Genomic DNA, 72,089 nt, shown 5'->3' on the forward strand with positions numbered 1-72,089 from the left:
GAAAGGGAGAGGGAGCCCGCGCACGCAAACAAAACAAAAAGAGAAAAACCCGGCGCACGCGAGGGTGATAAGAGAGGAGGCGCGGCTGGTGTTAGTGTTGCCATGACGACGCATACCGTGTGCGCCGCCATTCTGCCGTTGGAGTCTCTGAATCCCAGCCGCCAGGATATTAACTGAAGGGACGTTTGGCGCTGCCAGCGCTGACGTCATGAATTAAGGCATCCTATGGGAGGTATCATGGAGGAAGGAAAAACTAAGGTAGAGTGACCTAGAATAGGGGGAGTGTCCAAAGCGCCGCGCGAATACATGGGAGGAGCGACGGCCTTTTGCGGTGAACTTCCGCGGCGCTGCGGTGCCGGACCCGTGGGCTTTCTCCGCGGCGGAAGCCGTGTCAAAGCGGCGAGCGTCTGCTACGCGCGTGATATTTTGGCCGCTATTAGCTAAAATTGCGGAAATTTGGGCAATATTTAATACTGCGTCACTGCAACATAATACTGCAGCGACTCATCCCACAGAGAACGCGTTTGTTAGTTGGTGTGTTGTGAAACGGGAATTTTGTATATATCCTTTTAGCTGGTTTTTCACCGCATTGGTCCACACTTCCGCGGCTGTTTGAGGAAGGCATCCTGCGCGAAACTCATCGTGAGAGAAGGCGCTTAACTTACTTTCGTGTGGTATGACGAACGTAAACTTGCTGCAGGAGAGAATAAACTGGAGATAACCAGGAGAACGGTTGCAGATATGCTCGTGCTAACGCGTTTGCACCCTTCATATCCTGTCTTTTATTTCGTGCATTTGATTTGCTTTACAAGGCTGCCTCCGGCGCTCTGCTGTTTGAAAGCATTTCATGCGAAGTCGAATGTGTCAATCGGCGTGGCCGCGGTACCAAAAGTAAAAAAATTACTCGTGTCTCGTTCACGTGGTATGCACAAAAATTGGCACGGAGGGGCACGAATGTACGTATGCCCAACATGACCGATAGGCCATGGCATCACTAACTTGACATGCTTGCCATTTGCGTAACGACTAACAATAATAATATGGCGTCTGGTGCGCAAGCTCGCTTTCTGTAGCCAGAAATAGTTGTGACGATGTGTGGTCTGACGATTTGTTTCCGTCAGGTGATGAAAAACGTGGTGGTCACCAATATCGATGCCAACATGTAAGACTTACCTATACATGTTGAAGAACTGACCGCATAGGTAAAATGTATGCGAAAAATTTACATGAAAAAAAAAAAAAAACATGGTCTCTTATGCATTCGCCTGAGATGACTCGAAAACGAAAGCCATCTTTTTCGTCAGTCGATGCAATGATCCTCCCTCGCCCCTCTCCGAAAGCTTTCTGCACATAACGTGGTTTTGGACTGCCCACAAGATCGAAGGCATTGCAAGCTTTCTGCACCTCGCCTGCTTTTACATTGCCTCCGTGATCGGCCCCGATCACGGAGGCAATGCAAAGCGACCATGTCATGTGATGGCGTCATCATATGACGTCACGTTGAATTACGTCATTGTGGCGTCACAAGTTCTGTCGACCTCATCGCTTGATGATTTTGTGGCTCACTCGTGTTGGCTACGCGGGACGCCGGCCGTCAATTTTCGTGTTTGATAAGGCATCTAAGGCTCTACCTTAAAAAAAAAACAAGACAAATCAAAGTAAATGAAACGATAACAGTGCAACATCGTGTATGCCTCACTTCATGTTACGAGCGATCGCCCGAAAACAAACGTGATTCTCAGTTCAGAGCAGCTGGTCGCACGCGTCTGCGGGACAAAAGAGGCTTGCTTTACCGTCTGGTCATCTCTTTATATTTATTCAAGAGATGACCAGACCTCGCTATTTAGTACTCCGGAGCTTCAGCACGAAATGTGGTGGACGCTATATGAGGTCATCAGGAAAAAGCGGGGAAATTGCGGTCGGGTGCCCTGTTGGCGCGCACTCAACTGCCGCGGAAACAATTGTATTTTATGTAACTACTCGTCCACATCTTTTCATAAAGTCTCTGAACCGGGCGAACGCTAAACTCCGAGAACCGTGAAAACATCTGAAGTTGAGAATGAGTTGTTGTGAAACTGTTTTCATTTCGTATGGTGAAGGCTTGAAGCAATGCACGCATCTGCGCGAACGTTTCATACTGACGTTCAGCGATGCAGGTGCAACATGCGATATCTACACATATCTGTAGTAGATATATATATAGCTATATATATATATATATATATATATATATATATATATATATATATATATAATTCGCATGTTGCATTTTTTCAGGCTAGGTACATAAGGGATCTCTGCATTTGAACAATTTTCTGAAGTGATTGAGATATTACACTTCCATTTGTTAATTTCTTACCGTATTTTTCTTCAGGCAGCTTGTACAGCAAGAATGGGGGCGTTCGTAACTTTGTTTCATGATATCTGGGTATTTGTAAAGCATTTTCTATATTACGCCTTTTATGCAAAAACTTGTGGAATAAGGTTAGTTTACCTTGCATTGTTTTTCTTTCAAATGTTTGCGCACGGTGAGCCTTGTTGTGCGCTACCTCAGAAGCAAAAATACGCCAACAGCATTGCGGTCGTATGGCCGTCTCTACTTTTTTCTCTCTTTTTTTTGTTTCCCTTGCGTCTTCCCGGTGTGCTCCGTCCATAATAAAGAGCTAGTGCAGGCTAATGAATTGTCGAATAAAACGGTGCGCATATGGCTAGCAAACCAGTGGCGACCATGAGTAAAAGGGTCGTAGTGTGAAGCGGTCACTGCGCGCAAGTATTCCAGCTGACTGCGCGTGCAATTTACTTTTTTTATTACTCTTAATTCGTGCATGCGTGATGCTATTGCCCGATTGCTCGTGCGAATAGGGTTTTTTTTTTCGTTCTTTGCTTGTGCGTGTCCGTTTTGCGCGTTTTTACACACGCACCAACGTTCTCGAACTCTGTGACCGGAACTAGGCCACGCTGGTGCCGCTTGACACATGATTTTTTGCATTCTGTTGTTGCCCCAGCACTAACACAACGCTTAAAGCTGGATAAGCTTCATTCCGCACCGCATTACTAAAGATAAGTAGACTTAAAGTGCCCTGTATGGAAACGCGGCGCAAAAAAATACAGCGCGTAGCAGACGCCTCTCGCTTTCCGCGCGCTTCCCGAGCGCGGAAAGCCCACGGGTCCGGCGCGGCGCGGGAGTTCACGGCAAAAGGCCCACGCGGGAGCCGGCGCTTTGGACACTCCCCCTATTCTAGGTCACTCTAACTAAGGAGAGGCCCTATCGTATCCCAATGCATTGCGAAAAGTGTGGCGGAAGTGACGTCAGATTTATGGGGCAAACAAGCCGATATAGGGCAAACAAAACAGCAGACGCCCCGCGGCGTGCTCTCTCCGGTGGTTCACTTCTCTTCGGATTTGTAGTCCCGGCGTAAACTTAGCGCGTATTGTGCGGTTCGCACGCAGTAAAATGTTGCAAGCAGATGTTTACCAGGCTGTTCGTGCGCGGCAGGCCCGAGCGTTGCGTGATGAAGTTCTTCGAGGAGCGTTTTTGTGCAACAGTACAGAAAGTACCGGTACGTGCCGTAATCATAAACATTAAGCCCCTGCCTCATCTTATTCGAACTCACCTAGCAGTGACTTACGCGTTCTGCTGGGCGTTAGGCCTTTTTTTTTCCTTTCTTGTAGCCCGATTTCCAGATCTACTGCCCGATAGCGGTTCTTTGCTCGTGTATATGGAGTGAGCGCAGTAGCTATTCGGCGCAACGCCAACCTATTGTTCACGTAACTTCACGTCGAAAAGAAGACACCGCTGTATTGTATACGCGATCGTGCACGTAAAGTTTGTAATTCCAGTGCGCACACAACACAAGCACGCAGCGAGCGCACACCGCACGATACATACATCACGTAGTCTGATAATAACAACAAAAGTTTATTGCCCTTTCATTGAACGACACAGCCTCTAAAACGTACGCTGCCTTCAGCGCATGGTATGTACGGCGCGTCAGACGCCAAAAACAAAAGTTCACGTGAGTTCTGAGTTGATAGAATGAGTAACAAGCAACAGAGCGCACATCCGAGAGCTTCGCACGCATATACCGTGCCTTAGTGATCAGCAATGAAGCGAACGTATACGTACACATGAAAAGTGACACCCGGTACTGTCCGCAGTGCACGCGATTTGCACCGGGTATACGCAACAGCTGGGCATTGCGTAGCTTTCCTAAAGAACACACACAAAGAGCAGCATGCGTGAATCGACTACGCCGCTTGCACGGCGAAAAACAAACAAACAAAAAAAAGGCTGCAAAGTTTCGCGATGCGCGCATGCGCTTGCAAACGTCGCAACGGAAATCGCGAAATGTTTCGCTGCGCCTTCGCTAGGAGGCGATGCGGGTGTTTGCGATGTGGCGGCTTCACGAGTGTGACGTCAGGGCCTCTCCTTAGTATTCCTTCCTCCATGCGTGAAGCTCCCACATCGCAAACACCCGCATCGCCTCCTAGCGAAGGCGCAGCGAAACTTTTCGCGACTTCCGTTGCGACGTTCGCAAGCGCATGCGCGCATCGCGAAACTTTGCAGCTTTTTTTTGTTTGTTTTTCGCCGTGCTAGCGGTGTAGTCGATTCACGCATGCTGCTCTTTGTGTGTTCTTTAGGAAAGCTACGCAATGCCCAGCTGGTGCGTATACCCTGTGCAAATCGCGTGTATACTGCGAGCAGTACCGGGTGTCACTTTTCATGTTTCATTACTGATCACTAAGGCATGGTATTTGCATGCGGAGCACTCGGATGTGCGCTCTGTTGCTTCTTACTCGTTGTGTCAACTCGGAACACACGTGAAATTTTGTTTTTGGCGTCTGACGCGCCGTACATACCATGCGCTGAAGACATCGTACGTTTTAGAGGCTGTGTCGTTCAAACGAAAGCGCAATAAACTTTTGTTATCGGACTACGTGATGTATGTATCGTGCGGTGTGCGCTCGCTGCATGCTTGTGTTGTGTGCACACTGGAATTACAAACTTTATGTGCACGATCGCGTATACAATACGGCGGTGTCTTCTTTTCGACGTGAAGTTACGTCAACTATAGGTTGACGTTGCGCCGAATAGCTACTGCGCTCACTCCATATACACGAACAAAGAACCGCTAATCGGGCAATAGATCTGGAAATCGGGCTACAAGAAAGGAAAAGAAAGGCCTAACGCTCAGCAGACGCGTAAGTCACTGCTAGGTGAGTTCGAATACGATGAGGCAGGGGCAGAATGTTTTTGATTACGGCACGTACCGGTAATTTCTGTACTGTTGCACAAAAACGCTCCTCGAAGAACTTCAGCACGCAACGCTCGGGCCTGCCGCGCACGAACAGCCTGGTAAACATCTGCTTGCAACATTTTACTGCGTGCGAACCGCACAATACGCGCTAAATTTACGCCGGGACTACAAATCCGAACAGAAGCGAACCACCGCGGAGAGCACGCCGCGGGGCGTCTGCTGTTTTGTTTGCCCCATATCGGCTTGTTTGCCCCATAAATCTGACGTCACTTCCGCCACACTTTTCGCAATGCATTGGGATACGATAGGGCCTCTCCTTAGTTTTTCCTTCCTCCATGGCTTCACGAATGTGACGTCAGGGCCTCTCCTTAGTTTTCCTTCCTCCATGGGAGGTATACGGAGTAACCTCCCCCTGCTTGCCGAGTCAGATGCTCGCAGGCTAGCACGAGAGGTTGACGCGCTGCTCTGCAAGCGGCTTCTCGTTCGTGTGCTCGTCTGCTGCCCATTGTGATAGTCGTAGCGCCGCTGGCAAGCGTACTCGATCGGTCTTGCGGAATTCCCTTTACGCCCTGCAAGCTCGTGACTGTCGTGCTGTGCCGCATCTTGGGTTAATAAACGCGTGTTTGTTGACATCCTGCGTCGAGTGCCTTTTCTGCGCCGTGCCGGAGTCGACGAACCCGGCCGTAGCGTCTTTGTTCACTGCGGCAGTGGAGAACGTCGCGTCCCTCCACGGTCGCCTCGTAGGGTAGCTTTGTGCTAAACGTATCTCCACAGGCTCAGAGGTTGAATGCAGAGCTCCCACGCAGAGGATCCTGGTTCGACCCTCGTTGCATACTGGAATTTTTTTTTTTCATTTCGAGCGATAGTGGTTACGGACACCGGCGGCGGCGGACAACTACGGCGCCAAAAACGGCCGCTGAAATGATCTCATAACAGCTTTCTTTGTAAAAGGACAGCAAGATCGCCGCCGTTCTTACTATTTGTTTTTTCTTTCCCTGTCTACACGATGTTTTCCTAATTCGCTTAAGCGCTGGAAATGCATTAAAGTTGAGTATTCCAATTATCCCAGCAAACTGCTTGAACTGCTACGCTATCACAGTCACCTAGCGGTTTGTGTGAAGTGCGCAGTGGAAGAATAGTCGTCCAATTCTAAAAGCATCCAACGGAGCTTTTTTATTGTCTGTGTCAACTGATACACACTTGTTAGTTTTACAAGCTTCAAATGCTCACTGAACGACATTATTGTCGAGGATGTCGGATACACTGGTGAAAAGGTCTTTTGAATGTGTGTCATTTCCGCATTGCCTTGCAAGCCTGTTCACAAATACAGCAAAATAACATTTGAACGAACGCTAAGTAAAAGAGCTATCGAGCTGTACGAACTTTTCTTAACTCCCCCTCCGAAGCGCCATTCGACCCAATGTTGACACATTTCAGAGTAACGAAATTAGTGCAGAGCGTACTTCAGTTCTACGAACATATTTTGTGGCATCATTGAATGCCTCTCACGCCGTATGGATCAGAAATTGTCTGGAAGACTGGGTACAGACAGCACTTTGCGGTTTCAGAACAATGTCACCTGTGACTCTCGCATTGAGACATGCGCCACTCTGCCTATGTTCTTATTCATGGGCTGACGCAAGTAGTAAAACCGGCGAGTCGCGCACTTAGCACATTAGATCTTTTCCTGGTTGACGACCACGTCCTGAAGCGCAATCCTAGAGTCGACATATTTGAGGGAATGTCAGATCACAGAATGGCATCTCTTACGTTAGAGTTAAACTTCCAATTAAAACCCTCTAAAAGCCAACACTTAATTCCTGTGTTCTCACATGCTAGCGACGTCGACATACTTGATGCTTTAGATAATGACTTTTCCAAATTTGTATATCTTTCGGAATCATATGACGGCTCTGTTGATAGCTTATGGTGCTTCTTTAAAAAAACTTGTTCACAACTGTATGGACAATTTCGTGCCCAAAAAGTGAAAAGTTATGTGTGAAACGAATCCGTGGATGGAAGAAACCTTCTGTGTCTTGGGCGAAACTTAAAAAAAAACGCCAGGCCTGCGCGGAAAGCGCAGCACAGTCACAGCGAAAGCTGGAAGAGCGGCATTTCTAGAGCCCGTTATAAACTCTCCTGTGGCTACTAATACAGGTACATTAGCAACGTACCCACTACGCCACAAAGCGTAATTTTTGGGAAGTTGGGAAGCACCCAGCACGACATTATTCGATGTTCTGCGGAGAAGCGAGGTACCATATGCAAGCGATTATGTGCAGTTTGTTGATGCGGCGGTTGATGACGATGAAGAATTATGGTTGCTCCCTTTGTAATGGGTTGGAAGCTTTAAACGTCCCACTAGTTACGTAATGCATATTGTGTGACGCCCGGTCGTTATTTAACTGTCCCACCACGCTTTATAACACACTTTAACCGGAGAAACGTAGAGCGAGAGAGAGAGAGAATTGACTTTATTGAGACCCTGAGGAAATGGATCATGGGAGCCTTATGGGCTTCCTTGGCAACCAACAGAAGTGCACTTGCGAGGAACGCACTACGCTATAAATCATTGTAATTTTTTAGAAGTAGGGCAGTAGGCAGTGTGCCATTTTTCGTCATTCTACAGACAGCCGTGGTACCTGCTAAACGCATGTAAGGCATTATGCGCACTTTGTTGATGCTGTGCGTGATGACGATGAAGAATTATAGCAGAGCTCTTTGTAATGGGTTGGAAGCATTCAACAACCTACTCGTTGCGCAATTCGCATTGTGTGACGCCTGGTTACAGAATTCGCGTTGTGCGACGCTTGGTGCTTATTCTACTCTTTTACCACGCTATATTGCATTTGCTAATGTGGTTCCTTCCCGACATGAAGCCTGTATAGGACCTTTTTGCAAAGCAGCTTCAAGCACCGGCATGGCTCAGAGGTTGAATACTGGGCTCCCACGCAGAGGGCCCAGGTTCGAACCTCGTTCTATCCTGGAATTTTTTTCTTTAGCTTTTTTTCTTATTTGGAGCGATACTGGTTCCGGACACCGGCGGCGGCGGCAGCGGCGGCGGCGGCGGACACCTACGGCACCAAAAACGGCCGGTGAAATGAAACAGCTTTCGCTGTAAAAAAGTAAGAAAGCAACGTATAGCACGACCATCAAAGGCAAACTATGATAAGATAACCAACCTGCGCCGACAGCTTAAAAACGGCATATTGAAAGCTTAAGATTTCTATCAAAATGTTTCACTGAAAAACTTTCTTGAGACATCCCCGGATAAGTTCTGGCAATATCTATCGCCAAAGACCCCCGTGTCTGATATTTGCGTTGATGGTACCATGTTGACTGACAAACTCAGAATTGCAAATGCACTAAACGAGTATTTCTGCTCAGTGTTCAGGAGTGATGATGGCAAGATACCACGCATAGCTACTCTAGACGTTACTCCGCCCATAAGCTCCCCCGACATAAACGAAGCGGGAGTACTGTCCTTGCTTCTTGCCATTGACGTGAAAAAATCGCCAGGCGTCGAGGAAATACCTAATACCTTCCTCCGGAGATACGCTGAATGGTGCGCCGAATATCTTTGCATTATTCTCGACAAATCGCTTTCACGTGCAGAAATACCACACGACTGGAAGCATGCAAAGATTATTCCTATCCCTAAATCAGAAGATCGCTCACTGCTGTCCTCTTACCGCCCTATTTCTCTTCTTTGTGCCTCATCAAAACTGATTGAGCAGATTATATTTAAGGACATTTCAGTATTTATTGAAAATAATGGCCTCTGCGACACTCGACAACACGGCTTCCGTCGCGGAATGTCGACCGTAACGCAACTACTGGAAACCGTACATGAAATTGCGGCAGCAAGTGGACAGCCAAGGCCAAATTGACATAATATTTTTGGATTTTGAAAAGGCCTTCGGCCGTGTATCCCACCAAAAGTTGCTATTAAAACTATGACCCATTCTCAAAAACGACCAGCTACTTCAATGGATGGAGGCGTATCTGAAAGACAGGCGACAAGCAGTCGTTGTCGACGATGCAAGGTCGGACTCATCCGATGTGCGGTCTGGAATACCACAAGGATCAGTCTTGGGTCCTCTGTTTTTTCAACTGTTCATCAACGACATAGTGCAACACATACCAGTTAAAATTCGGTTGTTTGCAGACAACTGCATACTTTACAATGAAATCCGCAGCGAGGCAGATCAGGCTATCCTAAATTCATCTTTTTCTGTTATAGCTACTTGGTGCTTAGAATGGCAAATGAGCATTAACCCCAGAAAAACAGTATCGATGACCATAACACGCAAAAAGAAGCCGTTACCTTTTCTGTACATCATTAATGGTCATAATGTATCCTCTGTTACGCAATATAAATACTTCGGTTTAGTGATCACGTCGGACCTTAGGTGGAATCACCATGTAGCTCACATTAAAAAAAGGCCATGAAGAAACTTGGATACCTGAGAAGAACCTTGGCTAAATCTACGAGCAATATAAAATTGTTGGCTTACATGACATTCATAAGACCATTACTAGAATACGCTACTCCTGTCTGGAGCCCTTACACCCAATAAAACGTAAGCGAAATCGAAAACATACAGCGGAAAGCAGTCAGATTTATCTTTAATTCGTACCGTCGTCACACATCGGTACGTGCTCTTTTACAGGACGCGAACCTCGAAACTCTAGAGATACGACGCTATCGAGAGAGGCTCAAGATGCTATACCTAATAAGGCACTGCACGGGCGCGGGCCGGCCCGAAAGCCCGGGCCGTCCGAAGCGTTTTTCGGCGGGCCCGGGCTGGGCTCGGGCGTGAAAGTGCAGGCCCGGCCCGGGCCCGGGCTTGAAGCCGCGGGCCTGAGCCGGGTCCGGGCTTGAGGCTGCGGGCCTGGCCGGACACGGTAAGTCGGGCCTTCGAGCACACGCGAACGTTATGCATTGCATGGTGGTGTAAGGTATACTGTGCCAAGCTGAAGTGACACGTGCAAAGAGCTGGCTCTTAGTAAAGCTTAGCAATAAAAATAGAAAAACAGTTGAACTGCTATTTTATTTCCACCAGTATAGATATAGATTGGCACTGTATATTTCCACTAACGTTTCGTCTGCTGGACCACACTTTGTCAAAGTAACAAGTACATCGTGGAGGGTTTCCTTATAAACACGCCTTATAAACTCGTTCTGCTCGTTTATTTCTGTTGCCAAAAATTTTCCCGCCTGTTTGTGAGAGTCTGTAGTTTTGCGCCGACTGAGCTAAAGGGCATCAAACAACAATTTTTTTTCAAAGGATGTTTATAGGATGCACTCAATAAAATGGTATTTCCGGCAAACTAATGAAGTGATGTAACTGTAAAAATTAATGACTTGTTTATGTATATCGTTTCTTCGAGGGCTTTTCGCACGAGCACAATTGAATAAAGTTGCAAAGTTTGATATTTTTTTCCAGGAACAACGCAAACTTAAAGGTTTGAAATTATTTATATACTGGAAGCCTAATCGACATACTACAAAAGAAAAATAATTTAGTCGCTGAAGGTGTAGCAAATCGTCTGAAAAAAAATTGCGAATTTCACTTTTTTTTAGAAAAGCTCTGTATTCATCGTCAAAAAACTTGCCTTGGTGGTCGGACTAAAAATATGCACGATACTTCATTTGAAAGCTCTACGTATTAGGTAAACATAGACAAAGTTACAAAAGGGTATTATTTTTAGGGGCGAAGCTCCTTAAGGCGGCACCCGTTCGTCCCTCGTAGTCGTAGTAGTCGTAGTGCGTAACCAGTCTTACGCTTTGACCTCCAAGGTGGTGCCAGTGGGAGATTTTTCCTGTGCGTTGTTGAACAATAAAAAATTCGCAGCGTGCGCGTTAACTAAAAGCCGAATTCTTGTGTCTCTCATTCCCCATTAGCAGCCATTGGCATGTTCCAGTAGGAAACGTTAGTAGAAGTAGAAGTGTAAGTGTTAGCTAAAAGGCGACTTCTTCTGTCTCTCATTCCCATTAGCAGCCATTGTTTACCCCCAAGGTAGTGCCTGGTGAGATTTCTCCTGTGCGTGATTAAACAATAAAAATTTTGATCAAAACGCCGTTGATTGATGAAATAAACCAACGAAAGACGCCAGATGTTTTGTAAAAGCAAAACGAAAGAACGCCAGATGTTTCTAAAGCAAAACGAAAAGACGCCAGCTGCTTAACGAAAGACGCCAGATGTTTTCTAAAGCAATGGTTTTCTAAACAATAAAAATTCACAGCTTACATGTAAAATTGAAGTGAGCTGCAAGTCGTCATAACTCATCGAACCTTTAGTATAAACGCGCCCGATCTCACGTCGGTGATGATGTACTGGGCAGAATTCACGGAAGATACACGGTTTACCGATGAACCTCCGCAGCTTCGCCTACTCATCATCATTCACTCCGTGGATATGCTGTGATTTTTTTTAATTTGAGAAATATTTTTTGAAATTTTGTATCTCCACCAGCTTTTCGCTGACGTAACTCAAGCGGCATGAAGCACTCGCAAAGGCAATCTTCAGCCCATGCCCACTGAACTGGGATGCAGACGTCAAACATAGTGCTGTCTATAAAGCAACCCCATTTCCTTTTCCATTACTTTATAGACAGCACCATGTGTGACGTCTGCATCCCAGGTCAGTGGGCATGGGCTGAAAATTGCCTTTGCGAGTGCTTCATGCCGCTTGAGTTAGGTCGGCGAAAAGCTGGTGGAGATACAAAATTTCAAAAACATATTTCTCAAGTTAAAAAAATAATACCCTTGTGTAACTTTGTCTATGTTTTGCTAATACATAGAGCTTTCAAATGAAGTATCGCGCATATTCTTAGTCCGACCACCAAGGCAAGTTTTTTGACGATGAATACAGAGCTTTTCTAAAAAAAGTGAAATTCGCATTTTTTCAGACGATTTGCTACACCTTCAGCGACTAAATTACTTTTCTTTTGTAGTATGTCGATTGGGCTTCCAGTATATAATTAATTTCTACCCTTTGAGTTTGCCTTGTTCCTGGAAAAAAATATCAAACTTCGCAATTTTATTCAATTTTGCCTGTGCGAAAAGCCCTCGAAGAATCGATATACATAAACAAGTCATTATTTTTACAGTTACATCACTTCATTAGCTTGCCGGAAATACCATTTTATTGAGTGCATCCTATAAACACCCTTTGAAAAAAATTGTTGTTTGATGCCCTTTAGCTCAGTCGGCGCAAAACTATAGACTCTCACAAACAGGCGGGAAAATTTTTGGCAACAGAAATAAACGAGCAGAACGAGTTTTGAACTTCAAGAAAAACGTGGAAATTTTTTCATCCATATTTGTGATGGTCGGAAAAACGCTGGGTGATTTGGCATGGAATGACCCATATATTAACAGCACTAATAATGGGCCAGATCACGGTTGTCCCCATGGGAGGAATAAAGATTTCGGTCTTTTATTCTAGGTTGACACATACGGTACATTTCATTTATATTCCTTGGTATTACGTGCCAAAACCACGATATGATTACGAGGCACGCCGTAGTAGCACCGGATTAATTTCGACCACCTTGAGTTCTCTAACGTGCACCTAAAGATAAGTATATAGACGGGTGTTCTTGCATTTCGCCCCCATCAAATTGGGGCCGCCGTGGCCGCGGGAATCGCACCCGCGTCCTAGGACTTAAGAGCGAAAGAGATTAACCGCTGAGCTACCACCGCAGGCAAAGCAACATTTCGATGCATGTACACACCGGATTTTCCATCCGATCGCCCGCTCAAAACGCACGGCGTCATTAATCATCATCATCAACAACTAATATCCTCTAGCAGGCACGGGTTAGGTCTGGTCATGAACAAGCGCGCCCTGGATTAGTTTAGTAATGAACGCCCGGGCCCGGGCCGGGCCCGGGCTTGGAACGACGGGCCCGGGCCAAGCTCGGGCTGGGTACGGTCAAGTACGCCCGGGCCGGGCCCGGGCTTGGAACCACGGGCCGGGGCCGGGCTCGGGCTGGGTTCGGTCGGGTACGCCCGGGCCCGGGCCGGGCCCGCGCTTGGAACCACGGGTCCGGGCTGGGCTCGGGCTTCATAAAGCGGGCCCGGGCCAGGCCCAGGCCGCAAAATCCGGCCCGTGTAGTGTTCTAATACCTAATATATCGTGAACATGTCAAAATAGATAGGAAATTGTATATTGAACCATGTAGTCGGCGCCCTACCCATTCATCTCATTCGTTAAAGTTAGCCGAATACTCGTGCCGAACCAACATATTCAAACAATCGTTCTTCCGCCGTACAATCCATGAATGGAACGCATTGCCCGAAAATGTACTGCAGAGCCCAACTATGTCGTCGTTCATGCACGCTCTCACTCATCTATGACCGGAGGTGTTTCCCATGGCGTCTGTTGCTTTCCAGATGGCGTACGATACTGAAAGAAAAGTCATTACACTCCTCTTTTCGTTGTCGAGCAGACAACTGTGTGAACATGCGCTCTTTTGCACATTCTTGTTATCTTTTTCTGTTGTAGTTATTTTTAGTTGTCCTAAACTGTCAAAATTTCACTCTGTGATCCCTGTATTTTCTTAAGAGAATTTTCACCTGTATTACCTTATGTGTTTTACTGTATTCTATTGTTTCCTATGTTTCACATACTGTAAAGATTGTTCAACACTGTTTCACTCTTATTTCACAGATTTGTTTCGTATTGTTTTCACAGATTGCTCAATACTTTCTTTTGTGCAATCCACTCCTGTCTATGGCTTGTAAAATAAGTTGGCAGTAATAAATAAATAAATAAATAAATAAATAAATAAATAAAAAAATAAGCATCTTATGCAGCTCTTCGCGCAGGAGCGCTGGGATGGTCTCGCGCAGGTCGTCGGTGCTGAGGGCTTGAACGTCGGCGCAGTCAGTTGTTGGTGAGCGGTGATTGTAGTGCCTTGCCCGCATCTCAAGCGCCTTTTTACAGCGAAAGCTGTTATGAGATCATTTCACCGGCCGTTTTTAGTGCCGTAGTTGTCCGCCGCCGCCGCCGGTGTCCGTAACCAGTATCGCTCGAAATAAGAAAAAAAAAACTAAATAAGAAAAAAATTCCAGGATGGAACGAGGTTCGAACCTGGGCCCTCTGCGTGGGAGCCCAGTATTCAACCTCTGAGCCATGCCGGTGCTTAAAACTGCTTTGCAAAAAGGTCCTATACAGGCTTCATGTCGGGAAGGAACCACATTAGCAAATGCAATATAGCGTGGTAAAAGAGTAGAATTAGCACCAAGCGTCGCACAACGCGAATTCTGTAACCAGGCGTCACACAATGCGAATTGCGCAACGAGTAGGTTGTTGAATGCTTCCAACCCATTACAAAGAGCTCTGCTATAATTCTTCATCGTCATCACGCACAGCATCAACAAAGTGCGCATAATGCCTTACATGCGTTTAGCAGGTACCACGGCTGTCTGTAGAATGACGAAAAATGGCACACTAGCTACTGCCCTACTTCTAAAAAATTACAATGATTTATAGCGTAGTGGGTTCCTCGCAAGTGCACTTCTGTTGGTTGCCAAGGAAGCCCATAAGGCTCCCATGATCCATTTCGTCAGGGTCTCAATAAAGTCAATTCTCTCTCTCTCTCGCTCTACGTTTCTCCGGTTAAAGTGCGTTATAAAGCGTGGTTAAATAACGACCGGGCGTCACACAATATGCATTACGTAACTAGTGGGTCGTTTAAAGCTTCCAACCCATTACAAAGGGCGCAACCATAATTCTTCATCGTCATCAACCGCCGCATCAACAAACTGCACATAATCGCTTGCATATGGTACCTCGCTTCTCCGCAGAACATCGAATAAGGTCGTGCTGGGTGCTTCCCAACTTCCCAAAAATTACGCTTTGTGGCGTAGTGGGTACGTTGCTAATGTACCTGTATTAGTAGCCACAGGAGAGTTTATAACGGGCTCTAGAAATGCCGCTCCTACAGCTTTCGCTGTGGCTGTGCTGCGCTTTCCGCGCAGGCCTGGCGTTTTTTATTGTTGTGGCCTCTGAAAGGAATTCGATGACACTCTTGGGTGGGTTGCGAACAAGTCCCGCAAACAGCTCCTGCTTGACTCCTCGCATTAGGAACCGGAGCTGCTTCTCCTCAGACACCGCGGGGTCAGCGTAAAGGAAGAAGCGGGTCATTTCTTCCGTGTACATCCCGACGTTCACTTTTGAGAGCTGTACACGGCTTTCCTGCAGGTTTTCCACCCTTTCCTTACGTGCTACTTCTGAAGGTTCCCAGGAATGCGGCGCAAAATAGATCCCCGGTCGTAAGGGCGGCCTCTTTGTTCTCGAACCAGGTCCTGGCTCCATCTTCAAGAGTGAAGTATGGGTGACGAAGTTTCTCATCACAGTCCCATTTTTTGAATTGGGAAACTCGGCCGTATTTTTCCAACCAGCTTTCTGGGTCTTCACATAGTGATCCACGGAAAGTCGGCGGCTCCCTGGGCTGATTCATGACGACTCGTTGGGGTGACACAGCAGCCGTCATGGTGCCTGTTGTGTTCGTCCTCGCTGTCTTAGTCTTGTTGGATAGGGATCCGTATTGTGGTGGGAAACATTGCTGCCAGCGGCTCGCTCGCTGCTTGGCGTCGATGTCCACGTCACAGTGTGGGCTTGGCTCACGGCTGGAGGTAGGCTTTCGGTACATGGACCGGGAAGCACTTCCACCAGATGTCACTGGATCGTGACGTCGACTAAGGCAGCAGTCGGCGTGTCCGAGATGAAACTCTTTATTTCGCCGAACTTGGGGCCGGGAAACGGAAAGTCAAACTACAACAACACACACTGCGCACTGATAGCGGCGAACACAGCGTCGGCCGTGGATAAACTGATGATCGTTGGGACCCGTCCTCTTTTATACATCACGCGTCGAAATTTCCAGCCTTATCACTGGTCCTGAGGCAAAAACCAGTCAAAAAGACGCCGGACAAGGGGAAGAAGTGACACACACAACGACTGGACTAGCAACTGTGCTTTATTAGCTGACAGCACCTCCCAGAAGAACCACGGCGCATGCGCTAAACACGTAAAACCATGAAGCCAAAACCCAAGCATTACTACAGAAGGAATGCGAGTTCCTGTCACTCTGGCGGTAGATTCTTGGCCGTTATGTAGGCCAATTTCTGCTTTTGCTTTTTTCATGTTTGGGTTTTGGCTTCATGGTTTTACGTGTTTAGTGCATGCGCCGTGGTTCTTCTGGGAGGTGCTGTCAGCTAAAAAGCACTGTTGCTAGTCCAGTCGTTGTTTGTGTCACTTCTTCCCCTTGTCCGGCGTCATTTTGACTGGTTTTTGCCTCAGCATCATGTACCAACTGACGCAGACTTCGACGTTATCACTGGTGGTCGCGCAAGCTCTGGAATAACCTTGACTATTGGTGTCATGTGTGCAAGCCAGTGGTAACACCTGTAAGGGGGCGTTAACATAAAAAGAAAGACAGGAGCGTATCCTCAAGTGCCCTCAAACAGGCTCCCTATGAGGTAGACAGTATGAAGAAAAAAAATGTAGAAAGAAAAAAAAACTCGTCGCCCTATCTGCTACTCCCCGGCCTAAGAAACACACCGCTTGGTTTTAGAGAGTCAGGCCGTAATCAGAAAACCTGCCGCGTTATCAATGAGAACAGTCGGCCGTGAGATATGGATGATTGCGGCGTACTATCGAACGGAATCAATCCCAGAGAAATTGCAAGCATATCGTTGGTGCCCTACCTGTACCCTTGCCAAAATGCGGAATGCTGTCTCTCGCAACGGACAACAGGCAAAGCAGTTGTTTGCAGTAAGCTTATCTGAGGGCTTTCGAAGTTGATCAATAGGCGTAAAGTAGCCGACATAAGAAAGTATAATATGGAGAGAATTGAGCATGCTCTAAAGAACGGAAGAAGCCTCAAAGCTACGAAGACAAAACTGTGCATAGGCAAAAATCAGATGTATGCGTTAAGGGACAAGGATGGCAAGGTCACAACCAATATGGATAGAATAGTTGAGATAGCGGAAGAGTTCTACAGAGATCTGTACAGCAGCCGAGACAGTCAGAATGATAACGTAAGAAGCAGTAATATCCCAGAGGAATCTGACATCCCACCAGTATTAACAGGAGAAGTAAAGAAAGCCCTAAAGTTAATGCAAAGAGGCAAAGCCGCTGGTGAGGATCAGGTAACATCAGACCTGTTGAAAGACGGTGGAGAGATTATGTTAGAGAAACTGGCCACCCTGTATACGAAGTGTCTCTCGACAGGGAGGATACCAGAATCTTGGAAGAATGCCAACATCATCTTGATCCATAAGAAAGGGGACGTCAAGGACCTGAAAAATTACAGGCCCATCAGCTTACTGTCCGTTGTCTACAAGCTATTCACAAAAGTAATTGCTAACAGAATTAATACGACATTAGAGTTTAATCAACCAAGGGACCAGGCAGGATTTCGTACAGGCTTCTCAACAATAGACCATATTCATACTATCAATCAGGTGATAGAGAAATGCGCGGAATACAACCAACCCCCATACATAGCCTTCATAGATTACGAGAAGGCATTTGATTCGGTGGATACATCAGCAGTCATGCAAGCACTGCGGAATCAGGGCATCGACGAAGCCTATATAAACATAATGGAAGAAATCTACAGCGCATCCACAGCCACTATAGTCCTTCATAAAGAAAGCGACAGAATCCCAATAAAGAAGGGCGTACGACAGGGAGACACGATCTCTCCAATGCTATTCACCGCGTGTTTACAGGAGGTTTTCAGGGCCCTAGATTGGGAAGAATTAGGGATAAGAGTTAATGGAGAGTATCTCAGTAACCTGCGCTTCGCTGATGACATTGCATTGCTGAGTAACGCGGGAGACGAATTACAGCTCATGATTACTGAACTGGATACGGAAAGTAGAAGAGTAGGTCTGAAAATTAATATGCATAAAACTAAAGTAATGTGGAACAATCTTGGGAGAGAACAGCGCTTCGCGATAGGTGGCGAGACGCTGGAAGTTGTAAAGGAGTACGTCTACTTAGGACAGGTAGTAACCGCGGAGCCGAACCATGAGAGTGAAATAACTAGAAGAATAAGGATGGGATGGGGCTCATTCGGCAAGCATTATCAAATCATGAATGGTAGTCTACCACTATCTCTCAAGAGGAAGGTATATAACAGCTGCATCTTACCGGTACTTACCTACGGAGCAGAAACCTGGAGACTTACAAAGAGGGTTCAACTTAAATTGAGGACGACGCAGCGAGCGATGGAAAGGAAAATGATAGGTGTAACCTTAAGAGACAGGAAGAGAGCAGAGTGGGTCAGGGAACAAACGGGGGTTAAGGATATCATAGTTGAAATTAAGAAGAAGAAATGGATATGGGCAGGCCACGTAGCACGTCGGCAGGATAACCGGTGGTCATTAAGGGTAACTGACTGGATTCCAAGAGAGGGCAAACGCGTGAGGGGAAGACAGAAAATTAGGTGGGTAGATGAGATTAAGAAGTTTGCAGGTATAACGTGGCAACAGAAAGCACAGGACCGGGTTGATTGGCGGAACATGGGAGAGGCCTTTGCCCTGCAGTGGGCGTAGACAGGCTGATGATGATGATGATGATGATGATCTGAGGGCGCTGGTTTCCTTTGCGGGTGGGAGCGTATTCACGTGTTATTTTTCATATTTCGCGGGCTTTTTTTACCAGCCGTAAAAATGAGCACGTAATTAGTACATTGTTAAAAAATGCGCAGTTAGATGTCCTTGGAACATGCCTACATACGCCTCATTGACATTTTGACAATTAGGTGAGTACTTTTCAAGTTACAAATATAGTTATGACTGAGTAATTGAACCTCATTAACGAAAAAAAAATAGCAGTGGCTACTCCAGTGTACTAGGAGAAATATGCAGTACGTTTGCTTCGCGTAACGCCGTTCCTCTTTCTTTAAATCGTGCTGCGTGATAGCTCGGACACACTGTATACTTAAAGTGGTATGACGAGACATTTCTGTAGGACGAACATAAATGATAGGTGGCAACTTGAAAATCATTGCGTGCATGTCATGTATACTATGTCTTACTTGCCACACCCATGGCGCATCGCGTCCGGTTTGCTAGCTTGATATACACCGAAATTGAAATTGCGCGACCTGACTGTATGTTGAGCATAAATGACTGGTCGTGTTTACGTGATAACTATGACATGCACTTCATGTATGACATGACTTACTTGCCAAACTTATGGCTTGCTCGCGGCCGGTTTGCTAGCTTGATATACACCAAAAGTGATATTGCGCGACGTGACTGTATGTCGAACATACATGACAGGTAGTTACGTGACAATACTGATATGCATGTCATGCTTCACGTGACTTACCTGGACCGCTAACGGCGCGCTCGCGGCCGGTTTGCACGCTTGATATACAACAAAATTGTTACTGCGCGACGTGAATGTATGTCGAACACAAATGACAGGTGGTTACATGAAAATAATGACATGCATGGCACGTATGACATGACTTGCCATGCGCATGGTGCGCTCACGTCCGGTTTTCTAGCTTGATATGGACCAAAATTAATTACAACATAATAATTGTTGGTGTTTCACGCCCCAAAACAACGATATTATTATGAGAGACGCCGATGTGGAGGGCTCTGGAAATTTTGACCACTGGGGTTCTTTAACGTGCACCTAAATCTAAGCACACATGCCTCAAGCATTTTCGCGTGAATGAAAATTCGGCCGCCGCGTATACACCAAAATTGGTATTGCACAACGTGATTGTACGACGAACGTAAATGACAGTTGGGAACATGAAAATAATGGCATACATGTCATGTACGGCATGATTTACATGACACTTTCATGGTGCGCTCGCGGCCGGTCCGCTAGCTCGATGTGCACTAATATTGGTATTGCGCGACGTGGCTGTATGTCGTCCTAACAAGCACATCATGACATGCACGTCATGTACAGCATGATTACATTACACCATTTTGGTGTGCTTCCGGACGCTTTGTTAGCTGGATATATACCGAAATTGCAATGACATGGCATGAGTGCGTTTCATCAGCATGGTGTATACCAGATTGGGTATGTATGCGTGCATGAGAAACATGCGATATATAGTGAACTAAATGTCCTCACATGAACGACTTCATTTGCCTCAACGAAAAACAAGGCGAGGTATGCAGCTCTTGCTGGCTGCTTCGCATTACACCGCAGTGTGGGGGATCTGCCGGATTTTTTTAACCCGGGATAACGGACTTATATTGTTTGTAGATATTGACAGGGCGTGCAGATACGGACACAAGAAGATAGTCGAGACTCCACAACAGCCGACTAAAAACTGCAAGAGGTGCACAGCAGCGGTTAAGGCCCCGCCACGGTGGTCTAATGGTTGTGGCGCTCGACTGCTGACCCGAAGGTCGTGGGATCGAATCCCCGCTGCGGCGGCTGCATTTTCGATGGAGGCGAGAATGTTTGAGGCCTGTGTATTTAGAATTAGGTGCACGTTAAAGAACACCAGGTGGTCGAAATTTCCGGAGCCCTCGTCTACGGCGTCTCTCATAATCATATCGTGGTTTTGGGACGTTAAACCCCAGATATTATTAGCAGCGGGTAAGAAGGTCGACACAAAAACTTATCTACTCATGCCAGACAAAAGGTGACACCCATCAGTCCGGCGCGTGTGGTGGTCTACGTGAGCGATAACTGTTCAGGCACTTGGTTACTTCTTTATGCAAGTAAATAGATGGTTGGCTCACGCATGTGCTACCGCTATTATCAATATGTCAGGCCTCGACCAATTGACGCGTTTCCTGTGCCTATAGAAAACCTAGCATTCATCGGATTTTGGCATGCACTTACGCTCTCGACAATGTAGAGATAGATTAGATAGTGAGCATGCAGTTAGCGATGTCTTATTTGTCATTAATCTCTGGTTAACACAGCGACCTGTCTGTCCTACGTAGAAGCGGCCGCAGCTAAACGGAATCTTATAAACCACACTCGTACGGCAATCAGTAAATTTGCTGGTGTGTTTTACAAAACAAATATCGGTCCGCTTCTTGTCTATTACCCGCTCATTTATTATCTGTACAGCGGCACATATCTTATCTAGCTTATTGGCAGCCTTCAAATGGACGTTTTTATGGCACTCATCTCGAAAGGTGGCCCCGTATTGTTCTGTTAAGCCCGTTGCCGCACTTTAACCCACCAAAACCTTGGTGAAATAGTCGATGTTCCATCGCTGCAGTGGGAGGCAGAGATTTGCTGCCGCCGGATACCTACCGGGCAATAGATACAAGCGAACTTCCGGCCTAGTGCTCGGCACAACGAAGTACATAGTCGCTTGGGAGAACGCCCACCCTGTGGGAGATTCGCAGTGTGGGACCGGCCGACCTAAAAATAAGGTCAACCTCTTTCTTCAGTAAACTAGTAAATAACGAAATCCTCGTTTCTCTCCTCCGCACTCTTATTTCAGTCCTTCTCACCCTGCATTCTCTTTCCCACCTTCTTGCTATACTGCACGCTATGCTTTTTTTCGCACTGTTCATTTCTATTTCTTTCTGTGCCTTTCTATCTGCTTCCCTTTTCCTCTCTTTCTCTGTTTTCTCCTTCTTTCCCCCAGAGCAGCGCACTATGGTTCCCATGAATGCTTGTTCCGCAGCGTGCCTGGATGGCGAGTGCTTACGACGCTCGCCTTCTAACCGCGGTATCCGGGTTCGAATCACGCCTTGCAAAGAATTGTTATTTTGTTCTCCTCCTCATTTCCTTCTTCCAACGCGTTGACAGGTGACGCAAGGTGAGTCACGGCTCGGCGAGGTTTTTCTGTGTAATCCAGATGGACCAAGCTCGAGCTTAATCAGCTCCGCTGTTAAAAAAAATAGCGTAGCTTGCACTACGTCGCGCAAGCCTGCTTCACAGCAGAGCTGGTGAGCACCTAGCTGGTCCTGGCTTCGCTAGGCTTTCACTCTCTCACCTCTCTCTCCCCTACCCCTTGCTATACTATACTAAAAATGGTTATGCTTGCTCTCTTTTTTTCAATATGTGTGTCTGTTTCTTTATATCTATTGCGATCTTTTCTCTCTTTCTTCCGTTTCTTTGTATCTCTCTTTCTCTTTCTATCTATTTCATTGTATCACGCTATCACTGTATTCGTTCTCACTTCCTTGTCACATTACCATCTCTCTTCCTCACGCTCATTTCTCTTTCCCACTCCTTCCAATACGATACTATACAAGGCTGTGCTATGCTCTACAAGCGTGCCTGGAGAGCCGGGTGGTTACGACGCTCACCTTCGGATCGATGGTACGTGGGTTCGAATCTTGCTAAGAATATATTTCACCAAGAATATCTTTCTTTCTCTTTCTTCCTAACATGACCAGGATTTGGAGACGTATGCACGTAGTGCCCTCTCTCGTCGGTGACAGAGGTGGCCTACCATAACTGAATGGGAAATAAGGGGGAAAAAGAGTATCTGGCGAAAAACTCTAGTTATCAAAAACGACTCCCGGTTCTATACAGCAGAAACTTATTTGAATATTCTGTTCATATTACAGCCTCGCGCTACAGGGGTATTGCTAGGCGATGCTATGAGTTTTTTGGTGTTCATTAGTCTGATAATGTTTGGGTCGCGCCAACTATACAAGTGACGGTAAGAAAGCGTACTTTAAATGAGAAAAACCTCAAAGAATGCTATTTGACTTAGTAATAATTATAAGCGTTTTACACCCCGAAACCACGATATGGTTATGAGAGTCGCTTTATGGAAGGCTCCGGGAAAATTTGACCATCTGTTGTTTTTTAAAGTGCACCTAAGTCTAAGCACACGGGTAGCTGGCATTCCGCCTCTATCGAAATACGGCCGTCGCGGCCGGTATTCGACCTCACGACCTTCGGGTCAGCAGTCGAGTACAATAACCCGTAGACAACCGTGCCGGGTCCCAGATGAATTGTTGCAAGATAAGGCGCCAGCGCCTGTTGGTTTGATGAAGCTAAAGCACACATGAAAGAAAAAAAATTAACACGTGAGGCGTCTAGGAATATTTTGTCCATGTAACTTTCGAATAATATCATGAAATGTTAACAACAAGGCTTACTGCGTGGTGGAACAATTCACCAACTCGACAACTCTCTTAATTGCTCCCTCCCCCCCACCACAATAAAAGAAGCTTACCTATATTTATAGCAGTGGTTATAAAGCGAATGTTCACTAACCTTCTTCAAACAGTGATTATACAAAACACACCTTTGTAAGCCGTATATTTATGTTTTGTGAGTACACTGAAGCTGCATATAATGAGCAGCTATTTAATTGATTGAATAGTTCGATTGAATAATCGCCGACCCGTTGAAAAAAGGTTAGTGCTACTGTAGCAGGGCCACTGTTCTTCATTTTCTCGAGAAATGCAAATCTGAAAATTAATGTTTTATAGAGTTGTTTAAATGCATGTTGAATGGTAAGTTGGTTGAAGCCCTTGACGCTTTACGTGGTGCGGGTTGCAGAAACCAATGCCGGCGAAATAACTCAGTTTTTACGAAATGACTTTGTTTTTACCTGCTTCCAAAGTTATAGGCGTGTTGTGTACTAATGCTCCCAATAAAAAGCTGCATATCATAATGCATACACGGGAAACCCACGTCAGCACATTGTCCCTTCATAGCATCTGTTGTAATGCAAGAGAGTCGATAATAAAATGAAAAATAAGTCGTATTGCTGAAACGCAATAGCTGCGCGACATGGCATGCTAGATATATCATCTTTAATGCAGGTGCGAAAGATTCAACATAACCGGATACAAGCTCGCGCTACATAGGTGTGTCAGCTACACGCACACAAGAACGAATTCTATTGTAATAAAAAAGGCTGAAATACCAGCTGTAAAAACAGGAGAGATCGCAACAACAAGCAATTGTAGCACATGTTTCTTTTCCCGGCCTACAAAAATGAAAGAAAAAATATCGCGCTCTTCGACGCCATACCAAGCAAGAAACAGTGTCTTACTCTTTTTGCGCAAAAAATTGACGATAAACTTTGGAAAAAAATTAACAGCAAGCACTTCGATCTTAATATTTTTCTTCTTTTCTCTCAAACGACTAAATTACGCAGGTAGCGGCACCACAGCGGCTCGGTGTTTGCCGTTTGCCGTTCTGAGGGTGCCGTGCGCAAGCGGGTTCGTTCGCGCACGGCTCAAAACTAGGCGACGTTAATTTTCACCTCAGAGTACTTAATGGCGCTAGCACCCTAGCGTTTGGTGCGCGGAGGAGTGTGAAGCGGACGCGAAGCAAGCGTCGTCACGCGGGTGAGACTGGAGCGCCGCCGTGCGAGCGCCGCACGAAGCGCAACTTACGCGCAACCCTTTACCTCATCCCTTTACGAAGGTGCACACTATGTGTCAGCTAGGAGTCAACATCCCCAAATGGTGCCCTCCTAACCCTATTAGGAACCAAGCTATGCGCATTCTAAATAGGCCCTCACTCTTTAATTAGCTGGTCCATATGTGGTGCGTAACGCTCGACTTGGGTACCACGTACCCACCGAACGTCAATTTGATATGCTCTCTTCGTGCGAAAAAATTTGTTCGTTTCTGTAGTTCCCATGCCCACCTATCAGAATTCAGTTATTCTCACGATATATCGGGACGGCTAATTTGCCTTTTCTCTTATAAGCTTCTGCTCCTACATTATTTCTTTCATAAGCAGCCGTTAATCCTCCATTTTGTTTGTTTTTTTTCTTAATTTATGGGCAACAGTTATCACCATAAAAATACTTTTCATTTGTTATTGGGCTGTTGGCTGGTTTCTTTTCTCTAGTAAAGATATGCTCCTGTATCATGTCTGTCGTCCTGGCACGCGCGCTTATTTTCTATTTTTGTGTAACCGGAACGTTGCATGTGTAAACGATGCCTCGCGCAAACCGTGCGTGAATATCAGGGAACATTCCCGACATTCCCGATAAGATAGTGCGCCCAACGCGAAAAATAGAGTTTATTCGAGAACTAACACAGCTACCAACAATAACGCTGGAATCTTCGATGCCACATGTACTGCTGATCACATTACTCGACGACCGAAGAATGTCTGCGCCGATATCGTTGCACTTATAGTTGCATTCTTCCTGTGGGCACATGTTCGCTCTATGAAGAGTTTTAACGCGATAGCGTTAAGGAGCTCGTTCACAGAAAATCTGGTGTCGGCGTCGGCGACGGCGTCGTTGGTTGTGAGCGAAAAGTCAACATCTTGTCCGTGACCAAAAATCGAGAAAGATACAAATAAAATAAATAAAAATCCTTGGGTTTGAGTGAGAATTGAACATAGACCGTCTGCGTGGCAAGCAAGTGTTCTACCACAGAGCCACGCTATTTCTCGAAATTGCTTCAGAAAAAAAAAAACACTATATGAATAATCAAGAAAGATTCAAAGAACATAAATAATAACCAGTTCGTCCGCGTGGCAAGCAGGTGTTCTACCACAAAGCCACGATAGTTCTTGAAACTGCTTCGGAAAAAAAAACTATATGAATGTCATGTAGTATATGAACGCATGTAATATTGCGTAGCAGAAGCGTAGAATCGCGCCAGGCGTCAAACCATGTGAAATGCGCAATTAGTGGGCGCTTTAAAGGCCCACTCATTACAAAGCGCTTCGACACATTTAATCATCATCATCAGCAAAAGCAAAACAAAATATGAGCAGCTGCGTACGTTCGCGTGTTGCCTTACGTACGCGTAGTGGGTCCTTCGCCGATTCTCAAAAGGAATAATTATTGCGTAGTGGGCACTGCGGAACTGTGCTTGAAGTAGGCATTCTATGATAGTTTGAAACGACCAATGTTATCCGCACAGACGTTCGTTTTCTTGCGGCACGTTGTGACATGCACCGAGAACCGAAGCGGGGCTAGCAATTGAGAAGGTGATGCGCACGGGACCCGATTACACTATCGCGTTCTACTCATGAAGGCGAAGCTCTAGCGTCCTCCAAATATTAACACGAAAGTGTTTTATGCCGGGTCCGCCAATATCTCACTGAGGTATTTCCGTCACGGAAACGACGTCGTAAAATGCACACGATTAGACGGCTCAGAAAAACTTGGAAAAGAAAAAGTGCCATCAACGGGAGTCCACACCACGACCTCTCAGTCCGCGACAACAGATGCCGGGTGCGCTATCTACTGGCCTACGGTCACCAATTCTGAGGTTTTACAAACGCGTCTTTTTTATCTCACACTTTCCACTCACAGTGCTATTGGTCGGCGGGGTGGTGTCGCTGTCTGGGTGCGGTAAAGTTAAGGAATGCGTCATGACCAGGGCCTCCGCGATTAGCTCCTGCATCGCGTCGTTGCTACGAGTCCGTCGCTTTAGGGGCGTTTCCAATAGAAGTGGAATTTTGTCAACGCCTTAACACACCGTGAGGTGGTGACCATAGCCCAAGCCTCGGCCTCGTTCATAGCATCTATCCATATAAACGAACACGGTTAATCCCTCCTGTAGAAGAATCGATGTAACACGAAAATAAAATGTGTCCTTACAGAAGTACTAGAGTGTTTACTGTACATTGATATACGAGAGCTTGCACAATGTTTATTGGTGTTGGGAGCTATATCACAGATTAACGTGGATGCACCCAAGTGGGCGCTTTTTGGCCATGATCAACGATTAGATAACCCTTTGTGGTAGCTGTTGTAGTTAACGAGACTTCCGCATAAGGGGGCGCTTTTCGGAAAGGCGCAGCAGTGCCCCCTGACCCAGGTTTTCTCGTCTACACTGTCGCAGGTGCTTTCTTCAGTAAACGAATCTGATGTGGCTCGGCTGCATAACGAAATTGAATGGTCCATAGTGTGGAATACAGCGATGTATTGGGAGAAAGTTACAATGGAGATGATAACAGATTGCCAGTGCACAGCTTCTTCAGCGGAAAGGAAGGTGATGTAGTGGTGTCTAGGGTTGCAGAGGGTGCTTCGTCTAAGACTTTGTGTCTGTTAACAGATGGCGAGCCAAAGGAAGGCGTTCGCGTACTTCGAGGGGTCTTTCGGACGCTCCTGTCTCAGAGCATCTGCAGACAAAGCCTCTGCCTTGGACCTATTCTTTGATGCACGCTGGCTAGACAATCCTATGAGAGTCTGGGTGTTTCCATGCGGATTTGCAGATACGCGCTTCACCAAATGCATTTCAAAGCTTCTTTCTTTCATTGGTCTCGTCAGCATGCGAAAACTTTCACTCGTCTGGTCGGAAATGCGATTACTTAAGCGTCGTTCAATAACTGGTCGCTCTCCTGGTTTTTAATGCAGGACAACGGACTCATATTGTTTGTAAATGTTAACGAGACAGAGCGTGCAAATACGGACGCGAGAGGCAAATTAAGGCACCGCAAAAGCCGACTAAGAACTGAAAGAGGCGCGCAGCGTTGGAAAAGAAGTTAGACACAAAATCTTATCTTATCATGCCAAGGCTAGAAGCGATACCTATCAGTCCGGCTCGCGCCGTGGTCTGCGTGAGCGAAACTGTGCAGGCACTTGACTCCTTCGTTACGCAAGTAAATCGATGGTTGCCTCACGCATGTGCTACCACTACCATCGATATTCCAGGCCTCGGCATTTAGACTTGTTTCTTGTGCCTATACAAAACCGCGCATTGGTAGGATTTTGGTATGGACTTACACTCTCGACAATGCGGAGATGGATTAGATGGCGAGCATGCGGTTAGCGATCTGCTATCTGTCATTGATCTCTAGTTAACCCAGCGACCCGCCCGTCCTGCGTAGAAGCGACCGTAGATGAACGGAATCTGAACCACATCGTACGGCAATAACTAAATTTATTGGTATGTTGTACGAAACAAATACCAGTCCACTTCTTGTCTATTACCCGCTCATTTATTTTCTGTACGGCGGCACATATCTTACCTAGCTTATTGGCAGCCGTGAAATCAACGTTTTAATGGGTACTCATCTCTAAAGGTGGCAACTTAATGTTCTGTAAAGCGCATGTGCGCACCATAACCCACCGCACCCTTGGAGAAATAATCGAGGATTGGCCGCTGCTGTGGGAGAGAGGGATCTGCTGCCACCGGAAACCTACCGGGTGATAGGTACAAACGCACTTCCGGCCTAGTGCTCGGCACAACGGAGTATATAGTCGCTTGGGAGGACACCCACCCTGTCGAAAACTGGCAGCGTGGGACAGCCAGACCTAAACATAAGGTAAACCGCTTTTTTTTCAGTACATCGGTAAATAACGAAATCTTCCTTACTCTCCTCCTCACTCTCACATCAGTCCTCGTCACCGTGACTTCCTTTTCCCGCCCCTTGCTATGCTGTACTATACATGGCTATGATTTTTTCTCGCACTCTTCATTTCTGTATCTTTCTATCTGCTTTTCTTTTTTTCTCTTCCTCTATCGTTTTCACGATCTCTCGCTCATAGCAACGCAATCATGTAGTTCCCTTAAATGCCTGTTGTGCTAGCGTGTCTGGATATCTCGCCTTTGAACCATGGGTGCCCGAGTTCGAATCACGTCTCGCAAAGAATTTTTTATTTTGTTTTATTCATGCGTTCTCCTCATCCTCTCCGCTTTTCATATCCTCCATATTTTCTTGCTCCAACGCGTTGAGAGGCGACCTCACGGTTCGGCCAGGTTTTTCCGCGTAATCCAGACGGACCAAGCTGGAGCTTAAACTGCTCAGCTGGTAAAAAAACTAGCGTAGCTTGTCCAAAGTCCTGCAAGCCTGGTTCGCAGCAGAGCTGGTGGGCACCTTGCTGGTCATGGATTCGCTAGGCCTTTACTTTCTCTCTTCCCCACCCTTTGGCCTACTATATAAACATGGCTATGCTTGTTCTCTTCTTTTTTCTATCTTTTTTGTGTCTGTTTCTTTATACCTCTTTCTCTATTTCTTTCCATCTTTTCTCTCTGTCTTCCCTTCCTTTCTGTCTTTCACTGTATCTCTCTATCTCTGCATTCGTTCTCCCCTCCTCGTCATCTTCACATCGCTCCTCTTCACCCTCATTCCCCTTTCCCACCCCCTTGCAATACTATATTATACAAGGCTATGCTATGCTCAGCTAGCGTGCCTGGATAGCCGAGTGGTTACGACGCTGCCCTTCGGATCGTGGTTACGCAGGTTCGAATCTCGCTAAGAATTTTTTTCGCGAAGAATTCCTCTATTTCTCTTTCTTTCCAACTCGTTCTTTGTGCTCTCTCTCTCAGCACTCATTCTCTCGCCTGTCAGAGTTATTGCATCTTACACTGGACATATACGCGACGTGTTCAGGGAGGAAATGAAAAGCGAAAGAAGAGGACGAAGAGAAGCATGCCAGTTAATGATGATGTTGATTTTCTATTTACCACACACAGCAGACCTCAAGCATAGCAACTCTGCTGTAAGTACGTTTACGAGGGAGCCTTCCTTCAGGGGTATTGCTACGTGATGCTATGCGTATTTCACTGCTAATTAGTCTTATAACATTTCGGTTCCGCCAACTATCCAAGCAGAGGTAAGAAAGCCTACTTTAAATAAGAGAGGTACCTCAAAGAATAAATAGATGAATTGGTAATAATTGTAGGAGTTTTACGTCCCAAAACCACGATATGGTTATGAGTGTCGCCTAGTAGGAGGCTCAGTTAAAATTTGACCATCTGGTGTTCTTTAAGGTGCACCTAAGTCTAAGTACACCGGCCGCTAGCATTTCATCTAATCAAAATACGGCCGCCGCGGCCGGTATTCGACCTCGCGACCTTGGCGTCAGCAGTCGAGTACCATAACCACCAGACCACCGTGGCGGATCCCACATGAATTGTTGCAACAAAAGTCGCCAGCGCCATTTGGTTTGATGAAGCCAAAGCACACTTGAGGAAAAAAAAATTAGCACGTCAGGCTTGTAAGAATTTTTTGTCCAGGTCACTTTGAATAATGGGCCGAAAGTCCTGTTGGCTGTAGTATTCTCTGCAGTAAAAGGCGTTGCGATTGTACCGGCATGCGTTGCGAATAATATCGTGAAAAAGAAATTGCAAGGCTTACTGCATGGTTGCACGATTCACCAACTCGCCTACTTTCTTAGGGCTCCCACCAAAAAAAAAAAAAAGAAGCTGACCTCCATTTAATGCAGTGGTTATAAAGCGAATGTTCGCTAACCTTCTTCAAAAATTGACTGTGAAAATAAATCTTTGTACGCCGTACACTGTAAACGAAAATGTACCCAGCTGGGAGGTCTTGGGGGATGATGCTCCCGCCTAACTCCGGTGACCTCTCCCCAACTCGAACACATCGGAATTTGCCGGAGTATATACGTTCTTTCACCGCCGTTCTCCTCCCGCGGCCGATGGATGGGAGGAAAAAGGCGCCCATTCCCTGAATATACTCCGGTGCACGTGCCGCAAATACGTCGGCGGCATCGCTCAGCGACGTTCATTGGCTGCTGGAGGAGTGACGTAGGCAGCCTCGCCGGCCGACCGGTTTCCACCAACACCTCCTAGGCAGGATTTCAGGCCTGCGAGCAAGAATTTGACGACGCAAGCCGCCGGCCGTCCAACCCGTCCGACGAGTTCGCCTGCCTTGCATTCCAATCCCCTGTCTCCTCAGTGACCCTGCCTGAAGCGCGTGTGTCCGCGTCATAGTGCAGCGAGGATTGTCCGAAGCCTTCGGCCGCGTTCGGAAAAAGGAAATCGTTCCATGCACCTTGCGGACATTACAAGCGACTACAAGCGTCAACGAAGGTTGTCATCTCATCGACAGCAGCAAGTTGCGGTGCCCTAATCGCGTGATGGTGCCGTGCAGCAAACGACACATTGTGATCTCGCGAGTGGCGAACAAGCGGACGGTCGAGGGTGCGGCGCAAACCTGGTGAGTGAGCTCTTGTTGAATTATCTGCGTCATTTTTCTCGAAAAGTGCTAAAATTGGGTACTGTTATGTTGACAACCAAAGAGATTACGAAGACTAGGTTGGCATTACAGGATGGCAGTAAAAAAATCCAGCGGAAATTTAGAAAACGCATTGTTTGGACTAGGTGTTCTTTTTTTTTTTAATATGGATAACTGCGGTAACTTAAACACAGCACTGTAATATTCGGAGCGCGGAGTGACCCTAGCGATATGCATTCATGGAAAACATCATAGTTGTGGGTTAATGCAATAAAGAGTTATTAAGTGATAAGTAATCTAATTGGTAAAGAGATATTGTTGGCCTCGTTAGTATAAATAAAAGGTAATTTTTGTCCGCTTTCGATATTAATATACGCCAGGCCGGGGTCTATCATTAAGTGTTAATATTCTTGATCTATCATATAAACGGAACTAATAGGACATGAAAAACTGAAACCAGTATTAATTTTTTATATATTTAGCGAATTCAGCTAGAGAAATGTGTTTGGTACAGGTTTTTAGAACGCATATACGTGCTCATTCTGGCGAAAAAATTATTTCATATGATAAGTGGCATCCGAAATATCAATGTAGGAATGTAATTGACACTTCGGAGAATGTGGTCCGTCCATAAAAGAAAGGGAGAGAGGGGTGTCGAGACCAGTTTGTGGGTGACGGGGAATGCGAAAGGAAGGCAGGGGTCGCTTGGCACAGAAACGGGTTGGGGGTGGAGGCGCGGACTAATGGCATGTGAGTGCCAGAAAGGAGCAGGAGCTAGCTGCGGGGACGCGGTGCTGGATGTTGGCTGCGCTTCATTGTGCTCTCGTCGTTTGTGTCCTGCGCTGCCGAAAGGCCCCGGGAACCAAGCCCGAGCAGACAGGCTGAACTGCAGGCGGCACAAACAGCTATGCAAACAGGGATAAAGCTGGGGAGTAGATCTAGTTCCATCGGTTCCCGTCTGCAATCGCCGACGGCCTTGTTCGCGCACCGGCCGCCAACGACGGCCCTCGTTGCATCAAGCTACATGAAATACATAGACTGAAGATAGCTGTTGAAATATTAGAATCCGCGACGCATCGAAAAGAAAATGAAAGCAAAACGGGAACAGGAGTTTGCGCGATCGGTTTCATGCGAAGCAGTGAGCGAGGCTGCATTTTTTTTTTTGTTGGGCCAAGCGTTACGAGGTGGACCGACGTGTTTTTCTAAGTGCAGTAGGTGTGTACACATCGTCGTCTTACCAGGCAATAACTATTTTAAAAAATGTCCGTTACGAAAAGTTTCATGACAGAGCGGGCGCAGCAAATTAAGAAAGGAAGGTACAACGCCAACTTGCCTCGAAGCCTGTTTTGGAAAGCAGAATAGAGGAACGCTTTTCTTATGGAGCGGTCGTAAGCATAAAAACTGGAAGCGCCTAATATGCGGGAAGTAGGACGATAAGAACAGATTGAAATACAACTGTAATAACCAGTAATGATATTTTATAAAATTAGCAAGTTAATCGGGAGAGGCATTCGTGATACGTTCGTCGAGAGTACTGAAATTCGCTCATTTTAGTGAAAAAGAAAGTTTTGAAAGACTGAGCAGAAGTAGAGGTATCGATTTATAATTGTATGGAAGAGTTTCGCGCGTTTTGCACTTTGTTCGCGGCGCGGAGGTGTGTTTTTATCATAGAGCAGCTGGCTGACACCAGAGTACGTGGGATGTGCTTCTTTATATTGACTTCTTTGTGATATTGTGTGCTTTGTGTGGTCCGTTTAATTACTGCTGCTCTGTCAAACTTTGTCGTTAATTTTAGTATTGACTATGCTGTAAGAACCTGGGTGTTCTCCTGGACTGCCACCCTGTATGTAATTTAATGAGTATCTGTGGCTTCAGTGTCCTCAGTTTTCGTGTTTGTGGCATGACTTAGTTCTCATGTACTACTTTTTTGCTAAATTATGCAGGAAGAAATCAGCTGAATCCTTGCGTCGTCAATGAATCTGATGGATGGTCCGTCGTGGATGGTTTCCGGCGACTACGCTTCCTTCGTTTGTTGTGCATTCTGTTGCAGCATTCTGGGCTTCATTTTGACACGCTGCGCTTAAAACTTGAGCGCTGTTGGTTTCACGTGATCTGACTTCTGCTTTGTTTTTTTGGTGGCCTTTTGCATATTTGTTTCTTGTATTGCTTTCCCAAATGCTGGCTCATGAACAGGAAATTGCAGCTTATTGTGAATAAATGAAATAATAAAAACTCACGTGTTCTCTTGACTTTCATCTGCTAGAGGTCTGTGGATAAAAGTACACAGTGACTCTGCAGTGTTTTGATGACAATTCCCTTATGCAACCAACGCGTGACACGATCAGCATAGAGTGAAGAAAGTGTAGCAGCGAAGCAAAGAGAAGAATACTCCCAATGCATCTCACTGAAATTCCGTCCGGACGGAGTAAGGAGATTCGTAAAATACTCCGGAGGTGACACGAAAAAACTCCGGATAGCCGGAGTGAAACAACGGCGAAAAATACTCCGAAGGTGCCACGCAGTCACTCCGGCCAGCCGGAGTGAAAGAACGGCAAAAATATTCCGGAGGTGCTGCGCAAAAACTCCGGCCAGCCGGAGTAAAAGAACAGTGAAAAATACTCCGAAGATGCCACGCAATAACTCCGGCCAGCCGGAGTGAAGGAGCGGCAGAAACACTCCGGAGGCGCCACGCAATAACTCCGGCCAGCCGGAGTAAATGCTTTACTCCGGAAGTCCGGAGTATAAAAAACTCCGAATGGGGGGGTCGCTAGAGGACAAGCATTTTACTCCCACCTGGGAGTAATTTTTTTTACAGTGTATATTAATGTTCTGTGAGTACACTGCAGCTGCATATAATGAGCAGCTATTGAATCGATTGAATACTCGCTGACCTGCTGAAGAAAGTTTGGTGTTCTTGTAGCAGCGCCACTGTTCTTCATTTTCTCGAGAAATACAAATCTGAGAATTAATATTTTCTAAAGATGTTTAAATGCGCGTTGAATGGCAACTTGGCTCAAGCCCTTGGCGCTTTACGTAGTGCGGGTTGCAGAAACCAATGCCGGCGAAATAACTCACTTTTTACGAAATTACTCTGCTTTTACCTGTTTCCAAAGTGATAGGCGTGTTGTTTACTTATGCTCCACACAGAAAGGTGCATATCGTAATGCATACGCGGGAAATCGTTGTCAGCACATTTTATCTTTATAGCATTTGCTGTAATGCAAGACAGTTGAGAATAAAGTACAAAATAAATTGTATTGTTCATACTGTGGTCTAGCTGAAACGCAATAGCTCCGCGCCATGGCGTGCTAGATAGATCATCTTTAATGCAGCCGCGAAAGTGTCAACATAATCGGATGCAAGCTCGCGCTACACACGTGTGTCAGCTACACGCACAGAAGAACGAATTCTATTGTAATAAAAAAAGGCTGAAACACCAGCTGTAAAAACGGGAGAGATCGCAACAACAAGGTCATGTAGCACATGTTTCTTTTTCTGTCCGACAAAATAATAAAAAGAAAATATCGCGCTCTTCGACGCCATAGCAAACAAGAAACAGCGTCTTACTCGTTTTGCGCAATTCACGATAAACGTGGGGAAAAATTAGCAACCAGCACTTCGTTCCTAATATTTTTTAACACGAAAGTGTTTTATGCCGGGTCCACCAAGACTTCATTGACGTATTTCCGTCACAGAAATGACGTCGACAAAATATACACAATCAGATGGCAAAGAAAAAAAGGTACCGTCAACGGGCATCGAACCCACGACCGCTCGGTCGGCAACAACAGAGGCCGGGCACGCTATCCGCTGCTGCACGGTCACAGACTCTGGAGGCTTTACGAACGCGCCTTTTATATCTACCACTCTCCCGGTCGGCTGGGTCGTGTGGACTTCTGGGAGTGGTAAGGTAATGTAATTCGTCATTGCTGTGGCCTCCGCGACTAGCACCTGCAACGCGTTACGCGTCCGTCACATTAGGCGCGTTTTCAATAGAATTTGAATTTTTTTCAATGCTTTAACACACCGCGAGGTGGCGACCTTTGCCCAATCGTCGTAAAAGTGTCGGCCACACTCTAAGCCAAAAATGGAAAAAAGGAGAGTAACTGCCGGTTTTAGTCCTAAAGACCAACTGTTACTCCCCAAAAAGACCAACTGGAACAAGATGGCTGACATGGCTCAAGTTGGGGGAGTAAGCGTTTAGGGTTAGGTTGGAAGGGAGCAACAGAAGGACGAACGGCAACAGTTTCTCTCGGCGCGCAACCGCTGCTCTCCTGCAGGACGCACCCAGTATCGGTCGATGCATGGCCACATTTTCTTGCGGGCTGGCATAAGGAAACTAGTTTTTGTAAACTGAACAGAGAGATACGCACGCTAATAGGGACATTTGGCTTGTACGTAAACTTTTTAATGTTACCGTGTTACCGGAACACATATGTTTTAGAAAGGTTTTACCTCCCCGTACGTAAACGGATACCTTTACGTTTGAATAAACCATGAAATGTTGATGATAACGGCATCTAAATTATATTTAATTTATATAAGATTGTATAACCGCTGCAGAAATATCTCGAGGGGTTTTTAGCGTAGAATACCGGGTTATCCGACGATGGTTTCGCCATCTTGTGACGCTTCGTGCAACCATAGTCGTGGACACGTTTGTTTTCGCCTAGTGTTTTAGAGGAAAAAAATGATTGAAAAGGTAACTAATTCGTAATAATGCCGTGGCAAGGCATTTACACCAGAAGTGGAACGCACGATGTTTCTGAAATAACAATTTTTTGCTTGCCTGCTTCATCTTGTTCCCGCTAGATGGCGTCACCTATCCAGCCTGTCGGGGTATTTATGTCAAGGCTTCTCAAGTTTTTACCACTTCGGTATTCTGATTCTAGGTCACTCTAGTGACTCTAGCCGCTGAAACAAAGTGATCGCAATTACCGCTCGCACTTCGGCTTATTTTTACTCGGCGGCTGGAGCCTCGGCAAAGCGGGTATCGCGAGTAGCCGCGAACGAAGGTGGATTTGCGAGATAGGGCTTTAAACGTAAAGCCGATCCGGCGAGTAGTTCACATTCCGTAAAGGCCTGCACATGCACAAATTCCTTCTGGCAACTCGTAACACGGTAGCGTAAAGCTAAAAGCCCCTAATACAAGCTAAATGTTCCTAATAAAAGGCACGGTTGCACTAGAACGCCAGCACCTGAAGCTGTTGTCGTCGCAAGTCAAATGGCGTGTTTGCGTATAACAGTTGGCATAAATATATAGCCTGAGAGTGTGGCAATAAAATGCGAAGCTTCGCGAGACTCCGTGTATACTTCGCGACAAACAAGCGGTTGAGAGAAGTACACAGTTGATAGACTTTACATTTTCGGTTTTATGCTGACAACGAGACTGACAGCGAGCTAACGCCGCTGCCTCCCCTACCCCCTCATCTCTACCTTGTCACTGGCTGATTTTGCCGGGAGGACAGTTATCGCAATCGGGTCCGGTAGTTTGAATTTGTGTTTAATCTCAGAGCAAACGGACGTTATCAGCTCGGGCGGTGTTGTCTTTTCAAACGGGAGGCGACTCTTCCGCAAAAGATATTATTATTAATATTGGTATTAATAATAACAATGATAATAAAGAAGAAGAAAACACACCTCCGGTCAAAAAAGAAAAAAAGAAAAAAAACTGGCCTTTTAGCTAGCGCAAAGGGAGCACGGCAAAGCCTGTGTTTTCGTGAGAGACTCATTGCCTTGACGTTTTCAGATGTATACATTGTTACCTTCTATTCTCTTTCGAACATCACCACTGGTTCTGCACGCCTATACTCATTTCACTAACATGTCAGAACGCGCAACGACCCGTCGGTACCTACATAACCCCGTTTCCTTTCAGACGTCGCCGTAGCGTTTGGTGGCGCAGTGGTTAGCGTGCGCGCATGGTGATTAAGTGGTCGCGAGTTCAAATCCTGTGTGTTTGTTGCAAATTTTCTGAAATTTCTTTCTGAACGAGATGTCTGTGTATAATTTGTACATCCAAACAAATATGTGTATAAACCTCAATATGATCTAGAAGTCAATCAAAAACGAATTTTTTTTTTTGGCCCAAGAAGAAACTAAGGAGTAACGGGAAGGAGCATCCGTTGCTCCCTTGAGGAGCATCAGAAAGGAGTAACCGTTGGTCCTCAAGGAGAGCAACGGTTCGTCCCCTTGCCGTTGCTCCTTTTAGGAGAGTAATGGGAGTGGCAAAGCACTTGCTCCCTCAAAGGAGGAACCCCTATACCCCCGTTCCTCTCTTTTGGCTTAGAGTGCACGCTCAGAGAATCACGCTAATCCAAACAAAAGATAGCTCTGCGACGCGCGCCTGCCTCACCTGGCTGTAACACCGCGTTCCATGCTCACACGCTCGCCCCGAGAAAAATCGCGGCCCGGCTACCGGGGCGGCACGACGCGCTTTGCGTTTCCCTCTAGTCCGGCCGTGGTGTTCAATCACATTTTAACATGCCGCGGGATGGCGACCAAGTTCCGCGTCCAATATGCGAAGCTCTTCTATCACCTCGTTCTCTGATCACGCTTTCACCGTTAACTACTACAGCTACCACAAATGGTTTGTTTAATCATTTACCATGGACGTTAGTCGTCGGGATGGAGATGTACCTCCAATCATCAAAGTGGGTGCATACACGTTAAAGGGCGCCATTAGCTGCCAGACATCAATATCCATTGTGCAAACTCTCTTATATCAATGTACAGTAAGCATTCAGTTACTTCTGTAAGGGCACGCTTTACTTTCGTGTTATTCCGATTCCTATGACGGAGGGATCAACCGTGTGTTTTTCTTCTTTTCTCTCAAACGGCTCAATACATACATAGATAAATGGTAGCAAGACGAAAAATTACAGCACATCCACGGGTGAATGATGAAGAGTTTGGGCGAAGCTCCTGAAGCAATCATGGTCTCGGGATCCGCTTCTCGTTGAGCCCGTTTCGCAGCGGCGTCCTTGGCGCGCACCGTCACGGGATCCGTCTGGCTGCCGCCAAGCGAGCGCCCGCCGCTGCGCATTGTCCATGCTCCACCAAGATCCGACACGTACGGCGACGATCCAGGAGAATGAGAGAGGCGCTCGTTCTCCAAGCATCCCCGCGCAACAGCCAATCGGAGAGCAGCGGCACTTCTAGCGCCATCTAATGTCGATTCACACAAGCGCCATATTGCACACAATTCTATTGGACCAACGCCATCTAGGGAAATGAAACGAGAAATGGTGATGACGACAGAGATTGTGTACAGCGCCATCTAGAATATCGTCCCTGAACTGCAGTCTGTATGTACTTCTATGAGACAGCGCCATATATTATACAGTTCGGGAGATACTGCCGGTTACGCCGGACGCGTCAAGGTTAGACTAAGAGGAGCTACGCCCCTAAAAAAAAGAAATTGGCGACCTTAATTTTCACCTCAGAGTTTTTAATAGCGTTGACCCCTTAGATTTGGTGCGCGAAGGAGTGTGAAGAGGACGCGAAGCAAGCGTCTTCACGCGGTTGAGACTGGCGGGCCGCCATGCGAGCGCCGCACGAAGCGCAACTTACACGCAACCCTTTACCTCATCTCTTTACGAAGGTGCACACTATGCGTCAACTAGGAGTCAACATCCCCAAATGCTGTCCTCCTAACTCTAAGAACCTATGCAAAATTGCTGCCATCTGTAGGGGGTTTGACAAAGCTACCGATTCGGCGCCATGTTAGAGGCTTGTGTCCGTATCGTATTGCCGTCGCTGATATAACTTCCTGCTTGTATCTGCTTTGATAGTGGGCAACGGGGGCATAAAAACGCCAGACGAGTGTGTAAGGGCCTGTACATGTTAGCGGCATTTCCTAGTTATTACGTTGACAATTATTCCGTGTGAAGAACTGCCTCAGAACGAGAAGAATGTGCGAGTTTGTCACCGAGTCACAGAGAAGTCTGCCATCGTTAATAATGAATCCTAGCGCTAGATTATGTATTCTGTCTGATTTCAGTGAAGCGAATAAATTACTGTTAGCTATCTGAATATCAACATTAAAGTTATTTCAATCAATCAATCAATCTGAATATCATGCGTGTAGTGTAGGGTGGCTGTGAGGAGCCTTTAGCGCGCAGCACGGCTAGACACAGCGATGACGGTAAGAAAGTGCTGTTGACCCATTTCAAAGCGTATTTCATAAGGAACAGCCTACGTCGACCAGATGTATTGTGCATTTAATTTTAAATGAAACGTTGTCTTCTTTTTTTATTTTTCAAGCAAAAATATTTCGCTGCTGTAGTCACCGACGTACGCACGAGTAACATGCAAAAAATTTCTACTTTTCATGGACGTGAAAAGTGAACATGAAAAGTAAAAGTGTTAGTTGCTAGTTAGCAGCACAGCGTTCCCCGGTTATGCTCGCCCCGAAAAAAATCGCGGCCGGGCTATAGGGTAGACACGACGCGCGTTGCGTTTCCCTCTAGTCCCGCCGTGGTGTTCACTAACTCTTTACCACGCGGCGGGAAGGTGACTATAGCCCACGTTCTGCGTTCAATCAGCGACGCTCTTCTGCCTGTCACACCGCTCTCTCTTATTACGCTCTCACCATTAGCTACTACAGCTACTACCAGGGTTTCCATAATCATTGACCATTGGCGTTTTTCGTCGGGATGGAGATCTGTCACGAAGCGCCAACGTGGGTGCCTCCCTGTTTAATGGTGTTACAGCTGCCAAACAGCGATAGACATTGTGCAAGATATATTATCACGGGATCGTGACGTGGACGAAGGCAGCAGTCGGCTTGTTCAAGACTAAACATTTTATTAGGGCGAATCTGTGCCCAGTAAACGAGAAGTCCGACTAAAGGCGATACACGCTTACACTGATAGCGGCGAGCAGACCGTCGGCCGTCGATAAAACTGAACCGCTGCAAGGCACCTCGGCGTTGATACATGCGGCATCGACCATTCGAGCCTTATAGGGCTGACGCGCTGGAGTTTTGAGTACTGTGGCGGAGCCTGGTGGCGTGCGCCGAAGTTGCTTGGGTAGTCAAAAATGGACGCCTACCGTCGAGTTACGCAGTTCTCAGTTGCTTTAAGCGTTTTACCTAATTTTGCGCCTAGTTTTCAGGCTCAAAAAGTGCTTAAAACGTGTCCGCTATGCCTGCAGAGTCTGACATGTTTGACGAGCGATCCCTGCCTCAACAAACCGTGCCGAAAGCAGGTGGTCTGGGCGACGGCTCTGAGCAGCGCGCGGTCCCGAAGCGCGGTCGCCGCCGTTATTGTTGCGTGGTTAATTACCTCGAACATGGGGGTAAGGATCCTAATGTGCGGTTTTACTGGTTCCCCTGAAAGCCGTACGAAGTGGAGCGACGGAACCGCTGGATACGTGCCGTCCGACGCGTGAAGTGAGTACGCGAGCAAAACGTGGTTTGCAACGTAACGTGCTGATTACTTTTCGTACGCGCGTGCACTCGTTTATATATGTATATATTGCCTGTGTGCAGTCCAGACGGCACGCCGTGGCTGCCGACGGCGATCACGAGGATATGCAGCAGGCATTTCGTGCGAAACGAGAAAAACGATGCCATGAGTCACCCTGCGTATGTGCCTACGATTTTTCCGGCAGCTTACAGCCGGCTGCTTCCCGCGGCCGGCTGTAAACATTGCGCGCCGTCGCTTCTCGACCTCCACCGCATGCTGACAGAATTTGACGAATTCCCTAGAAGCAAATGTTGAAAATTACGACCGTGCAATTGGGAAAAAAGTGTGTTTGCGACTGAATGCGGCAGAAAACGGTACACGACGTGAATGCGCACATTCGGGCCGCCGACGGCTAGCCTTCGTCCTGCACCTTTCTTGATTCCGTTTCGTCGTGTAATGCAAATCATGTCGGCTTTCTTAACAGCAATCTTTTCGTTTATGCACTGTCGTTAATCGCGCGAGCATGCCTCGTAAAACTTAACTCGAGTTCAACGTCGTATGAGATTCGCTGCACTTGCGAGTTGCAGCGCGCCGAAATGGTTCCTTCAATCTCCTGCACGTCGTAAACATACTTGACGTTGACGAGCTTCTTGCGTTTACGCAGATTGCTTGGCCTGAAGAACTCAGCCACGCCAGAAACTGGCCGAGATCCAAAGCGCAGCACAACCGACAGCGGCGGCTCCATTGCGCATCTGAGCTTAGTGCTGCATGCGGCCGCCTGTCTGACTACTCGAAACCGAAGAACTTGTCGTAGGGGGCGCTTTTTAGCACCGTTTTCGCAGCGCCGCCTGGGCAGCCAGTCAGGCCTATCGCTGGTGGCCGCGCTGGTTTGAGAATAAACACAGCTGTTCGCGTTTGCGAGCTCAAGCCTCACAGATGATCGTAAAATAATCTCGAATGCTCCCAGACATTATGGCGCAGTTTGCGCAAGGTAGTAGCTACACGTGCAATGGGCCGGTAACATAATAAAACATAAAAAGAAAAGAACGTGCGTGGCATTGCCCACCTCTGAAAAGGCATCGTCGCGATGCTTGTAACAGAACGCGGAAGGAAAAAAAAGTGCATACACAAAGGATGTGCAATAGTAAAGCAAGAAAGTACATTAATCAATAAGTACAAGCAAAAAGTACAATATTAAAGCAAACAATTCTAGGAGGGGCGAAGCATGTAGGGTAGGGTGTTTTAGTTCCACTAACATAAACCTGTGGAGGGGCGAAGCACGTAGTGTGCGCCGATGTTTCCCACAGCAAAATCACCGCTAATGGGCGATGAGAGAAAGAAGCAACATTACACAGGGAGACCCGCAGTGCACTTTTAGTTAACGTGCATGGTGCGAAACTTTATTGTTCAACTACGCACAAGAGAAATCTGCCAGCGGCACTGCATTGCAGGTCAAGATCCAGTGCCTCTATATATACCCGGTGGCCGGCGAACGGGTGTGCAGCGCGAGTAGTCGTTTTTTTTTTTTTAATCAAGAAGCTCGCTAGCAAAAGCTGCTTGCGTCGGCGTTGTCTGGCGCGGGCAGGGACGCGTTCTCGTTCTGTGTGAGCTGGTAGTTCAGTGCTCATCGCAGAAAGAGCGTTTCCATAGTCAATGCGCGCCGTTCGCTCTCTCTCGCCACACGGCGAGCACTTAGAGTCACTGAAAAAATTTCAGAGTACCGCATCTGTTTTCCGCGCGCCGCCACCGACGCGATTGGCTTACTCTCATCACGTGACCTCTCGCCGCCATATCCCTTCCAAGCGCTTTGGGTGCAGGCGCGTTCAATGTAGAGCGTGGCCGGACATTTAGCAGTAGCGTGGTCTCTATAAGTACTTTGTCGCATTTTTAACCGCGTCATGCAGACAGGAGCGTAAGAAATTTTCTTCGGGAGGAGGGGGGGGGGCACCTCCTTGATGTGAAGTGGGGGCCTGGCAGACAGATTGGTCGAGTGGCATTTCGCGCTATGTATGCCACGGGAAAAAAATTTCGGCGGGCATGGGGGGGGGGAAGGGCACGGGCCCCTGTGTGCCACCCCCTCGCTACGCCACTGCATGCAGATGCCAGAGAGCAGCTCACCAGCAATCGAACGTTACTGGTGAGCTACTCTGAGAATCTCGTTTATTTTTGCATGTCATGTGGGAAAAATTAATGTCAAGAGTGCCGTTCTACGTGGCTGCATAGTTGGCCGGAATGAATTCGCCCCCCCCCCCCCTCGAAGAACACACCTTCCTGCAGTTATCTACACAAAGTTTGCTGGAAAAGATCTCATGCGACAGGATACTTCACCTTTTCGGTTCGCTATGGAAAGGTATGTATATTGAAAACAATACATACCTTTCTATTTGCTCGGCTGTTTATACCTCGATCTGTTGAACAGATTACGCATGCTATTCGAGTTATAAGCGTTTCACGCACGAGAGGGAAACTGAAGATTTACTAAAATAATAACTGTTTACTGGTATACCTTGAAGGCAATTGTGGCATGACCATTTGCCATTGCGCAAAACAGAAGCATGGAACTCTGTTGATAAACTTGGTATAAGGCAATGTTATTAAGAGTGTTTTTAAATTAGTTGCAAAAAATGCTGCCAATGCTGCATTGTGCCAAGCGTAACTCTAAAATACTGTTTAGTGGGTAAGAAATGGTCACAGCAAAAAAAAAAGCAGATCCGACGCATTGCGAGAGTCGATTTTATGCGAGCCCTATGTCGATATTTATACTGTGTTGCAGTAACATGCGCTTTAACAATTTCCGGGATGTGCTATTTCTGATCAAAAGAACACAAAGCACCGTGCCGAGGAAGTTTTAATAAGAGTGCATTATGAAAAAAAAAAGTGCAGCAGTGCACAAACCGAACCCCAGCTGTTTACGCGCTAGCAACGTCAAAAAAGAAATGTTTGTCGGAACACAGCAAAATATTTGCAAATGCACTGCACCGTTGGGAACATTCAGGAGACAAGAAATAGTAAATGAAACAATTAAGTAGTGATGTCAATCATTTTCAATGTCCTATTTTCTACGTATTGCAAGATAAGATGCACCTTACCTACCGCACGCCGATTCGCCCATGCGTTCGGCAGCTGGCGTTCCGAATCAAGACATAAATACGTCGCGCACAACTTCCAATTACCGTACACACACAACTTGTATTACACATATCAACCAGTTGAAGAGCAAGCATGGTGCGCAAGCAAGCTATGCATCAGCGATCAGTCGAAGGACGCAGTGTTGAATGTTTTCGATATTGTTCGATAACGTTCTTGAGTGCAGTGAACCTGAACACCGACTGCAAAGCTAGCGCAAACAGTCAAGATTCATCAAATGTCGAAGTAAATGGCATCTCGCATGATGTCACTGCGCTAATGCAACTATGTTTACAGCTCCGGACCTAGCGGACACACCCGGGCGTTGCCCGGGCTTGACACGAAAAGAGACCGATGAAGCCATGAAGCGAGTTCGCGAGCACATGGCAACATTCGCCGCACGTTTCATTAGTTACACCGCTAACCGCGCAGTCGATCCATAACTGTCGATGACTGGAAAAACTTCTAATATCCTCTTGAAGAAACACACACACATAATGCCGTTCCGCCGAGCGTAACACGGCATCGAGGCGAAAAGATGGGTCACTTCTCAACACACGCTACCAACGCGCCGGACGGTCCGGAAGGGAAATGGCCGCCGCCGCTCAATGTTGCCCGCGTGCAGCCTACCTTTGCGGTACTCTGATTTTCCAGTGACTCTACGAGCACTGAGGCGGTGGCGCCCTCTGTTTACACTCAAGCAAATGGAGCGCACGGCGATGCGCGATGCTCTCCAACACGCCGAGACCCTAAGGTGCTTCGCCCCTAAAGGTTCAGTCGTCAGGCTCTCTAACGCGCACGAAACGGCTTAAAGCGCATGGCGTGGACGACTTCAGGTCGTGCACGGCATCGTCGAGAGTTCGTAATGCCCTCTGGGATAACCTCGTAGTCTAGCATGCCGAGACGTCGAAACACCTTGTATATAGCAAAGTATCGCCGAAGAAGCTTCTCGCTAAGTCTCCGTCGGCGTATCGGCGTCCACACCCACACGCGGTCACTGTGTTGGTATTCCACGTGACGTCGTCGAAGAATACAGTGACGGCTGTCGACCCTCTCCTGGTTCTTGATGCGCAGGCGGGCATGCTGTCGGGCATCGGCGCGTTGCAAATAAGCGGCGACCTCTCAGTAAAGGCCATACCTCTGTCGTTGATAAGCACCTCTGGGGCGCCATGACGGAGAACGATGTTCTCAACGAAGAGCTTGGCTACTTCTGCCCAAGGGCTCTGCCTTTGCGCAGAGCCTTTGTTTTGCGTAGCAGGTGAGATAGTAGTGACGACAATCCATTTATTTCCGGAAGTCGACGTTAGGAACGGCCCCATTAGGTCCATCTCGGTTTGCTTGAATGGTGGGCGAGGAGATTCGTTCGGTTGAAGAAAGCCTGCTGGTCTTGTCGGCGGTGTCTTGCGTCGCTAACAGTCGCGACATGTTCTTACCTAGCAAGCGACGTCGGCGGAAGGCGCGGCCAGTAGTACTTTTCCTGTATTCTTGCCGAGCGTACGGGAAACACCGAGGTTTGTAGGCGTCGGATTGTCGTGTATGGCCTGGAAGACGTCTGGTCGTAATGCTGAGGACATCACTAGATGGTAGTTGACTAGAAGTGGAGCAAGGCAACAGCTCATTCTCAATATACAGTAAACATTCAGCTTGTAATGACACGTTTTACTTTCGTGTTTTCCGATTCCTATGGCGGAGGGATCAACGAGGTTTTTATGCCTTACTAACTGATATGTTTGAATGTATGAGTGCTGCAAATGATGTTAATAGATGCAAACTGGTGCATGCTTAACACATTGAAGTATTTAGACATGAAATTTGACTACGTCACAAATAAACTGTGTTCCCAAAGTGTTACAGGAAGGCACGTCATTGAACTTGGGGTGCTTAGCAATGGAGGAGACTAATCTGTTATTCTGATCAAGTGCAGTCGGGGAAGATTTCGCGCTTCTGCGCACTCAATAAATGAACGCGCACTTCTTCGCCTGGGCCTAATCTGTGAGCGTGATATAAGGTTTACACGTATTACACGTCTCGTTAAAACGTAAACATTCGCTTGCAATCTTTAAATGCATTGCGAAGAAATCTGGTGGCGCTAACTCCAACATGGCTCGCCTCCTTGTCCGTTCGATATTGCAACCGAGGCTCGTCTACCGCGCCCAGTTTCATCACCTCACGCTGGCAGAGTGGGCACGTCTAGAGGCGATTAACCACGAAGCCATGCGGGCCATAACTGGACTGCCACGTATCACTCCGTTAACAGTACTGCAGCAGGAGTCCCAACTAAATACCATCGACGAGTTAGTACACCAGCGTCGCTGTGCGCGCAACCTCAAGCCATCAACGTTCTGTTCGGTTGCTGCATTGGCGCGGTACATGGGCCAAGAAGTTCACCATTCCCCTTCAGAGACGAGCATTATTGCCCCGTGGAACAAAATGCAACTCACTGAAAACAAACCTCTTGGTCGCCTTTACAACCCGGTTCCACGCCAGGCGAACGCCCAAGTTTCCCGTTTGCTTCGTGCCGATCACCAAGATACCGCCACTCTCGTCGCCTATACTGATGCCAGTGTGAGTGGCACCACCATTCACACCGCTCTTGTATGTCCATCAATACCAGAGGCTTGCCAGACATGCTCGTATTTTGCGGATCCCGCACCACCGGCTCACCTTGCTGAGCTGGCTGCCATACGTGACGGATTGGCAGCACTGATACCTTTTCTTATACCTGACAGATGCTCTCAGCTCATAATTCGTACGGACTCGACGCAAGCTATCCACGATATACGACGAGTGTATCGGTCTACGTCACTCTCGGATAGTATTCACCATCTTGCTGCCTCCACATCTGTACGGATACGTGTTCAGTGGGTGCCTCGGGCCGCTTTGCCGGACCTTGTCAAAGCTGATTTGGCAACCCACCCACAAGTCACACCGCACCCACTACCGCATTTTCCTGAGGATGCTCAAGGACAGATGCTACGGGAAAAAGAAAGCCTCCGACGTACCACACGAGCTCTTATACCTCCGTGTGGGTCAGACCTCCCTGGTGGTTTAACCCGCCGAGAGGAGGTTACGTTGCGGAGGCTTCGTGTTGGGGTTGCACTTACCCCATCCGTGACCACCCTTTGGGCGCAAAAGTACCGCGGCCCGTATGGTACATCGTGCCCATTTTGCGACGCTCCAATCAGCGATGTAACTGTCACACACCTATTGTGGACATGCACGGGTCTACAATTAAGCCGTCGTCGTCACCTACGTGCAACAGGCCTCAGGCCTGGGCGACCACCCGACCTTGACCGCTGGATTAGTGGACCTCACCACCGCTCGTTACTGGACTTCATACACGCAGCAAATTTATATGTGTATTTCTGAATAAATATTATGCCTAAGGGCAGACTTTCGAAAAAAAAAAAAGTGATAACACTCTTTTGAATAAGTATTTATGCATATATTTTGGCTTGCTGGTTTCATATACGTTGATCTGTGCAACGCAGCAGGATAAGTGAAAACCGTTGGTTCTTTTATACACCCGGGAAAACTGTCTTAAAACTAATTGTGCCGGCAATAGTCTTTCTCAGTGTTGTTGAAAATCATTCTGGCTTAGAAATATCGCACTTATGGTGATTCATTGCGCAGATTAGAATGCTCTTCTCGTTACTAACGAACGACTTTTGCTTTGCGCAATCCGTTTCTTACTGATGACGGCTGGCGTAACACCCCCATTTAGGGATGTTAATAATCATATAAATAATCATCTTTAGAGTTCCCAAAATATGTTGCACCTAAACGTTCGAAATAACTCATCTTTATAAGACAGAAATATAACTAACTCTCGAACTACAACTGTGAAGTTTTTTTCTTTAGCACCTCTTTTTGAATTTGGTTTTATTTTTGCCTGGTTTATTTTATAATTTAGTGACAACCACACTCCGTGGTGAATCTGGGGTGCTTCTCAAAGAACTTAGTGTCATAGTTGCTAACGCCATATATGTAGGACGCCAGCGGTGAGTGTGACCACTCGGCGGCGAAGACAATGATATACGTAAAAACATTGGGCCACAATGGCGTAGGATTTATGCAATAGAGCGGTCGCCCTCTGTGGAATGCGTCACGATCATAGAGTGCTGGCAGCGTCTGTAAGAACGAACAGGAGCAGCAGTCAATAAGCAAAGGGGAAATACTCCGGCAGAATGCGCCACCTTTGGTGGCGTTCGGTGGTGGCTCTCGCCACAACCTTGTTTGAAACAATTTTCCTGGCATGTGTCCAACTGGAGAGAAATTCTAATGGCGCGACTTTTCGAACTTTTCAGCTTGAGCCGTTCCTTTCCATAGGTCGCAGCACACCGCCAGAAGGCCGCAGTTGCGGTTGTGGCGTCTACATTTCGACAGGAGCAATATGTAACAAATTCGTTTACTTAGATTTAAGGCAATGTTCAAGATGCCCAGGTGGTCGCAACTGAATGCACTTGAGGCTGGGGCAGACTGAACATACGATAGAGTTCTGCGAGCACAACGGATTTCGTGGTCTCGCGGTGGGTTCCACGGTGGTCTCGCGTCGGACGATCGGTGGGTTTTACGTGAGCCCTACAAAAAATTTCCGCTTTATTCCTGCCTTGAAGCAACGGACTTTCTTCGCGTCGGATATTCCGAAATCCGCGTGGTGCAAGTGTCGCGTCATCTTATTCATAACCATTATGACGCTTTTGTTTTTGTGACACTCGTGCGCTTCCAGCAGGGCTCAGGCCTCTTAGTTGCGGGCTACGCTTGTTAAGGAGGATAGGAAGCTGGTACTGAAGTTGTGCTGCGCTGTAATGTTAGAGTACATATTCCAAGCCACGCTTAAGCGCAGTCCTCCAAAGACAAATTAACATGGCGTAGCTTATCACAGTCCCAGCTTTCCTAGGCGGCATTCTAAATTTTGAAAAGCAGCTCCACGAAAATGCGGCCACTCCTTGGGCTGCTGTGTCACGATTGCTGAAAGCAAGACAGCAGACATTATCTTGGCTGTGACCTTGGTCGTCCTCACTACCGTATTACTGGGCAGGGGCTCGTACTCCGGTTGCGCTTATTGTAGGCAGCCGCTAATTCAGTAATCCGGGATGATGTTGTAGTGCGCTTCACGATGTGGGCTTCGTTCATTGCTTAACGGTGGTGTCCGGGACGTGAACGGACAAGTATCTTTACCAGATTTCACCTGCTTGTGATGGCGAAGAAGCAACTAGCGAAACAACAAATATTAACTTATGTTGGTGCGAACTTGTACCAAGCAAAAATGAAGACGGAAAATATAACACGCAACACTCGCAGTCGACAGCAGTGGGTACAGTCATTGGTTATCAACGCGCTGGCTTCTATATATATATATATATATATATATATATATATATATATATATATATACGTCATCGAACGTACCAGCGTTAACACTGCAGCTTGTGATAGTTCCATAATAACCCCAACTGCTCGCATCATGCAAGATCTTATGCGAGCATTCTAAAGCAATATCACGAAGCTTAGCATGCTTTCTGGCGTGGCTTTCGTCGAGCGATCACCCTTGCATTCGCTTTAGCTACTGACACGCGGGCACAGCTAAAGCAAACAAGCACGCGCAACAATACCCAGTTGTTCGTCACATAGACACGTTGAGGTGGCACTGTTGACTTGCAGCTACAGTGTCCCATGAACGATGCGACCGCGCTTTAAGGAGCTTGTAGGGTACTCATTTTCATTTGCCTCAGTAGGATGCATACGTGTTGCTACAGCGAAGTGACCGTGTTTTGTAGTATATAAGCTCAATATAGGGTCGAGTAGATGAAACGTAACAACAGTAAAGGAAGAGTCTTAGTAAAGGCGCCTTTATCGCTCTTTCTTTTGTCTGGAATGACTTGGTACAACTTCAGTGTATATTGTTTCAACACAGGTACTTTTGCGTATTGGTGCTGACTGGTGCACTTAAACGCTTTCCCGCCCCGAATGGCCTATATTCTATGTGCGGGCAGCACTTTCCCTATTCACATTGCACCGTCTTATTTAGTACATTGGAGAAAAAAAAACAGCGTTTTCCATGCACGCGGCTCGCCTCCATCACTAGTATATAATTTGTTTCAAGTAATTTATTTTTTAGGAAGAGTGTTTTCGAAGCAGGTCGATCACATTGTTTATAAGAAAGGCCTCGGCATATTGTGCGACCACGACTATTGACGCAAAACTGTGCTGATTATTCACTGCATCTGTATTCCCTCCATGAAAATACTGCTGAAAGTGGGATCGTAAAAAAAGGAAGGGCAAGAATTCTACAGTTTTAAGCTTCCTCGCCGGGAGTTCTATATATTAAAGCAGCAGCCGGCATACACAGTGAGCACTCCTTCTCTTGCTTCAGCAGCATGTGGTGTTTTATAATAACAGCTGTGTTTGCACTATGCTTTGGCATGGCTGAAGCTGTTTCCTTTGAAGATCTCGTGGAAGTAAGTTTACCGCTTTCGCATGTTTACTATTCCGCGTAGAAAACAGAAGCCAACAAGAAAACAACATTGATCTGAAATTAGCATTGTGAAAGTGGTTGGACATCATCCCTGTAAACGACCCGTGGTACGCCTACCAATTGCGAAGTACATAGCCTGAAATTAATCCATTGAAGGCATTGACATCGACTGTACCGAATTATTAGCCCAAGAAATTTGAACTACCGGCATTTTTGCTTGGGCCACTACTTCGCAGACGTGCGAAGAATGGGCAAGAGGAAGCGGAATATAGTCGAGACAAATTCATGGTTCATCCCTCCATCATAGGAATCGGTATAACATAAAAATGAAACGTGTCTGCAAAAAAAAATTGTTCAATGTTCTTCATGGCAGAAGTTCAATAGTTTTTAGAAATAAAACAGTTTCAGCTCGAAATAATATTTAATATTTCTTCACATTTTACTTTTAACCACTGTAAGCGAACGGATTCCCCTTCCGAGCTTCTACACCGAGCAGAGCTACCTAGGCTCCGCGACCAGAGCAGAAATACATCGGTTGAAATTTTTTACCAATTGTTGAATAGCCACTTTAAAACTAACGCATCCGCCTTCACTGTTATGAAAGAAAAGGAAAATGCACCCAAAACACGGCTCGATCTTCAAAGAATACTTCTGCCATACCATATCTTCCGTTTTTCATTTTTCTCTCCCGTAATAAGAGAATAGAATGCGCTTGATTCAGTTACTGTAGCGCAGCCAACACTTAAAAATTTCTAGAAAGTGTTTAAAATGTCAGGACGGTGCTCACGAGTTCTATGTGCTAACCTACTTGCGTACGAGTGAAAAAGCACTTACACTCTAGCGTTTATTTTATCTCCTTCACCTTTGGTTTTTGTAGACAATGTATTCTATGCTTGTAAACATATGTTCTATACATTAGTGATTCCCATGATTGCGACGCTCGCACGTGATGACGTCATTACTCTTGTGTGCGTTTTAATCTGATGTACCATTCTTGTATTGCCATTGCCTTACCTTGATGGTATAATATATGTATCCTTTCCACTCCTGTACTAACCCTCAAGGAGGGTTCAAAGTATTCTGAAAATAAACAAATACAAAAATAAATAAATAAATGAAATAATTATATCATTTCTAAAATTTAAATTTTTGTAAAACGAATTTGATATCGTTTAACTAGCTTATATGAAATTGTAAGTTGTGGATTTAAAGATGAGTCATCATTAAACAATATGCATTATAGGAATTCTAATATTATTTTTTGCACTAAAATTAATATCTTTATTTTTTGTTATGTTTTATTACAATACATTTCCTATTTTAGAGTATATTTTAAGGAGAATTCTAAGATTTGAATACAAATTTACAATATTTTATACTGAATAAGATGTATATTTTCTGAATTTATTCAGTATTTTATACTGAATGAGATATATATAATCCAGGATGCCGCCCGGGATGCTGCTCGTACTGTTGCAACACCTTGCAGCTGGTATAGTGTTAGCAAGCTTTTCGTCCATTATAAAACTGATACAAAAAAACTGCGCAAAACATGAAACACTTGGAAAAGCTAACGACGGGAATAGGTGACGCTTGCAAGTAAAATCAATGTGTGTTTTAAGAAGTTCCTGGCTCATGTACCGCGGAACGTTCCGCGATACTTGAGCCAGATATTTAATAACGAAAGACACTGAACTCAGCGCATACTATTTGAACTAAGCAATAGTTCCTGATGCTATCATCATATTTTCCATAACTAATTATACAGTCATTCCTAATTAAGCACATTTTTAATTACGGAATGAACACCCGAAATATGAGTGCGTGGTTGTACAGCATCCTCAGAACCATCGACGGAAATCTCCCCTGTGCGATTCGTCTCACGTAGTACTTTTTGCACGCTGTATAGGAAGCCCACGGAATAAGCCACAGTTTCATCACAATGGCGAATTAATGATTGCAATACCAACGACTTGGAATGTATATGGACAAAGGTTAGCCAGCTCACTCCTTTAGCAACGCCTCCTGTATTTTTAAGACGATAGTCGTTCTTGGGATACTTGAACGCAGAAACTTTGGTCTGTCTGTCCTGTCTGTCTGTCTGTCTCACACGATTCATCCACCCGGGCCAAAGTTTCAGCACTTCCGTGAACGCCCAGCCCATCTTGAACTGGTAGCTGCGTTCATACTTGTGAACATTGTGGATCAAAAAGCAAATATTACGCATTCTGAGGCGGAATATAATATGTAAGTATTAAGTGGTGTGCTCCTTTACTAGAAATATATATATATACGTAATTCTAAAGACGCTATCGTTTCTTCTTAGGCCGCACTGAAATGTGACGCTATGTATGGATGGAGGGGACCATACATAATGTATGGGTGGGGGGACCCTAGTCAGGCAGACGTGATCTGCCTTTAGTCTCTTCAACCCAGGCAAACTTTTATTTGTCAAAATAAACTGAATGAATGAATGAAAATGACATGAACGCACAAAAATTCCAGTGCCGATGATATGGTGCTGCCACCTGGCAGTGGCCCTGGGTTCTGCACAAGCTCGTTTCCCGACGCCACTGCCAGATGGCGTTCATATCTCGCGCAGCGCCTCCTCTATTTTATAAATGCCCGCATGATGCGGCCGATTCAACGTCGAGGAGGCGTGTCTAAGGGCAAGGCAAAACATAAATGGCAGAAGAACCATCGTGGACACTTGCAGCGAGGCACGCAGGATACGCGGCCAATTTTTTTTAGTGTCAGTCCAAACGCCCGTTTCACAAGGGTTGAGCGGGCGATGGTCCGCCTTAAATCAGGGAATCGCCGCGACGCGACGCTACCTTAAGGGTACGGCTGCTTGCGTCATACGTGATTCTGAGCGCGGGACGCTGGTGTTCCAGTAGAGATGCATAGGCTCGCCGTACCCTTCCTACAGCAGGCCTCTGTCAAATTTGTTCCTTCGTACTCCTCGTTTTGTGCGTGGCCTCTACAGCTAGCTCCGGCAACGCGCCGTTGCCGCAGCTGATCGCGGAGTACACGTTTTGTGGCTCAAAGTGGTACCACCGACACCGGACAGCAGTGGCGTACGAACTCGTTCGCGAGTGGGGGAGGGGGTGTGGGCTGCCGTGGCTGTCGTGGCGTGTATATATATATATATATATAATATAATATATATATATTATATATATATATATAATATATATATATATATCAATGTATGTGATCTGAGGTAATTTTTATATTCATCGAGCAGATCAAACGACGCGCTTTTCAAAACTTTTATTTCAAGGAAGAATCTGGCTGGGCGACAACACAGCAGTGTTTAATAACATTTTGGAAATATTGTCAAGCGGTCGTGACGTCGACAAAGGCAGCAGTCAGCACGTCAGAGAGATGAAACTCTTTATTTGGCCGAACTTGTGGCCGGGAAACTAGAAGTCGAACTACAGCAATACACTGATACATTAGCAAGCAGTCAAGCGCGTCGGCTTTATACAGGCGCTATCCAACTTTCCAGCGATATAGCTGGTGGGGTCCTTATCTCTCGACAAATCTGGAACATTCGCGTGCGGCGCGCAATCCTAACGGAACGTTCTAAAACAATCGTGAGTGAATGAATGAATGCAATGGGACAAAGGGTGTAGAGAGGACGTGCTTGAAGTGAAGCTTCTTACACATCGCCGTGTGGCCTGCGCAGCGCGTTACCCAGTCTTTGTGGGCGAAGCTTCAAGTCATAAAAAATAAGACTCGCGGCAATGCCCCCCTCTGAAAAAGCATCGTCCCGATGCTTAAAAACAGAACATGAATACATGCAATACTAAAGAAAACTAATAAAGAAAGCAAACATTAGAGTCCTCAGGTGCGCTAACGAGCATAGTACGGTTTAAGGCGCACCACATGCACGACCTCGGGTCAAGCTCAGCGCCTGTGAGAGTTTGTGATGCCGTCGTGGACAACCTCGTAGTCGAGTCCGTCGAGACGTCGAAGTGCCCTGTACGGTTCGAAGTATCGTCGAAGAAGCTTCTCGCTCAGTCCGCGTCGTCGTAGTGGCGTCTAGACCCAGACACGGTCGCCGGGGGTACTCCACGAAGCGTCAAGATTGTAGCGACGGCTGTCGGTGTGCTGCTGGGTCTTGATGTGCAGGCGGGCGAGCTGTCGAGCTTCTTCGGCACGTCGTAAGTAAGCGGCGGCGTCGGGATTTTCTTCGTCGGTGACGGTGGGTAGCATGGCTTCGAGCGTCGCCGCCTGGCTCCTTCCGACACCAACTTGTACGGCGTCGTCTCTGCCGTTTCTTGGACGGCCGTGTTGTAAGCGAAGGTCACGTACGGAAGGACGGCGTCCCACGTCTTGCGAGCACAGACGACCACACCCTGTAAGTGAAAGCACCGACGCCCTCCGACTCCTATATCATTGCGGCGCGACGAAAGACAGGCGGAGCTACGCCCTTTCAAATGCTCCATTGTGCTATTTGCGCCATCGTTGGTGGTGGTGCTAATTGCGCCACCACCAACGGTAAATAGTGTATATAAATATTTCACCATTTGTATGCTGGAACATGTATGCGTTTATGGCCGAATGCTTGACGCGTAGCGGTGCGGAGCGAGGGGCGGAGGATTCGAGTAGTCCATTGAGAAAAATTTTCTTCGGGCTATTCTGTTTGCTGTTATATAAATATATATTTAAAAGGGTTATAGAAAGTATCACGCAGGCCGCGATACTCTAGGCAGTTATTTCGGACACGTCGTACGTTTTACCATAATTTATTCGGACGTTTCGCCCGTGAATGTCCTTCATCTGGGAACGTAAACATAAGAAATGGAGCACTTTTGTATGCGAAAGATTGGGGGCCCCCAAATACGTGTTCAAGTCTAATCAACAATGCAACTGTATCAGCACAAAAAGTTTTTTTCACTGATACAAAAGCACAGCACTGACACTGTGTAATATCACCATGTATTAGTTATGGCAAGCGACGTGGCTTAACGGGATACTTTTGTACATAGCGGCAGCAATAAGAGCAGAAAAGCGTTTTCTTGCAAAGTGAGTAAGAGCAGTTGTTTCCTGAAAATATACTTTCAGGATTACAGAAGTAAACAGCAAATAACGAATAGAAATAAATTCAGTGAAAGACAATAACTGGATGCTTTCGGACATTTCGGGCAGGCTTATAAAATTTGTGGCTTTTTCGCGTTCAATATTCTCAGTACAACGCACTTTCAGAAGACAACTTCCATTACCATCATACTCGGTTATGATACCCAAGCAGGTTAGGGTGCACTTGTTAGTGTAGAGCAAGATAAATTGCGCAAAGAGCAGGCATATAAAATACACCATTTCCGGCTAAGGGGGACCATGAGGCGATGCGATGCCGGAGCACTTGCACGATCGCATTACGTTGGTGTTCGTTGGGCATGCTACCGACCTCGCGTCGTGGAACGCGAAGAGGAACGCTACGCAGGTCTTGTCTTCCCTCTAGCCTGGCCGTTGAATCTCACAGGGCGAGCGGGGAACGCGGTCGGCAGGCGCGCGAGAGGGGGGAAGCGTAGGAGAGAGGGGGAAGGGGACGTGCATACGCTGGCGCTCATCGCAACGTTGCGCAGGAGAGTATTTCGGCATGTCTAGCCCGCGTTTCAGAGGAAGGGTGGAGAGGAAATGGGAGAGGGGAAGTGGAGAGGAGAAAGGAGAGTGGGGAAGTGGAGTGGATGAGTGATGAGGGAGTGGTGAGGAGGTGTCTGGAGAGGGCATGCGCATGCGCAGTAAGGGTGGTCACGCCGCACAGCACCACCTCCACCGGTTTGAACTCCGCTATCAGATGCTTCGCATCTAATAAGAATTGTTGGGGTTCAACGTCCCAAAACCACGATATGATTATGAGGGGCACCGTAGTGGAGGGCTCCGGAAATTTCTGTCACCTGGGGCTCTTTAACGTGCGCCGAAATTTAAGTACACGGGCCTCAAGCATTTTGAAATCTAAAGAAACTGCGGCCGCTGCGGAGGGGACTCTATACTTCAACCTTAGTAGTAGTTGTAGTAGTAGTAGTAGTAGTAGTAGTAGTAGTAGTAGTAGTAGTACTTTATTCACAGTAAGCAGAATACAGAGCTCACTGCAGGGGCAAGGGCTAAAGGTGACCAGCCTGGCAAAGGCCATTGTCCCTCCACAGTTCGTGACAGTGCATAAGCTTCGACATTAGCACATCCAAGAAATATATATCTATTCAATACATTGGTTTCAGAGAAATGGACAACAAGGAACTTGCAAGTGTACACATAAAATTCACAAAAAACAAAATAGAAACAAACATAACACATTTCAAGAATTAGAGGTTGCCCTTGTAGAAATACACAACTAAACGAAATCGATCAAAAACTTCAAAACTGAGACACGCAAAGTGCATGCGGGTGCACCGAATTACACTGTAGATTAGTGTAATCGAAGTACAAATTTTTAAACAATTTAAGCGCTAGCCAAGGCATGAAACTCCACTAAGTAGTTTTGATAATGTATAGCGGTGGTTAATAGGTTCTTTATTTGTTTCTTAACGGCTGCTCTATAGCCCTAAAGTTAAATTGATCTGCAAGGGTATTTAAAACATGAGATAACTGGTACGCAACACTTGTTTTCCATACTTGATTCTTGTTCTAGGAGTTCGTTGCTTTTGTTCTCGCAAACGGGAGTGTGGTCTTTCGTTGCAATCTTCTTCATACAGCTAATTCTTTTGTATTAACTGAAGCAACTTAAAATGATATAATTGCTTCATTCTGAGCATGGAATAGTTAATGAATAGTGGAGCAGTGCGCAAGTCTTGTAGGTTGGCCTTGTATTTTTCGAAATACCGCAATATTGTTTCTTTGAGATGTCGTTCCCCGGACTACCTGCTCGACTGCTTACCTTCGGGTAAGCTGTCGAGCACCGTAACTACTAGACCACAGCGGCCGGTGGAGAGAAGACATCAATGTGACTGCGTCCTCAGTGATACCAGGTGCTAGAGTGTTGAATATCAGGCATTTCTGGAGCTCGCGATCATAATTTGAGTGGAAACCAGATTGAAGAATGGAAGCTTTTATTTGGTCAAAAGAGTTGCATGCATGCGAACATGTCGCGATAACGAAATAAATTATTTACGTGAAATTTGTGGTTATCAAAGCGTATTGTAAATCAAATATCCGTTTGACCAATATATTGTTTCGAAGATGCACCGCATTCAAGCCTGTACACAGCATTGTGGTTACGGAGTCAGAATTACCCCGAATCTTTATCCTAAAGAGAGACGTGCTTGCAGCGCTCTGTGTAGTTTGCATGTGCATGCACAATCACATGCAAACCACACAGAACGTTCAAGCACGTCTTCCCACTTCAGGAAAAAGTTCAGTCGCAAAGTTGAGTGCGACACGTACAATGTTGTGTAACCCAGCCTTGAAAAGTTTGCAGAACGCGAAATTTCCGAGAAAGCTATATTCCCGCTCTATCTGAAAACGTAGCCTCTAAAAAATAAATATGATCCAAATAAATGTTCCAGACTGTTGTAGTGCTTGCGACCTATACAGCTACCCGCTAGGTTAGAAGCGCCGTGCACCAACACCGCAGAAATTCGCATTTCCATTGGAGCGCCCTTTCCGTAAACTTTTGTGACTGGGTCTACATGCTGGAATGCAGCGCCTCTTCAAAACACTATATATGTCAAACGGAAATTCCATTAATAATGCGTTTTAATAACCACAGATTTCGTGCGAATACTTTCCTGCACATACTGTTATCGCATCTACGATTACATATGCCGCGTTTTTTTTCTAAAGGGGCCAAATGCAGATTACGAAACTAGGACTAAATTCACGGGAACGTGACGCACGTCGAAGTGTCTGTCACTTTTAGAACGCTCGTAATAAAATGAGGCAATTCCTGATTGTTGTGTGAACTTAAAAAAGAGCTTCAAATAAAAATGAGCCAATTCATGCCCCTGTTTGAATCAAACTGAGCCAGATACACTAAACCAGCAGTGCATTAAAAATTGCGACCAAGACAACCAACGTGGGTGCAACCAATCTGTTTCATTTTGTCATAGTTGCTTTATTATCGTGCTTTCCTTCCTTCATTAGCTCTTTTGTGCGGAATTTTTTTTCCTCCCTGGATCTCAAGAGCGGATATTGGCAGACAGAGGTGGATGAGCGGGACCGTGAAAAGACGGCATTCGTTACCCCAGATGGCCTCTACGAATTTAGAGCGCCCCCATTTGGCCTGTGTACCGCGCCAGCGACGTTTCAGAGAAGGATGGACGCTGTCCTCGCGGGATTGAAATGGCAGTCATGTTTGGTGTATTTGGGTGATGTTGTCGTGTTTTCCGCAACATTTGACCAACATCTAGAGCGACTGCGCATAGTATTCGAAGCCATCCGCTCAGCAGAGTTGACGATTAAACCAGAAAAATGCCACTTCGGCTTTGAAGAGCTGCGATTCCTTGGACACGTCCCGAAAAAACAGCTGCTGTCGCGAGGTTCCCGACACCCAAAGACAAAAAATCAGTACGTTTTTTTGGGTTTATGCGCGTACTATAGGCGATTTGTGGAAACTTTTCCAAGAGTGCCGAATCTCTTACAAATCTAACAAGAGACGACGTGCCCTTTATGTGGGAAATCGAACAACAGGAAGCCTTTGACGAGTTAAGGAAACGCCTACAAGCTTCTCCAATCCTTGCCCATTTCTATGAAACAGCGGACACTGAAGTTCATACCGATGCGAGTAATGTCGGCCTCGGCGCCGTCCTAGTCCAGTTCCAAAACGGTGAAGAGAAAGTGTTAGCCTATGCCAGCCACAAACTCTCGAAAGCTGAGACAAACTACTCTGCCAACGAAAAAGAGTGTCTCGTGGTCATCTGGGCAATAAGTAAATTTCGACCTTACCTCTATGGTAGACCATTCAAGCAGTCCAGTGACCACCTTCCCTGTGCTGGCTGGCAAATCTCAGGATCCGTCAGCACACTAGCAAGATGGAGCCTTAGGCTGCAGGAGTATGTATTACTGTGGTGTACAAATCCGGAGAAAACACAGCGATGCCGACTGCCTGTCACGCGCACCAGTCGACACAAGTGTGCCAGAGGACGAGGACTTCCCGTTCCTAAGCATCGTCAACGCATCCGAAATCGCTCAACAACAACGAGATGACCCAGATTCGCTGTCGCTTATACAACGCCACCAGGGACTCGACGTTCAAGTGCCGCGCATTTTCTCCAGAAGTCTTCCTTCGTTCTGCCTTCGAGGAAGTGCCTTTACAAGAGGAACTTCGAGCCCAACGGCGAAAAGTTTTTACTGGTCGTACCTACAGCTATGCGAGAAGAAATTCTGCACGCATGTCACGACGAACCGACTTCTGGACATATGGTGTGAGTATTGTCGTATTGACGTATTGTCGTTGCCGCGCAAAGACCATCGTGGCACGCGCACCTGGTCGGACCCGGCTCGCATGCGCCACGCGCTCGGGACTTTGGATGAAGAGAAAGAGGAAGACAGTGGGATGTGCTCTATGGTGTTCGACTGAGTCGCAGTTTTTACGACCGCAGTCACTTACAGTTGTGGGCAGGTTCGCTCTTAATAAATACGTTTGTTTGACTAGTCTCTGTACTTCAGCGTCGCTACAATATATACATCAGCCCTCTTGGCTTCGCCCTCCCGAGCTCTCACCGCAGGGTCTGGGCGGCGAGCCCGAGCTGCTGCTGCGTTGCGAGCCCACCGCGCTGCTGCCTTGGCTGGGGTGTTCATGCTACGGAGGGGCAACGAAGAGTGTTCACTGAGTGAGCTCCCAGCGAAGGAAAGTAAGCGCACCACACGCGAGCGCCAAACTAGAGGCTGGGCCCTCTGTTCACTGAGTGAGGTCCCGTCGAAGAGAAAGGAAGCGCGGCCCTCTAGCGGTCACCTATCTAACTAGCGCATGCGCCGAGCGTGGTGAAGCGCCATCTAGTGAGCATTCTTAAAATCACCGGAGAGAGCGCAGCTGCGCTTATGGCGGGACCCATGAGAACTAGTGTATAGCCGCCAACGACGGACAAAGCGCGAGCATAAGGAGAAAGCTCCTACAAGCAACTTCACATTCCGAGAGCAATATGGATGGCTGGTGAACGCAACCATTGCCACTTCTCCTGATATGATCAGCCTCAACGATCTCCCTGACAGTTCGATCGGCATGCTTGTCAACAACAGTGGCTTTTTGAAAGTCACGTTTGCACCTGCACTCTTTACAGTGCATTTCTAGATGTTAATACGGTGCCCGTTTCGAAGAACTTTCGTGTTCGCATAGGCGTACATTTGCGCATCGGCCCGTTTGGCCGATATAATGCGTTCCGCATGTAAAAGGCGCATCGTATACCACATCCTTTCTGCAATTGACAAACTTGGTTATCCGTGCTTTGTGTGCTTCGCGTGCTTCGCTGCATGCTGCAAATGTCGTCGAAAGACGATTGTCTTGTGCCATTTATGTTTTGCCTTACCTCAAACAGCGCCTACTCTATGCTGAATCGGCCGCATCTGGCTGGCATTGATAAAATAGAGGAGGCGCTGCGTGAAATATGGACGTCATCTGGCAGAGGCGTCGGCAAACATGAGCATGTGCAGAACCCAGGGCCACTGCCAGGTGGCAGCACCATATCGTCGGCAGAGGGTTTTTCATGCATAGCGCCGCATTTCAGCGCAATCTAAGAAACTCTAGCGTCTTTAGAATTACGTATATATGTATTTTCTAGTAAAGGAGCACACCACGTATTGATGTTGCGCCTCAGATATGCGTTATATTTGCTTTTTGATAGACTATGTTCTCTAGTAGGAACGCAGCTACCAGCTCAAGATGCCTGGGCATTCAGCAAGTGCTTAAACTTTGGCCGGGTGGCTGAATTGTGCGGCAGACCGAGAGACAGAAGCACAGACCAAAATTTCTGCGTTCAAGTATCCCAAGAAAGATTATCGTCTTTACACCACCCGAGGCGTTGGCTAAAGCAGTGAGCTGCTAGCCTTTGTCCTTATAACATTTCAAGTCGTTGGTATTGCAAGCTTTACTTCGACCTTGGGCTGAAACTGTGACTATTTCGCGGGCTTCCTATACAGCGTGCAAAAAAGTACTACGTGAGACGAATCGCACAGGGCACAATTCGGTCTGTGGTTTCTGAAGATGCTGTGCAGCTCTGCACACATACTTGGGTGTTCATCCCGTAATTTAAAAGATGCGTAATTAGGAATGAATAATGAATTACTTATGAAAATATAATGATAGCCTGATTAACTACTGCCTAGTGCAAACAGTATGGGTTCAGTTCAGCATCTTTCCTTAAGGAAGTTCTTAATATACGTTCTTTTACTTGCAAGCCTCACCTATTCAGGTCGTTTTCTTCCCCAAGTGTTCCATGTATTGCGCTGTTTTTTGTTTCTGTTTGATAATGAAAGAAAGGCTTGCTAACACTTCACCAGCTACAAGTTGTTGCAACAGTACGAACAGCATCCTGGCGACATACTGGATTCATAGCACGCAATGTATCTCCTCATGCAATTTTATACACTGCAGAAAATGATTCCACCTGCCTTTTTTAGATGCGAAACATCTTATAGCGAAGTTCAAACCGGTGGTGGTGGTGGTGGTGGTGTGCGGCGTGACCCCCCTAATGCGCATGCGCATACACTCTCCACACACCTCCTCTCCCCTCCCTCTCCACTTTCCTCTTCCCTCTCTCTCTCCTCTCCCCCTCTGAAACGCGGGCTAGACATGCCGAAATTCTCTGCTGCGCAACGCCGCGATGAATGCCAGCGCGTGCGCGTCCCCTCTCCCTCACTCTCTCCTCTCCTACGCTTCCCCCCTCTCGCACGCCTGTTGACCGCGTTTCCCGCTCGCCCTGTGAGAATTAACGGTCAGGCTAGAGGGAAGACAAGACGCGCGTAGCGTTCCTCCTCGCGTTCCACGACGCGAGGTCGGTAGCATGTCCAACGAACGCCAACTGAACGCGATCGTGCAAGTGCTCGAGCTTCGCATCGCCTCATGGGCCCCTTAAGAGGAAATGGTGTAATTTTTTTTTCAAAATAGCTGTGGCTAAGCAGTAAGTATCGATGCTTTAGACTGCATGTGAAGACTCAAGGACATCGCTGTCATAGCTTCTCTTGCTGCTATGTGGGTGAGAAGACAACTCAGAAACTGCTTCCAACGAGTACAACACCCTCAGAAAAGATCATTTCTGGCAAGTGGGTCACTTTCGATAGGTGCAAGCACAGTACCAACAGAAGTTCGGAGTTTGGTATCACTATTTTCCTCAGGCTACAGCCAACATGGGGAGGGGGATGAGGAAAAACTTCAGTTGAAAACCAGTCAATGCACGTTATTCGTCTACCTCCCCCGTAGCCCCTAGCCGTCATTCGGAATCCCTTGAGACAAGGCATCAGCGAGGGCTTGACGAATAATGTCCTGCTGCACGTTGGGGTCTTGGCTGCGGGGCATGGTCTTCCAGGATTCGAGAGCGTGTGATCTATTGTACTGAGTCGGACACGTCCACATTATGTGCACCAAATTTGCTGCCTCATCAGAAAATTTGCACTGCGACCTGAATACTTCTGGGTGGGACTTGCTGTAGTGTACGGCATTAGAGAAAACCCGCGTCTGTAATGGGGAGTGTTTGAGAGAAAAGGTAAAATTACCATTCAAGTTCGGCTCACACCCTGCTGTAAAAAACTAGCCGGGCGAAGCGGACTGGAGGTCTCCATGGCTGCATACGCAGCTAAAACGGTATCACAGAGCTCTGATAGAGCATCTTCATTTCAGACTCCTTTAAAACATTACTTTAGGCTTGCTTTGGACGCGCCAGTATAAATTATACGCTCTGCGGCAAAGCAAACAATTCACTGCCGCATCCAAGCTCGAAACTGTTAGCGAGCCGCAGAGAACGCGCTCACGATCCCATCCAGGTCGGACCCGCGGCCAACTTGATCGCCGTCACGTCCCCTCTCGCTACAATCAGCTTATGTACATGCCCATATGCATCGTTGTTTTTACGCTTTTGGTGACTGTTATCTCCCTCAATGAAAGAGCTGCAGAGAAAGTAGCAGGTTGAAAACGGGATACCGTGTTCCCTTCAAATAATAAATTGGACCTTTAACAACTCAAAACAAAAATTCAGCTCTTATTGCAACATTAGTTATGTATGTTAAGGAGAATACACAAAATACCGAAATCTTCTAAGTGGTATGCATGCAATATACCTGACGGCTTGTTCTGTACAAAGCTGCAGTACCTTCAAATATTGCTTTATTAATGCCAGCATCTTTTATTGTGTGATCGTTCCCTTGAGATGTCTTTTACATTAGTTGGAACATTTTTTTTCAGTTCGAACAATACCCCTCCCGCAAGAACGTACGTGTACGCAAGTAGTTACCTGATATAAATTTGAGTATCCTGTAACGTGCATTTATTAGGTAGACGAGCTGTCCACTGATCGAGTTAAGCTTGAGCTCTCTTACAAGGTGGACGCCAGCAGGTGGGTACAATATTAAGGAATTGTTGTGCATGAAATATTGATACATTTAAGTGATGATTTGCAGCAGAAACACACCTTTAAGTTACCAATTATATTAGACAGGAAATAAAGATTGATGTCTTAATAAATTTCTTGGCGAAATGAAAAAAGTCATACGTTTCTTTCTACCACAGGCACTTCGAACGACAAGTAGCTTTGAGATACAGATGCACTTACTGAAAAGTTTCGGTCGCCCTGTTAAAATTCTGCATTGTAGTGCTTTGATAGATGTTTGCAAGGCGAAATAAAAGCTCATTTTCTTCAGATATGTAAAGGATGATATGCGATATTACAAGCTTCCGACGTATATGTTAAGCCTAGACAGCCAGGCGACATAGCAGAATCCTTGAGGGATAATTATTTCTCAACTGTTTCAACCGCTGCTAGACAGTTTGGATTCCAGAAGCGTCCCTTGATTTTTGGTTGACCACATGCTGCCTAAATGTGGTGGAAAATAAACGTAATCCTTAATTAGATATAAAGGAGCACCCCATTAATTCCTCCAAACTACTGTCATGAATAAAGCTAGAACAGCAGCTTTGCAAGTTCACGAATATCTGAGAAGGGTTCCAGTTATATTATTGGCTTACGCTTTCGTCATGGGTAAGCCATTCATCGAAGCCTTCCCGTGGCTTTGCTGAGAACAGCCATGGCGCTCGAAAATGCTGGTACAGCGCTGGCCTAGCCGAAGCATTTCTAAGGGCGTCATCTTGCTCTAGACACACGATGGGACGCCATGACCAAAGTCCGGCAAGCCGGTGGCTTCTACGAAGTTCTGGTGCCGACGGCTCTTCGTAGGTTGTGGGAGGTACCTAGCACAGCTCCACCAAATGTTACAAGCAGAAGTTCACCAAAAGGTTGAAAACAAGGCAAGCCTGGATGGTTGGCCTTTGTTTTAGAGAGGGGTCTCGAGGCAGCACACCACACGTCGTTCCCCTTTTCCACCTTCTCTCTGCATGTTCATTCGCGCGGTATGCGTCGTTCACTGCAACCAATTGTGACAATTGTATATATATATATATATATATAATATATATATATATATATATATATATATATATATATATATACCACGGCGTGGTACGCTAGTGGTGAAGGAGACAGACGAAGTGTTTAGCCAACACGGAGCTTCGTTCAACCATATTTTCTCCTGCGTTGCACTAGTCGTCTGGAGCACCCGAGGACGGCACCCTTGACAAATGGCTCCGGCTCTGTGATATGAAGACTGGCCGCTGCATGGACGGAGCGAGGCTTTCCGCTGGTTCCTCACCGAGATGTTCGACACTGACGCGTCTTGGCAGAGCTTGTCCGAATATACAACGCTTTACAAGCGCCGTCGCGGATCCTTTCTGTCAATCTACTGATTGTCGCCTGAGACCATGCCAGAGCCTGAAGGACTTCTATGACGAAACAAAATATTGTCGCGACGTCAAGAGAGAGGTCGTAACGCGAAGATCGTGAGAAGAGCAGCAGGTCGGTCTCTTTAATACCGCGCGCCAGCGAGTTCTTCTTCTTTTTTATATCTGGTTCTTGTATAACGCGTATGAGCCTTTGCGCTGTCGTCTTCGTCTTTCTCATAGCACGCACGTGGCATTTGCCTCCCTCCGAAAGAGGCATCGTCCCGATGCGCAGTCTAGGTGCTCTACTTAGAAAAGCATGCACATATGCACTGGAACCCAACCAGAGTTAGCTGGACAGGTACGGTTTCATCCGCACGACATGCACGACTTCGGGTGAATGCTTCCGGCGACTGGAACCGCAATCACTGTTGGGAACGACCTCGTAGTTCACGTCGTTCAAGCGTCGGATGACTCTGTATGGACCAAAGTATCGTCTCAGCAGTTTTTCAGAAAGTCCGCGTCGACGTATTGGGATCCAGACCCATACCTTGTCGCCTGGTGTGTAGGTAACGAATTAGTGTCGCAGGTCGTACCGTTTCGCATCTTTATGTTGCTGATGACAATGCGTATGCGGGCAAGCTGTCTGGCTTCCTCGGCGCGCTGAGTAAATTCTTCGGCGTCGGTATCAATGTCGTCCTTCGTGCGGCAGCATAGCGTCCAACGTTGTCGTAACCTCGCGACCATGGATTAAACTGAACGGTGTCATTCCAGTAGTTTCCTGTCGAGCGGTATTATAGGCGAAGGTCACGTAAGGCAAGATTTCGTCCCAGGTTTTGTGTTCCGTGTCGATGTACATGGAGAGCATGTCTGCGAGGGTCTTATTAAGGCGCTCTGTTAGTCCGTTGGTTTGGGGATGGTACGCAGTTGTTCTCCGGTGAGCTGTACCACTGAGCCCGAGAACCGACTCCAAAAGTTCCGCCGTGAAGGCAGTTCCTCTGTCTGTGATGACCACTGTTGGGGCGCCGTGCCGAAGGACGACGTTTTCGATGAAGAAGTGAGCCGCTTCTGCTGCTTGCCCCTCTGCATAGCTTTAGTCTCCGCGTAGCGAGACAGGTAATCAGTGGCGACAATGATCCATCGGTTCCCTGCGGTAGAAGTTGGGAATGGACCCAGGAAATCCATTCCAATTTGGGCGAATGGCCGTGCTGGTACTTCTACAGAATGTAATAGGCCCGCTGGTTTACCTGGGGGCGCTTTGCGTGTTTGGCAGTCAGCACAAGTCTGGACGTGATGTTTTACAGCAGCAAGTAGTTTTGGCCAGTAGTACTTTCGTCGCAGTCAGGACAATGTTCGGGTGTAGCCTAGGTGACCGGAAGTGGCCTCGTCATGGCACGCTTCTAAAATTTCTTTTCGCAGTGATGAAGGCACGACGAGTAAGTACGCGCTGCCGGTTGGAGAAAAGTTCTTCTTGTAGAGAACGTCGTTCCGTAAACAAAAAGACGGCAGTCCTCTTGCAAAAATTCGCGGCACGTCTGTACGTCGTCCTTCCAAGAAATGGATGAGCGGAAGGAGCTCTAGGTCGCCGCGCTGCTCTTGTGAAATAGTGGCCGTGTTGACGACTCCCAAGAATGCGGCGTCCATGGATTCGTCATCTATAGCGGCAGGCTCGACGGGCGACCGTGAGAGGCAGTGGGCGTCAGTATGCCTCTTTCCGGATTTGTAAGTTATGGTCATATCAAATTCTTGAAGCCGAAGGCTCCAGCGCGCCAAACGGCCAGATGGGTCTTTCAGGTTAGTGAGCCAGCAGAGCGAATGGTGATCGCTGGCGACCTTTAATGAGCGCGGTACAAATATGGACGAAATTTGATAACTGCCCACACCACAGCGAGACATTCCTTCTCGGTAGTCGAGTAGTTCTCCTCGGTGCGAGAGAGAGCTCTGCTGGCATAGGCTATCACTTTTTCAGTGCCGTCTTGCCACTGTACCAGTACGGCGCCCAGCCTACATTGCTGGCGTCGGTGTGAAGTGCTGTTGGCGCTTGCTGGTCAAAGTGCGCAAGAACTGGAGGTGTTTGTAGGCGTTGACGTAAGTCGGTAAATGCCATTTGTTCCGTTTCGCCCCAAAGAAAGGGAACATCCTCTCGTGTGAGTCGTGTCAAAGGTGCCGCAATAGTCGAAAAGTCAGCGATGAATCGTCGGTATAGGCACATAGTCCTAAGAAGCGCCTCACTGCTTTTTTGTCGTGTGGTGCAGGAAAGTTGGCAACAGCGTCTATTTTGGCTGGGTCAGGTCGAACACCCTCGTGACTTACGACGTGGCCTAGGAAGGAAAGCTCACTGAACCAAAATGACAGTTTTCTGGTTTTAACGTCAGGCCAGCCGAACGTAGAGCTGGAGAACTGTGAATAACCGGCTTAGATGTTCTTCAAATGTAGCTGAGAAGACAATAACGTCGTCTAGATATACCAAGCATGTTTGCCATTTCAGGCCTGATAGCACGGTGTCCATCAAACGCTGAAACGTGGCTGGCGCTGGGCATAACCCGAATGGAAGGACTTTAAATTCGTAAAGACCGTCGGGCGTCACCAAGGCAGTTTTCTCACGATCGCGCTCGTCGACCTCTATCTGCCAATAGCCGCTTCGTAGGTCCATTGATGAGAAATAGCGTGCATGCCGCAGTCTATCCAGAGAATCGTCTATGCGTGGCAGGGGTAGACGTCTTTCTTCGTGACTTGGTTTAACTTGCGGTAACTATACAGAATCGCAAGCTGCCATCTTTCTTTTTAACCAATACCACGGGGGATGCCCAAGGACTTTTTGAAGTCTGTATGACGTCATCCTGGAGCATCTTCTGTACTTGCTTTTGAATCTCCTCGCATTCTTTCGGAGCCACACGGTAGGGATTTTGTCGGATCGGTCTCGTGTTATCTTCAACAACGATTCGGTGCTTGGTCAATGGTGTTTGCCTGACCTTTGATGTACACGAAAAACAATCTTCAACTGGTGTATCAGTTCCAGTAGGCGCTGCCTATCAGAGGGTGACGGAGTAGAGCCGACGTCGACAGACAAAGGCGTCGAGGCAGGCGTGGTCGCGTCGTGAGGTTGCAAAGCGAAACAATCCCTCGTTTGGTCGATGTCGTCGTAGTAGGCAATCGCGGTACCCTTCTGGATGTGACGACGCTCGTAGCTGAAGTTGGTGAGCAGTACTTCTGCCTGCCCACCAGCTAGCGCCAGAACGCCTCTCGCGACGGAAACACCTTGCGTAAGCAATAGCGTAGCTATTTGCTCCGCTATCACATCCTTATGACACGGCTGCTCACATGATACAGACACAAGGCAGCAGGATCTCGGCGGGAGCGTCACGTCGTCGGCTACTCGCAAACGCTCGTGTCGGTCGTCAGTGGTGGTAGTGGTGGTGTCGACATACGGATGTGCGGAAAACGTCACCATACGGTCCGGAATGTTGATGACAGCGCCGTACTATCGCAGAAATCCATGCCCAAAATGAGCTCTTTACAACATTCCGGTAGAAGGACAAAAGTGGCGACGAAGCTGGAATCGCCGATTACGAGCCGAGCGGTGCATTTACCCGTTGGAGTCATTAGCTGACCACCAGCACTTCTTATGTGCGGCCCTGTTCCCGGTGTCTTGACCTTCCGAAGGCGGTTGGCGAGCTCTTGCCGCGTAATCGAGAAGTCAGCGCCTGTGTCAACCAGTGCTGTCACGTGGTGTCCATCTATGAGAACACTGAGATCGGCCCGTACGACTTCGTCGACAGTAGTATTCGTCGTCGTCGTCGTCGTCGCTCATATCGTCTTCTTGCGGCGGTAGGGGGGACTTTTCGGCGTCTCGACGATGGGCAACCTTGCCCCGGGAGGTCGCAGCAGTTAGCTTCCTCGCGCGGGTTCGGGGAACGGCCTCGGGTAACGTCAGCGTAGCTCTGGCGGTTCGGGGAAGTGGGACGCACAGGTGACGGAGATTGCGAACGACGACTTGGTGAAGGTACATGGCTGGTCGACAAGCGGTCACCATCGTGGGCGCGACGGTCTTCAAAGCGAAAAGAAGCTGGACGTGAAAAGTTGCCAAACCCAGCATCTCGGTGATGGCAGTAGCGGGAAATGTGGCCTGGTTCTCCGCAGTGGAAGCAAATGGGTCGACGGTCAGCCGTGCGCCACAAGTCGGTTCTGCGAACTGGTGGTCGTCTCGCAGAATCCCCTTGCCACCAAGGCACGAGAGCGGGCGGTGGCTGGAAGGGCGCTGGCTCAGGTGAAGGTGGAGGACGACGGACCACATCAGCATAGCTGAACGGACGCGGCTCAGGACAAGGCGCGGGCGATGTAAAGGCTTGCCGCAACTCCTGGCGCACGATTTCAGCGACAGAAGCAACTGGCGGTTCGGTAGAAGGAAAGCCGAGGGCCCGAAGCTCCTCACGCAGTATTTCCCAGATCATTTGTCGCAGGGAACTTTCGCCAACGGCAGCGTGCTGAGCCGCAGCACTTATTGGCGTGTGATTGGGCAGGCGGTCAAAGTGGCGGCATCGTTGCTGCAGCGCCCGCTCAATAACAGTCGCCTCCTTTATAAATTCGTCGACTGTTGTCGGCGGATTGTACGAGGCCCGCGAACAGCGGTTTCTTGACGCCCCGCATCAGATGACGCACCTTCTTCGACTCGGGCATGTCAGGGTCAGCTCGGCGAAACAGACGAGTCATGTCCTCTGCGAACATGGCAACGGTTTCGTTGGGCTTTTGCACACGGGCTTCAATCAGTTGCTGTGCGTGATCCCGCCGATCCGAGCTCTGGAATTGTTCGAGGAGCTTGGGGGAAATTGGCCCAAGTTTGGAAAGTAGGCTCCCGATTCTCGTACCATGTGCGAGCGCTGTTTTCCATCGGGAAATAGGCACGGCCAAGCTTTTGTTGTTCGCTCCAGCGATTCACCACAGCGACCCGTTCGAACTGTTCGAGCCAGTCCTCGATATCCTCATACGCTTCCCCACGGAAGATTTCAGGGACGTGAGGATGCTCAAGAGTCACCTGGGAAGGAAGGAGATCCGCTGATGTTGTAGGAGCAGCCATGCTGGGAAGAGGAGGAACAGTCGAGAACTCCGGACTTAGGCCTAGGAGGCGCCGGCTGAATCGGTGTTGGAGTCGTGACGAGAGGCTGAGTCTCCGGACTGGGAGTACGTGTCCGAATAAGGCTTTCCAGCATCAGGTTGCAGGCTCCAGCCTCCACCAGTGTCGCGACGTCAAGAGAGAGGTCGTAACGCGAAGATCGAGAGAAGAGCAGCAAGTCGGTCTTTTTAATACCGCGCGCCAGCGAGTTCTTCTTCTTTCTTATATCTGGCTCTTGTATAACGCGTATGAGCCTTTACGCTGTCGTCTTCGTCTTTCTCATAGCACGCACGTGGCAATATGTACCGGACACCTTGCCGCGCTAAAGGACGCACACCTTATATCAGGGCTCAATGACGGCCTTCCCGCTGATATGGATAGGCTCTTGCTGGGCTTAACCCGTCTACACCGGCGATGTGGCTTTCAAGTGCGCTGCGGGCGGAGTCAACTTTGCAGAGAGTTCAATTACAGCGCGTTCTACACGTATACACGGTCGGAACACGGGCATAAACGCACCAAGTGGCAGCGGCCGTCAGTATCTACCTAATACGCCGTTAAGAACACCCGCTTCCGATTTGAGACATTGCGCAATGGATGGGTTACCCCGACAGATGCACTGACACAATAAATGCCCACGACGCCCAAGCATTTCCGCCCTCTCTACCAACCGGCGATACGAGGAGGGCGATAAAAGATTGTGTAAGTTAGTTTGATGCACTCAATAACGGGTACCCTGTAAGCGCTAATTTTCATACTGTAGCTACGATTACCTCCATCAGCGAAGCAGTGATGAAGGCACTTCACCTGCAAATAATGAGAAATTGATGCATCTCAGTTCCACAGGTGACATCAGCTAACAAATCTTTGGGTCCCGTCAATCTAAAGATACAGCTAGGAAAAGTCAGAAGAGAAATTCAGGCTCATGTTTTACAAGTCATGAAGAGCAACTTGCTTCTTGGCTTGGACAGTGTCTGTCTTTAACTTGTCTCTAGACCTTCACACCCTGACTCTACGCCAAGACAATGACATCCTTCATCCCCGTGCACCAAACAGAGCCACGGCTAACATGGACGCTTCTTTGCAGGGCGTTTAAATTTGAGATTTAGTGCATCTAAATGAAACTCGACATTGAAGCAGCTTCTACATAAATACGACATTTTTTTCAAGTCACAGACAAACATTGGGTGCGTCAGTAGCGAAACGCATCACATTCCTCTTACCAACAATGTTCCCATCCACAGGGCTTCCTATAGATGCTCAGAAGCCGACAGCATCGAAATGGACCGCCAGATCAACGACCTTCTCTCGCGAGGCGTCACACGACTCTATTCGTCACCATACGCTGCACCGGCACTTCTGGCAGAGAAAAAGGGAAGGACGCACGTGTTTCCGCATCGATTACCGCAATCTAAACGCTGTGACGGTGTCCGACTACCAAGCCATTGCTCGCATCGACGACGTTCTCGATTCTTTCGCGAAATCTACGTACTTGTCGACGTTAGACATAACGTCGTGTTATTGGCGGCACGTGAAGAGGCATCCCGAAGACATTCCAAAAAACGGCATTCGTCACACGTACCGGTCACTAGGAGGGGCTTCTCATGCCTTTTGTCCTATGGAACGCCCATGCGCCTATGGAACGCACTTCAGAAGGGGCTGTCACGTCCATATCCGCAAAACACCGCTGGACGCGCGCCACAAATTGCTTCGATGACATTGTTGTATAATCCACCACGTTCCGATGTCATCTGAAGCATCTAGATGCCGTTGTAAAAGCTTTCAAAAGCGAATGCGTCAAGCTGAAATGGAAGAAATGTCCATTCGCCTGAACGTCCATTGAGTAGCTGGGACACAGGGTTTCGAATGGCACGGCCACTCCGAAACAAAGCGACGTGGACGCAATCCTATGGTTTCCAGCACCATCAAACCTAAAGAGTTATGGCATCTTCTCGGCACTGTCAATGTTTACCGTCGGTACATCGCCCGCTTCAGTGAAATCG

This window comes from Rhipicephalus sanguineus, chromosome 6 (assembly GCF_013339695.2).
Source record: "Rhipicephalus sanguineus isolate Rsan-2018 chromosome 6, BIME_Rsan_1.4, whole genome shotgun sequence".
In the NCBI taxonomy this organism is placed as follows: domain Eukaryota; kingdom Metazoa; phylum Arthropoda; class Arachnida; order Ixodida; family Ixodidae; genus Rhipicephalus; species Rhipicephalus sanguineus.